Source organism: Sorex fumeus, unplaced genomic scaffold (genome assembly GCF_029834395.1).
Source record: "Sorex fumeus unplaced genomic scaffold, SorFum_2.1 ptg000047l, whole genome shotgun sequence".
Lineage (NCBI taxonomy): Eukaryota > Metazoa > Chordata > Mammalia > Eulipotyphla > Soricidae > Sorex > Sorex fumeus.
In genome coordinates this window covers 29,090,029-29,162,117 of record NW_026606104.1, presented here as the reverse complement: position 1 = coordinate 29,162,117, position 72,089 = coordinate 29,090,029, and the positions used below count along the sequence as shown (strand labels likewise).

General features: G+C 38.5%; 1 pseudogene; it reads right to left on the bottom strand.

Moving 5' to 3' along the window:
* Window positions 1–35,171: 35,171 nt before the first annotated feature.
* Window positions 35,172–35,552, bottom strand: LOC130032019 (adenylate kinase 2, mitochondrial-like; annotated as a pseudogene).
* Between the last annotated feature and the right edge of the window lie 36,537 nt (window positions 35,553–72,089).

Here is a 72,089-nt window from a genome sequence, read left to right as displayed (position 1 = left end):
TGGCTTTTTCATTGGGATTGCCTCCCTGCCCTTCTGGCACTCCAATGATTTTAATGTTGGTCCTCTTGGCGTCATCTCCTAGGTATCTGATTCTCCTAAGAGCCATTTTGAGATCTTTTTCCATTGCTTGTTTTTCCCTATGGGATTTCTGTTGTTCATCTTCAAGCTCACTGATCCTCTCTTCAGCTGCACTTATCCTATTGCTAAGGGCACTTACTGAGTTTTTAATTACATCTACCGAGTCCTTTATCTGTGACACTTCTTTCTGTAGCTTTTTTGTTTCTGCGCTCATTTCTTCCTGCATTTTCTCGACTAACCTTTCTATTGTTTCTTTCATTTATTCTTTTAGTTTTCTGGCTATCTCTTCCATTGATTCTTTGAGTAGGTCCTTGAACATCCTCTGCATTTCGTCCCTGAGTTCTTTATCGGAGAGAGCATATTTGTATGCAACCTGGATGAGGATTCAGGAATCTTTTCTTCGTCTTCACCTTGTAGTGAAGATTTGCGTTGTTTCTTCGTGTTGTTTTGTTTGTCTAGTGGTAAACCCCTGGAATTCACCAGCACTGTTCACTCTTATTGTGAAAAAGGACTCTGGATAAGGCCGGTCGCTGGTGTACACCCTTCTCTCTTTTTAGGGTCTGAGGATCTTTTCTGGCATTTTTTCTCTGGTTTATGACGGGCATCTAGTGAAGGTTTGTAGGAGGTGTTCTATACAGCTTTTATTGCATATTGGTCTTTGTTAGATTGGGAGTAGGCCAGTGGATTTATTGTATTGTAGTGTAGGTGGCCAGAATGTTTTCCCCACAAAATTAGATGGGAAGGGCTGGGGTGAGGGTCCAGAGTCCTGAGGGTGGGAAATATAACTGCAGACACTAGGGAAAAGGCCACGCCCACTTTGGGTAGGCCATGCCCACTTGCAATGGAGATCAGGCCCCTGCAGTAATGACCACGTCCCCAGCCACTCAAGATGCTAGTCCACAGACCTGTTGGGGGGTGGGGGGGCAGGGATTACATGGACCTGCACACCCTACGGGAGTGGCTCAGGCTGCTGGAGGGCCCCCACTCCGGGGCCGGTGGTGGCAGCTGGGTTTCTGGGTTCGGAGTTGAGTTGGGGTGGGTAAACCATAATTTTAAATTACTGTATATATGTATATATGTAGAATATACGTACTGGGCTGGAGCGATAGTACAGCAGGTAGGGCATTTGCCTTGCATGTGGCTGACCCAGGTTTAATTCCTCTGTCCCTCTCAGAGATCCTGGAAAGCTACTGAGAGTATCCCGCCCACATGGCAGAGGCTGGCAAGCTATACATGGTGTATTTGATATGTTCAAAATGGTAACAACAAGTTTCACAATGGAGACGTTACTGGTGCCCACTCGAGCAAGTCGATGAACAAGGGGAGGACAGTGCCACAGTGCAATATACCGTATGTGTGCATAGAACACATTAAAATTAGTTTTTTAGCATTGAAAAAGAAAAAAAAAGAATCTTGAAAATCAGTAAAGAAGTTGCTTTTGTGGGTGGTCTCCTTTTTAAAAAGTATTATTTCCATGTTCTCTTGCACCTGCTTCATCTAAATTCCAAATGCAATTCTGATCAAATTATTTCCTGGCATTCACACAAATAGATTTGCTTTCCTGGTTTCACGGCATAAATATCATGATTCTTGTCATGGCCTACAGTGCTCCTCATTAATCAACCTCTGTCTTTTTATATCACATTTTACTTCACTTTTCCTTCCTACCCCATTCTTCAGTCACAGGTCACTTTTTGTACTTTTCTTTGCTCATATCTCTTGTCTTTGGTACATGCTTATATGTACTCATTTCTCTAGGAAAGTCTTGCCAGATGCCTCAAACTATAACACCTCTATAAGCACCTCCATCATATCCTTTATACCCGCTGGGGGGAAAAATCCATAAGAAAATTTTAATAAGGAAAATTCCACAAGAAAATGTTTCTTTTCTCTTCTTTGAATCCCTAACATTTGGGAGAACACCTGCCATGTGGTGAATACTCAATAATAATTGGCAAACATAATGAATAAATGAACTTCAAGAAGATGAGAGATTGCAAGCAAAGGGTTATGAGCATGACTCTATGTCATGAAGATTTTTAGGCTGCATATTTTTAAGAATGCATACAAAAGAAAATCTGTGGAAACTAAATAGAAGTCATCCACTTCTAAATTGTGCTTATATTAATGAAGAAAACTCTCTAAGCTTATTTTCTCCGTGTACCTTAGCTAGCTGAAATTATTTTTTTATGGAGAAGTCATCATATTAAATGAAGGTAACAACCATATCTTTATTTGCTCTTGTTTTTCTAGTAACTTTCTATTATAACCTGTTTTCTTTTCTACTGAATGCTTCACTAGAACTCAGAACCTTGCGCTGACCCTGATTAAAAAGTGGTCTTTCCCCTTCCCACACCAACAGAACCCTGGAAGCCGAAAACTTCCAGAACCCAACTGCAGCCATGTTCACGGTTGCTCTCCACAGGTTCACACGATCATCACCTATGAGGGAACCTGTAGAAAAACCCAGGCATGCAAGATTCGTGATTGAGAGAGATCTCCAAGCTCACTCACTCAGAACGAGACTGGGCCTCCTCCCCCCAGTTCCCTACTTTTCCAGTGCCTTGGCAGTCGCACCTGCAAACCGCCCCCCAGCATCATATAATTTTATCAACAGCCAGGATCCAGAGATTAAGAAATAAAGCTCCTGAAAGAGAGCAACATAGAATGTCTTGGAGCCGGCCGCACAACCTCTTATACTTTAGTCCACTTATTTAGCAGAAGTAGTATACAATTGTTTGGTTTTAACATATATGCTTGTAATCTCTTATACAAGGGCTTAAATGCCTTCAGGATAAATATGATAATCTTCATACACTTTCCTCTTATGGTGGTGGGAAGGTACATAGTGGTAGGACTGGTGTTTAAATATTAACGGCAATGAAGTATTGTGGATAACTTTAAAAATTAAAATAAAATAACTTTAAAAAATTAAGAGATCGTGGTCTTTATATATCTAGGGCATTTGCCCTTTCCCCTGAACTATCTTCCAGAATCGCTGCTGACCTTTAAAAAGGTGTAGCATCCCACTGATACTAGAGTTTTTTTATTAGACTCCCAAGTAAAGTGTGGTTAAATTAACTTTATTTTTGTGCTTTAGAAAAGCAAAATAGAACCTTCTATCTTCTAGGTTCTTGACTGAGGCACATTCTGTAATAAAAACCAGATTAACAACAAAAATAAATAAAAGCTAAATAACATGTATATGCCATTTATACATGGGAAAGACCTAGAAAAACCAAGAAACTCCAAAAATCTCCCACATCTCATTAAATCACATATTACCTGAAGACCAATGATGTTGGGGGAAAAGAAAAAGAAAATATGGGAGGTTCCCAGGAAAGACACAGGAAGCAATATTTGTTATGCATATTTAAGTAGCTGTCTTCTTCATGATAACAGTTTTTAGGAATTTATGATCTTCTGTTTATGGTACATAGAAAGAGACAAACTTAAATATGAAGATTTAATTTACAAGTATCTCTTAGAAAAGACTAACATTTACTCTTGCTCCAGAGTTTTTTCCTATGTCTGCTACCTTCTGTTTCTTAAACAATAATCATCAGCTTAAAATAGTTCTTAAACAAAGAAGGCATATCTTTGGTTAGCCTATTTTGCTCCAGTTCAATGTGTGTATGACTAAAAAAATTATCTTCAATTTTTACAAAAAAAATATAATACTGAATATTCTACACAAATAAGAAATTGTAGCAGTTGAAAAAGTATCCCTGGGTCTTCTGAAAAAAAAATCCTTGTGAATAAAATATATGTGAGAACATAAATGCAGTTTTTAGGAATTTATGATCTTCTGTTTATGGTATATAGAAAGAGACAAACTTAAATATGAAGATTTAATTTACAAGTGTCTCTTAGAAAAGGCTAACAAAGTGGTAGGGTTGGTGTTTATAATATTCTGATAACTATAAACAGAAGATCATAAATTCCTAAAAACTTATTTTCTTACTGCATTATTGTTTCCTCCTTTAACTACTATTGTGACCAATGATCAGAAGTTTATAGGCTTCTACATTTAGATATTCTCATTATACGTTTTTTTAATGTAGAAACAAGTCCGATTTTTTGACTTAAATTGACTTAATTTGAGTCATCAGTTTTTCTAAAAGAAAGAAATTTAGTACTTAAAAAAAGACAAGCTTAAATATGAAACAAATTTTCATATAATATGAAAATATACAGCACTGTGTGTAAAATAATGTTTTTCTTTGGGCTATAGCATTGTACTGTCTCTACAATGTTTCCATGTTATGCTTCCTTTTTCATTTTCTCTGGAATTCTCATATTTTTTCCAAGAAAATTTATGATCTTCTCTGACTTTAATACTTGGTTCAAATCATGCCTATTTAAAGACTTATTAGTATTTACTTTTTTTGTTTCCTTTATTTCTTTTACTAATTCTACTCTTGTAATTTTTACTTTTCATATTTTGTAGTTTCCATCACATTGTTGCAATACTGTGGATTATTAGAAATATATATTTGGTTTTACCCACAGTTTCCTGGCTCACAGTTCTCCAAATCACTGAAATTTTCTAAAATGATAAGGCCAAAGGGATTATCTTTTGTTTATCAAGGCAAAAAAATTCTGGAAGAAGGTAGAGAAATAATACAGGGGTTAAAGCAACCTTGATCCCAGTTCAATCTCTGGCACTATATATAATGGCCCAGGAGTGATCTCTGAGCATAGAGCCATGAGTTATCCCTGAGTGACACCAGGTATAAACCAATGATACCCCAACCCCTAAATATCTGGATGCAATTTAAAAGACAAATAACCCATCTTTTGATTAAAAATAGTTACAGTTTAGCATAAACAAAAGTAGTTAGAAAAAATATATATATGACTGGTTACCAATTCTCTAGAAAGAATGAAAAGTACATTAACATCAATTCTCTGGGTAAAAGTCAATAAGTACTTCTCAAAGAACTGATGGTTTCCTAACACAGCCACTTTTGGTTCAGTCTAAAGGTCTTTGGTTCAGTTCAAAGATCTTTGGTCTAGTTCAAGGGAAACATATAATACAATTCCTCTGCAATGGTTCCATGACTCCATTTTTCAATGGCTTCACAGATGTCAGCTTTTCATAGTTATCAGAATATTATATTTGGTCTCTGTCTCTAGTTTTTGAAAATTTTTAGAGTCATAAAAGTGAAGTGCAAATCTTATTACTCATAACAAGACTATGTTAACCATAAATAATTTTATGTTAATGAAGTGAATCTTTGAAATAAAAATATGATAGGAGATTGTCAAGGGAAACTACTTTGGATTAGAAGTGTGGGAGCTTTCAGTTCCATCCCCTGATATCTAGTAAGGGCAGAGACAGAGGATGTTAAATCAACCATCAAGGGTCAAGGATTTAATCAACTATGCCTGTGTAGTGTAGCTTTCATAGCAATTCAACAGGAAAGGGTTCAAAAAAGTTTCAAAAATAAGAGACAAAGTTTCCAGCTGCTACCAAACCTTGTCACAAACTTCATGGGATGACTTTATTCTCCCTCTGACCTTTGGTTTATATCTTTTGATATACTTTGCATTGAATAACCCAGTAATGTAGTGAGGAAACTGACTTTGTGAGTTCTGTGACCTGCTCAAGCAAATTAATAGAAAGTAAAGAGAGTGTGGGCATTTGTCTAGTTTAAGAGACAATGAGTTGTTTACTACTGATTGAGAAAGCCCACATTCTCTCTTGAGTACATGTCTGTATTTTTTTTAAGTTATTGATTTTGCTTTTTTGGTGGTCATACCTGGCAATGTACAGGGGTTACTCCTGGCTCATGCACTCAGGAATTACTCCTGGTGGTTCTCAGGAGACCATATGGGATGCTGGGAATCAAATCAGGGTTGGTCGTGTGCAAGGCACTCTACCCACTGTGCTATTGCTCCGCCCCACATGTCTCTTTCTTTGTCCTTTCCTTGTCCTTAGAAAAGTCTCCTCATACTTTTCTAAGTAAATTTCAATAAATAAAATGATTTCATTTTACTAACATAAAAGGGTGGGGAAGGAGGAGTACAGAAGTACATGTATCAGCCTGGACTTGCGATTGGCATCAAAACTAGATAGAAGACTTGTGGTATTCAGCTCTAATTATGGGGTAATTGATGATATCTGTAAATAGATGATATCAGAATTTAGTTGAAATATAGGACACCCAGGTGGTATCTGAGAACTGCTTGGAGGTGTGAGGAAAAGTTTATGTTTATTAGAACTGGTGTCAGACTCATAACTTCTATGTATATTTAGGTTTTGCTTCTCTGCTTCTAATTTTACTGTATAAGTCTAAATCTCGGTGTTACTGTGTTGATATTCTCTTTTGGGTCCTCTACATTGTTCCTTTATTTCTCCCCACTGATTCTTGGTTGATGCTGCAAATTAATTTGCTATATCATTCTAACCTTCTATATCCACAGAAATTGTTTTCATAATGCATTTTTTAATGTTATACTATACTGGGAATGATTATCACCTTCTGCAGGAATTTTTTGACTTCCGAAAGACCGTGAAATAAAGGTTTGAAGAACATCCACTCTTTCCTTACTCCTCTTTAACATGAATCTTGACTCTAAGATATGAGTTTTTCCTTCTTCAAATCAAGATCTTGTGAATGACCTACAGATTAGACAGAAAATCCAACACAGTGATTGAAAGATCAATTTTTAAAGATCAACAAGTCTCACAATGGAGACATTACCGGGCCCGCTTGAGCAAATCGATGAACAATGGGAGGCCAGGGCTACTGTGCTAAAGTGCTAATCTTAGACAGCACAGCTGACTTTGCCAAAAAGCCTAAAGATAAGAGCTGCTTATGCTCAATTCACCCTTCTCCCAATTCTCAAAAGCTTAACCATTACTTCTGTTAGATTTGTAGATAAGACTATCGTTCAGGGGATCAATAATAAAAGATATTTTATTATTCATTAGAGCCTCTACTGATCTGAAGCCCTATTTTCTATAACAACCTACCCCCACCATTAAAAAAAAACTTTCATTGGAATCATGAGATGCACACTTTAACAAACTTAAAAAGATGCCTATCAGATGGCAGACCGGGAGTTGGGGTAGAGGAGAGAACTGGTAACATTGATGAGAGAAGTCGACACTGGTAGGGAATCAGTGTTGGAATTGTATGTCTAAGCTTCAACTATGAGTAGCTTTATGTATACTATGCAGACAAAAACATAAATTTACAGTCTGCCAAAAAGCCAGCTGGTTACCAATGAGCTCTTTTTCAACCCATCTTTCATTTGATCAATTTTCCCAGGGCAATAGAATAAAAACTTCACAGTTGCAGGATGACAGGTGCTATAAAGTAGATCGTTTGGACTAATTTGGGTAATTTTTTTCAAGCTTGTTATTCTCATAAATTGCTTTCATCATTAAAAGAATGTAATCCTTGATAATTCAAACCCAGGACTTGGCTTTTTCTGCGTACACATTGAAGGCATCCTTTAGGACCCTGAGCCTCTTTGTGTTCATCACCAATGCTGTGCCCAGTCTTCTTCCTCCCCCAGGTTATAACCCCACACAAATAGCAGGTACCCATATGGGGTGTGGCCTATTCAGAGGTGGACGTGGCCTCTGTAGAAGTGGGCATGGCCTAATTTTGGCTGCAGGTAATTTACTCATACCCAGCAATCTCGTGTAACATCTCAGTCTCCATACCTCCACACCAACATGAGAAACAAAGCAAATCTCCATCTCGAGAAGAGGATGACAAAAAGAGTCCGGAAGCCTCAGTAGGTGCTGCTCACCTAACAGAACTCTCTGAAAAAGAATTCAGATATGAAGTAATGAAGATGTTCAATGACCTCAATGAAACAGTGAAACAGATATCCAGAAAATTGTAGGAGGACATGAGAGAAACAATCAAGAAAATCCAGGAAGAAATGAGAGCAGAAATTGGAAAGCTATTCACAGAGATGTTACGAATAAAAGATTCCATAGATGAAATAAAAAAAACTCATTCTGTGCTCTCAACAGTAGAATGGCCACAGCTGAAGACAGAATCAGTGAGCTGAAAGATCAGCTGCAGAAGCCTAGAGGCAACAACAAACAATGGCAAAGGACCTCAAAATAGCTCTAGAACGAATCAGAATCCTAGGAGATGATTCCAAGAGGAACAACATTAGAATCATTGGAGTACCAGAAGCTCAGGGAAACAATCCCAATAAAAAATCCATAATTAAACAAATCATTGCTGAAAAGTTCCCAGAGCTGGACAAGCATTCAGATTCAAGGAGCCCGAAGGGTGCCAGCCAAAAGAGACCCTAACGAAAACACTCCAAGACATATCTTAGTTAGAATGATGAATGCCTTGGATAGAGACATAATACTGCAAGCAGCAAGGTCAAAGAAGGAAATCACATACAAAGGAGAACCACTTGATTCACAGCAGACCATCAGAAGAAACCCTCCAAGCCTGAAAGCAATGGTGAAAAAAACAATGAAATAAAAGCTTCACCAAGAATATTCTATCCAGCTAAATATTCACTCAAACCTGAAGGAACAGTGCAATATTTTGTGGATAAACAGCAGCTCAGGAACCTCATAGACTCCAAATCAAACCTAAAAACAAAGGGTAAAGGGGTTACAATAAGACAAGACAAACCCTACAAGCACAACAACCCTTACAAAAAGATGACACAAACCCCATAACAAAAATCTCTCTCAACGTCAATGATCTAAATGCACCAATTAAGAGACACAGAGTGAGTGGCAAAATGGATTCATAGACAGAAACCAATGTTCTACTGCCTACAAGAAACTTGTCTGAACAGTCTGGGCAAACACAGACTCAAAGTTAAAGGATGGAAAACAATCCTGCAAGCAAATAACGCCATCAAAAAAGCTGGGGTGGTAATACTAATATCCAACAATGTACACTTCAGGTTGAAAAACATGAGAAGGGACATGCTGTTTTTTCTATTCATCAAGGAGCACCGGTTTCTTTTGTTCTTTTGGATGCGGGCAAATCTCTGTGGTGTGGAATAATATCTCGTTGTTTTGATCTGCATCTCCCTGATGATTAGTGATGTAGAGCATTTTGTCATGTGCCTTTAGCCATTCAGATTTTTTCTTTGAGAAAGTTTCTGTTCATTTTGTCGCCCCATTTTTTGATGGGGTTGGGTGTTATCTTCTTGTGGAGTTCAACCAGTAACTTGTATATGCTTGATATCAACCGCTTGTTGGACATGTATTTGGCGAGTATCCTTTCTCATTCTGTAGACTGTCTTTGTATTTTGGTCACTGTGTCTTTTGAGGTGCAAAAGCTTCTTAGTTTAAGATAGTCCCATTTATCTATTTATGTTTTCACTTGCTTGGCCAGTGGCATGACATCTTTGAAGATACCATTAACTTCAATATCAAGGAGGGTTTTGCCAACTTTGTATTCAAAGAACTTTATGGATTCCGGTCTGATGTTGAGGTAATAAATCTATTTTGATCTTACTTTTGTACATGGCGTTAGGCAGAGAGCTGAGCCCACGTTTTTGCATGTAGCCATCCAGTTTTGCCAGCACAATTTATTAAAGAGGCTTTCCCTGCTCCATTTCGCTTTTCTTGCCCCCTTATCAAAGATTAGATGATCATATGCTTGAGAGGAAATGTCAGTACATTCACCCCTGATCCATTGGTCTGCAGCTCTGCCGTTGTTCCAGTACCATGCTGTTTTAATTATTACTGCTTTGTAGTAGAGCTTGAAGTTGGGGAGTTTGATTCCTCCCATTTTCTTTTTCCCCAAGAATTGCTTTAGCTATTCCTGGGGGCTTATTTTTCCATATAAATTTCATGACTGTTTGCTCCATTTCTTTGAAGAATGTCATGGGTATCCTTATAGGGATCGCATTGAATTTGTACAGTGCTTTGGGAAGTATTGCCATTTTGACAATGTTAATTCTCCCCATCCATGAGCAGGGGACATTTATTTCCTCGTGTCCTCTTTTATTTCATGAAGTAGCGTTTTGTAGTTTTCTTTGTACAGGTCCTTTACTTCCTTAGTTAAGCTGATTCCCAGGCACTTGATTTTCTGGGGCAAAATTGTTAACGAGATTGTTTTCTTCATGTCACTTTCTTCTCTTTCACTATTTGCATATAGGAAAGCCATGGATTTTTGGGTATTGATTTTATAGCCTGCAACTTTACTATACAAGTCTATTGTTTCTAGGAGTTTCTTGCTAGAGGTTTTAGGGTTCTCTAAGTATAGTATCATATCATCTGTGAATAGTGAGAGCTTGATTTCTTCCTTCCCTACCTGGAAGCACTTAATATCTTTTTATTGCCTAATCGCTATTGCAAGTACTTCCAGTACCATATTGAACAGTAGCAGAGAGAGTGGGCATCCTTGTCTCATCCCTGATCTTAGGGGAAAGGCTCTCAATTTCTCTCCATTGTGGATGATATTTGCTGTAGATTTGTGGTAGATGTCTTTAACTATATTGAGGAAAGTCTCCTCTATCCCCATTTTGGCAAGGGTTTTCATCATGAATGGGTGCTGGATCTTGTCAAATTCTTTCTCTGTATCTATTGATGAAGCCTTCAGGATCAGGTGAATGAGACCAGTTGTAGTTACTGGTTTTGGCATATCGAATACACAACAGATAGCTTGCCAGGCTCTTCCATGCGGGCGGAATACTCTCGGTAGCTTGCCAGTCTTTCCGAGAGGGATAGAGGTTTTGGGGCGACCCCTAATCACCCTTGTAGGTGTTACCATATTTGAACCCTATCAAAAACGGTACGACAATTCCGTAAGATGGGTATTTAGTGTCTCATGACAAAGCGGCCATGCGGGTCCGGAAAGCATCCTGGAGTGTGGCGACGGCTGGGTAGTGGGAGTGGTGAAGGCTTCACTGACATGGCAGCACTGAGAAGGATGAGAAAGGAGAGGCCGAGAAAATCTCAAGGCCGAACTAGGCTGCCACAATGAACGAAGACAAAAATGATCGTCTGTCCTTGTCAACACAAACTTGGCCAAGAGCATTGATTCATTCGAATGCCTAACAACCCGAATCGGACGTTTACATTTGAATAGATGTGGCTCATTGCCTGCAGTTTCTATCTTCGTTGTCTACGCACCAACATCTCATTATGATGAAAGAGAAATCGAGAAGTTCTACATGGAGCTAGAGAAGTTCTATAAAGAAGACCACACCTTCTACAAGATCATTGTGGGTGATTTTAATGCCAAGATAGGACCGAGAAGATCAGCTGAAGAACTTCACATCGGGACCCATGGCCTAGAATGGAACGAACAGGGTGAAAGACTGTCTGAATTCATCATGTTGACCAAGACCATTCATGGTAACTCACAGTTCCAGAAGGCAGAATCTAAACGATGGACATGGGAGTCACCCGGTGAACGATTCCACAATGAAATAGACCACATCATATTCAATCGACGGTTTTGCCTGACTGATGTCACTGTTGTCCCAAAATTTCGAATGGGATCGGACCACTGTCTCCTTCATGGAAAATTCTACTTCACAGAGCGGGGAGAAAGGGCTGCAAAGTTCAAAAAGAGAACTCCCAGAATGACCACCAACTCGGAACTCTTTGGTACTATTGCGGCAACATGGGAAGATGCCATTGTTGACAACATTGACGACGAATACGATCGACGGGTTCAGCACCTCCATGAATGTGCGAGGAATGCCAAGAGAGAGATAGCCACAAAAATCGCCTATCTTCAAAAACTCTTGAGCTAATTCACCAGCGTGGTTTGGCGCATGCCTCAGGCAACCGCAAGCTAACGTCCAAGCTCGTAAAGCAGTGCAGAGATGAGATCAAGGAAGACCTCAAAGAGAGAAGAGCAGAAGTACTGGTAGATGCGGCAGAAGCCAGGAAAAGTATTCGTAACGCCCGCCTGTCCTTCGCCAACTACAAGACCAAGATGACTGCCCTCCGACGTCCTGATGGATCCATCACATCCTCCAGAATGGCAATGGAGAAGATTATCCATGACTTCTACTCAAATCTCTTCGATAGCCATGTCCACTTGCCGACATACCAAATTCCACAGGATGGATATGTCGTTCCCAATGTTCTCCCTTCTGAAATCTGACACGCCATTTCGTAGGTAAAGAAACAAACAGCACCCGGCCCAGACAAAGTCAGACCTGAACACCTGAACAACCTGCCGTCAGTACTCGTCAATACACTGGCTTGGCTCTTCACTCACTACCTGTCTGAATGCAAGGTTCCGTCCCAATAGAAAACCAGCAGGACCGTACTACTGTTCAAGACGGGAGACATCCATGACATTGGCAACTATCGCCCAATGTGCCTATTGTCTGTCATCTACAAGTTGTTCACTCGAGTCATCCTAAATAGGATTGGCAGAACACTAGATGAAGGACAACCATGCGAGCAAGCCGGGTTCCGCAAAGGATTCAGCACCATCGACCATATCCACATGATTACTAAGCTCATTGAGGTTTCTCGGGAGTTCAAGATGCCGCTCTGTTTAACGTTCATTGATTTAAAGAAGGCCTTTGATTCTGTTGAGATGGAAGCGGTCATTGAAGCCCTAGCCAATCAGGGCATTAAAGCCCAATACATCAGGATCCTCCGTGAGCTGTATTGCGGATTCACTACCAGGATCTCACCATTCTACAAAGAAGTGATCGTTGATGTCAAGAGAGGGGTGCGGCAGGGTGATACTATTTCACCGAAACTCTTCAGTGCCACCCTCGAGAACATCATGCGACGACTAGAATGGGAAGGAATGGGAGTAAAGATAGATGGTCGGCAACTACACCACCTCCGCTTTGCTGATGACATTGTTTTAACAACACCAAACATCAGCCAAGCGGCACAAATGCTGGCCGACTTTGACCGTGAGTGTGGAAAGGTAGGACTACAGCTGAATCTTACGAAGACAATGTTTATGAGAAACAGCCTCGTTCCTGACGTCCCATTTGCTCTCAATGGAACGACCATCTCTTAATGCAACAGCTATGTGTACCTAGGTCGAGAAGTCAACATGACAAATGACCTGGCACCCGAGCTGCGCCGGAGGAAGAGAGCAGCTTGGAACGCCTTCAAGAACGTCGAAGAAATAGCTAAAAGGACGAAGAACCTCCGGCTCCAGGCACATCTCTTTGATTCCACTGTTCTTCCTGCATTAACATATGCCTCAGAGACCTGGGCCCTACGCAAACAAGATGAGAACGCTATTCGGGTCTCCCAAAGAAGAATAGAAAGAGCTATGCTTGGAATATCACGTTTCACTCAAATGAGAGAAAGAATCCAGAGTTCTGACATTCGTCAATGATCAAGTATCAGGGATGCTGTCTCCTTTGCCAAGGTGTCGAAAATCAGATGGGCTGGTCACGTAAGGAGATTTAAAGTCAACCGCTGGACTAGAGCTGTTACCGACTGGATTCCACGGGATGTCAAAAGACCACGTGGCCACCCACCTACCAGATGGTCAGACTTCTTCGTCAAGATCATGAACGATCGGTTTGAGGCCCTTCAAGTTCCCGGAGCGAACAGATGCCATTGGGCTACACTAGCACGCGACAGGAACAAATGGAGATGTTACTGGCGCCCGCTCGAGCAAATCGACGACTAACAGGAAGTTAAGTGATTAAGTGAGTGATCTATTGATATGATCATATGATTTTCTTTTATTGACTTTTCTTTTATTGATATGATGAATTATGTTGATTGATTTACGAATGTTAAAGCATCCTTGTATCTCCGTAATGAATTCCACTTGGTGAGGATGTATGGTCTTTTTAATGAGTTGTTGAATTCTATTTGCTAGTGTTTTGTTGAGTATCTTCACATCCGTGTTCATTAGGGAGATCAGTCTGCAGTTTTCTATTCTTGTGGTGTCTTTGCTTCCTTTTGGTATTAGAAAGATATAGGCTTCATAGAAACATGAAGGAAATTGAAACTGTAATCAAAAGTCTTCCCAAAAACAAAAGCCCAGGTCCAGTTGGATTCACTAGGGAATTTTTCCAAACATTTAAAGAGGACCTATTGCCAGATTTTCTCAAGCTTTACCAGGAAATTGCAGAAACAGAAACTCCCCCATACAGTTTCTATGAACCCGATATCTCTCTATTGCCAAAAGGAAACGAAGACACTACAAGAAAAGAAAACTACACACCTATATCCCTGATGAACACGGATGCGAAGATTCTAAACAAAATATTAGCAAATAGAATTCAACAACTCATCAAAAAGATCATACACCATGATCAAGTGGGATTCATCCCGGGGATGCAAGTATGGTTCAACATTCAGAAATCAATAAACACAATCCATCATATCAACAAAAGATAAAATCCATATAATCATATCAATAGATGCAGAGAAAGCATTTGACCAGATCCAGCCCCCTTTTATGATTAAAACCCTTACCAAAATGGGTATAAAAGGAACTTTCCTCAATATAGTTAATACTTTCTGCCACAAGCCTTTGGCAAGCATCATCCTTAATGGGGAAAAACTTAGAACCTTCCCTCTAAGACCAAGGAAAAGACAAGAATGCCCACTCTCTCCACTGCTGTTCAATATAGTACTGGAATTATTTGCAATAGTGGTTAGGCAAGGAAAAGATTTTTAAAGGCATTCAGGTAGAAAAGGAAGAAATAAATCTCTCACTATTTGCAGATGATATGATACTATATTTAGGGAACCTTAAAACCTCTCCCAAGAAACTCCTACAAAGAATTTACTTGTGTAATAAAGTTGGATGCTATACAATCAATACCCAAAAGTCCATGACTTTCCTATACGCAAATAATGAGAGAAGAAACTGACATGAAAACCTATCCCGTTCACATTTGTGCCCCAGAAAATCAAGTACCTAGGAATCAGCTTAACTAAGGAAGTAAAAGACCTGTACAAAGAAAACTTCAAAATGCTACTTCAGGAAATAAAAGAGGACAAAATAAAATGAAAAGATATTGACTGCTCATGGATCTTGGATAATTAACTTTGTCAAAATGGCAATACTCTTTAAAGCATTGTATAAATTCAATGTTATTTCTATAACGATACCCATGACATTCTTCAAAGAAATGAAGTAAACACTCCTTAAATTCATATGGAACAATAAGCCCCCACGAATAGCTAAAGCAATTTTTGGGAAAAAGAAAATGGGAGAAATCAACCTCCCTAACTTCAAACTCTACTACAAAGCAGTAATAATTAAAGCAGCATGGTACTGGAACAAAGACATATCTGCAGACCAACAGAACAGGGTATATTCAAATATACTGTATATTCTAATACAAATACAAATTCAAATATTCAAATATACTGTATATATTCAAATATACTGACATCTTCCCCCAAACATATTGTCATCTAATCTTTGATAAGGGATCAAGAAAGTGAAGTGGAGCAAGGAAAGCCTCTTTAACAAATTGTGCTGACAAAACTGGACAGCTACATGCAAAAAAATGGGCTAACACCATGTACAAAAGTAAGATAAAAATGGATTAAAGACCACAACATCTGGGGCCGGAGTGATAGCACAGCAGGTAGGGCATTTTCCCTGCCCGCGGCCAACTCAGGTTCGATTCCCAGCATCCCATATGGTCCCCTGAGACAGCCAGGAGTAATCCCTGAGCATCGCTGGTGTGACCCAAAAAGCAAAAAAAAAAAAATGAGAGAGACCTCAACATCAGACTAGAATTCATAAGGTACATTGAAGATAGGGTGGCAAAACCCTCCACAACATTGAAGCTAAAGGTATCTTCAAAGATGGCACACCACTGGCCAAGCAAGTTAAAACAGAGATTGACAAATGGGACTATCTTAAAACTATGAAGTTTCTCCATCTCAAAAGAAACAGTGACCAAATACAAAGACAGTGTACAGAATGGAAACGGATATTCGTATATCCTTTACCCAATGCCCATCCAACAAGGGGAACATATCAAGGCTTTTCAAAGTACTGGTTGAACTCCACAAGAAGAAAACATCCAACCCCATCAAAAAATGGGGCGACAAAATGAACACAAAATTTCTCATAGAAGAAATATAAATGGCAAAAAAGCACATGAGAAAATGCTGTACATCACTAATCATCAGGGAGATGCAGATCAAAACAACAATGAGATATCATCTCACACCACAGAGACTGACCCACATCCAAAAGAACAAAAGCAACTGGTGTTGGCACGGATGTGACGAGAAAGTGACTCTCCTCCACTGATTGTGGGAATGCCGACTGGTTCAGCCCTTTTGGAAAACAGAATGGACGATTCTCAAAAAATTATGATTTGAGCTCCCATTTGACCCAGCAATACCACTCCTGGAAATATATCCCAGAAAGGCAAAAGAAGTACAGTTGAAATGACATCTGCACTTGTATGTTCATTGCTGTACTATTCACAATAGCCAAACTCTGGAAAAAACCCGAGTGCACAGATGTCTGGTTAAAGAAATTTTGGTTCATCTACACAATGGAGTACTATGCAGCTGGTAGGAAAGATGAACTCGTGAAATTTTAGATATAAGTGGTACTAAATGAAAAGTATCATGTTAAGTGAAATAAGTCAGAAACAGAAGGACAAACATAGATTGCATTCAACTGGTGTATATGAAGTAAAATATAGGAGACTAATACCCAAGAGTAGCCGAGATAAGTACCTGGAGGGTCACTCCATGGCTTGGAGGCCAGCCACACATGCTAGGGGAAAAGGCAGCTCAGAAAGATAAGGGAGCACCAAATAAAGGGTATTGGGAGGATCCTTCCAGGGTGGGAGATGAATGCTGAAAGTAGACTATAAAAGAAACATGATTGCCACTCGATGCCTATTTTGCAAACCACAGCACCCAAAAGGAGAGAGAGAATAAAAGGGAATACCCTGCTACAGAGGCGGGGTAGGATGGGGGTGGTGGGGGTGGGAGGGATACTGGGATCATTGGTGGTGTAGAATGGGCACTGTTGTTGGGATGGGTACTGGATCATTGTATAACTGAAACCCAAACACAAAAATTTGTAAGTCTACAACTGTACCTCATAGTGTTTCACTAATAAAAATTAAAAAATAAGTTAATGAATAAAGTCAGAAGACGATAAAATAAAAAAAGATTGTAATTCTTACAAAGTATGGTTTCCTTTTTAGAAATGTTCAGACCCTTGAATATTTTCTATGACAATTTTAACTTTTACAACTAACTTAATACAAATTGTTTAAAATACGAAATTTGAGAACTTTTCTTCTCAATTTGCAGCTTCTCTTCAGAAATGGAAAAATGTGTCTGTTAACTTAGATTCAGTTTGTTTTCTTCATTATTGAATTTTTGAATCATGTGTTTTAATTATTTTTCACTTATACAGCAGAAAACCTCTGTACTCTAAGCAAAGTAAAAGTCATGTATAATATTATTTATTCTAGACAATGAGAATCAGGCTGGATATTTTAGAGACGCTTCAGTAATATATTTTTGACTATAATAAGATAATCTCTTTTACTACTTCCTTGGATATATGCATAAGTTGTTGATCCCTAAAATATGAAAAAAGTATTTTTTGCATGAGAACCACAAATTGATGGTATAATTTTCTTTCTCATACAACTTTTTCACTTTAAAGTCCATGATATACTGTGGGTGTTTTGTTAAAATATTCAAGCTGGCATTATTTCAACTCCTTGGCAATCGAGACAGTGTCCCTGATTCTCAATCTTTGGAACTCCGAAATTCTTCTCTCACTTGAATGAAGCGAGATACGCCAAGCATAGCTCTTTTGATTCCTCTTTGGGAGACCTGAATAGCATTCTCATCTGTTTTTGTGGGGCCCTGGTCTCTGAGGTGTATGTTAGTGCATGAAGAATGGTGGAGTCGAAAAGATGTGCCCAGAGTCAGAGATTCTTCATCCTCTTAAACACTTCTTTGACGCTCTTGAAGGCATTTCACCCTACTCTCTTCCTCCTGCGCAGTTCAGCTACCAGATCATGTGTCATGTTGAAAAAAAAAATGCTTCTAGGAACATGCGAAAGTAGAGGCATTGGTGTTATCAGTGGACAGTTCCACAATGAAATTGATCACATCATATTCAATTGATGGTTTTACCTGACCAATGTTGTTGTTGTCCCAATATTCCAAACAGGATCAGATCACTATCTACTTTATGCGAAATCCTACTTCACAGAATGAGGAGAAAGGGCTGCAAAGTTTAAGAAGAGAACTCCCAGAATGACCACCAACTGGGAACTCTTTGGCACTATTGCTGCAACAAGGGAAGATACTATCACTGACAGCATTGATAAATAATGCGATTGACTGGTTCAGCACCTTCATGATTGTGCAAGGAATGCTGAGAAAGAGAAAACCATAGAAAGTCGCCTGTCTTTGGAAACTTTCAAGCTCATTCGCCAACGTGATTTGGTGTGAGCTTCAGGCAATCACAAGCTAACATCCGAGCTCAGAAAGCTGTGCAGAGAAGAGATACACAAAGACCTGAAAGAGAGAAGAGCAGTAGTGTTGGCCCATGAGACAGAAGCCGGAAAAAGAATTCAAAATGCCTGTCTGTTCTTTGTCAACTATAAGACCAAGATGACTGCCCTCCAACGTCCTGATGGATCTATCACATCTTCCAGAAGGGCAATGGAGAAGGCTATCCACTACTTCTATTCAGATCTCTTCCATAGGCATGTACACCTGCCCAACATACCAAATTCCACAGGATGGATATGTCGTTCCCAGAGTTCTCCCTTCTGAAATCTGACATGCCATTTTGTTGGTAAAGAAGTGTACAGAACCCAGTCCAGACAATGTTAGACCTGAACACCTGAAGCATGTGCCGCCAGTACTCCTCAATACATTGACTCGGCTCTTCACACACTACCTGTATGAATGCAAGGTTCCGTCCCAGTGGAAAACCAGCAGGACCATACTGTTGTACAAGAAGGGAGACATCCACGACATTGGCAATTATCACCCAATCTGCCTATTGTCCGTCATCTACAAGTTATTCACTCAAATCATCTGAATAGGAGTAGCAGAACACTAAAAGGAGATTAAAAAATATATATATGTTCCACAGATGTGTCCCTATACAGTCATGATAATTCTTCATTTTTTTAAACAAATTAAGACTAAGTAAATTCTGTTTAAATTTACCAAATACCTTTAATTTCACCTTCTTCAGGAAAGAAAAGGCTGGAGAGATGGTACAGAGGGTAAGGGACTTGTCTTGCATGTTGTGTGGAACACACGTGATTCCCCAAGCACAACCAGGTGTGTTACCTGAGTACAGAGCTAGGAGTAAATCCTAAGTAAACTAAATATGACCTAAACCCCAAAATAAAATTTAAAAATTTTAACAAAGGAAGATTTAACAAAGAAAGATACTGTGAACAAGGAGTGAACTAGATCATAGTAGTAGAAAAGTATGCATTATTTGAGTTATCAAGTCTATCAGTGAGTTTCAAATATGAATGTTAAGTGCTCATTATGAGTTTTGAGGATCTTCTAAAGCATGCTATAAATTAATCTATTCTTCAATGGAAGTCCTGTTTTCCTCTCCAGATGATTCTTGGCCCAGCAGACCTGCTCTTCAATGGTAGGATTCTAGGATTCAGTGTTCCTCAGATCATCTGCTGCCTGGGATATTTCTGGCTATCCTAACAATTCTCTGAGCACTACAGGGTCCTGTCAGGTAATGCTTAGGGACCTCCAAGACTACACTTGGTAATGCAAGGGAACTACTTGGAACCCTGTTTTTTATTTCTCTGGTCTCAAGAAATTAGTTTAGAATTTCAGTTATGCAATTTAACAATTTTTGAAAAGTGAATAATCCCTGAGATCAAGCCTCAGGAATTCTCATCTTGGAAATTTTGTCATTGCTACTGCTGTTTACACTGTTTCTCATAGCACAGAAAATATAAATATTTGAAAAATATTATAGGAAAAAATAATTATTTTATTGTGGTTTTCAACCATTTATTTCTTTGCTTATTATATTAGAGACTGAGGGGTTTCCTTTGCATGAATGATGAATACATGTATATAAGATTTTAACTGTCATAAAATGAAAAAATGTTCTTTTACATCTTTCCAAAATTTAACTTCCCTAATCCGGTGTGTCATAAGATGAAGTATAATGATTTCCAAAAAATTAAAACTTGCTAATTAATTTACATTGTCCTTGGGCCCCAATTCCCCATATTTCATTCTCAATAGTAAATTCTATCTCTGGACATTGCACTCATCTTCATATTTTATTACTCATGCTTAATGATTCATAAACATTTATTAAATATATTTACTTGCTTAACTATTATTGTGCATATTAGAAATGCGTGTTTCAGTTTTTTATATCAATATATATTTCCCATTGTTATTTACTAACATTATCTCCCTCATGTTTTGCATTACATGCCAACCCCTTCCTTTCATATACAATTTTTTTTTAAAAAAAAATCTCCCTCTGTATCTATTTCTACAGGATATCCTTAATAAGTCACTAATACTCCTTTACTCAGTGCAGGAAGTTTGTCATCATAAAATATGGCTGCACTATTCATTGCATAGTGTCTGTATCAATATTAAAGTATGCTCTTTTTAAAGGATGAGTGTTTTGTAATTGTATTTATACAAAGAAGCTTAGTTTTAATGACATCATTTGGACTAAAAATAGAATACTGAATGCCAACTTGATATTTTAACCAGACTTTATCTTAGTCCTATAAAACTGAAGTTAACAAGAAAAACTGGGCACCAAAACAGGCATTGTCAGAGCAGAGAAGAAAATGGCAAAGCAGTGATATTTTCTATGGTAAAGGTAAAGGTAAAGGCCCTCCCGTTGATCGTCGATTTGCTCGAGCGTTTTAAGCGATATTACTTTTAAAATGATGTACATAGGAGAATGAAGTTGTACTTATATATTTTACGTGCAAAGTAACTTACAAAATTGAGAACTTTGTCCAGAATCTCAGACCCAACAGTTCACTAGAATATCTCAAAAATATGACAATATTATTTGTGAGTGTTTGTTTTTGCTATTGCTATTCTATCTGAAAATTACTTTTAAATCTCTTTTTCATATTATAGAAGTAGACAAAAACTAACACTAATAAATATTTTCAAGTTCACGTTCATAGAAACAGGGACTTATTGCACTAAGATTTGGTTTAATTAGTCACTCTTCTTGTCCTATAATCGAAATTTGCTTTGTTGTATTTGATTTTCCTGCTCTAACTTATCAGTTAATATTTTTCTTCTCCAAGGAGAGAAACTTTACAACTACCACATACATGGGTCTTGTTAATTCTGAACATTTCAGCGTACTCACCACTTTTCATGGGTTTAATTATAATTATGTCAATTTGTTATATTTACTCTATAATTACAATAACTGCTTTGCATTTATTTTTAGTATAGTTCAGAGAGGAGCTGATCAGGTTGTATATACTATATGTTAATGACACTTTAAGAGCACACAGACACAGTGTGTTTTTTCTCAGAGGATTTATACATTAAGAAACCTCTCAAGATTGGAAACAAAGGTTAAAATGTGTTCCTAAATTTGACTTATGGATTCAAATATGAATATCACATTGCATGAAAGAAAATATGATTTGCAGAGTAGAAACTGCTGTTCTTATTTTTTCATTACGTCTTTCACAGTACAGTGTGCTTTTTCTACTACTGTGTCACAAAGTGGGTACATCATCACATTCAAAAAAGGGTCCAGAGCCTAGATGGCTGCTCACATTTACTAATAGGTGCCCAAATAAAATTATACTCTAAATAATATGATATATATACTCTACATAATATAACCACTGTTATAGTCAATTTTTCAGTATTCCCTTGGAGACATAAAAAGAGAATTGTTTATCATAGAGTGCCAGTAGTTTCCAAATCATTCTAAACTTTCAAATAGTTCTGATTTTATTTTCTCTAAAATGTCTTATTTTGAGGGTAACTCGTAGGTTTCGAAAAAAATATAGAATTATCTAATTCTTATCCCAAATGGAAGTGCTATAAATATTTCTAATAATTTTTTTCCACTTTTCAGAACTCGAAGAGTAGTTAAGTATTTGTGGTCAGGAATAAGAACCAACTAAGTTATAAGAAACCAATAATTTTGAAAGGCTAGACATTGTGCTGTGTCATAGAGATAGCAATAGTGGAAAAGACTAAAAGTCCTATACTTTCATGCTGCAATGTTTTGATTGGCAGATATAATAACTGATGATTAAAATAAGGAATGGTTCATATTATACTAAGCATGTTATCATATAAGCATATTATATACTTTGAGAACTAAATAAGGAATAGATCATGTAGGCTGGAAATGGTTGTGAGTTATGGAAAAATGTGCAGACTGTAACTAGGTAATAAAGCTAGGAACAATGAGATGCCCAGTTCCAAATGAAGAAATGGGGACCAGTAGGTAAGTCAAACTGTAAAAAAATCATGCTTAGCATATGTGAAACCTGAAGCTCAGTCTCTGGCACTACTGCTCCACCAACAAAAATACCAGTACCTGCAACTGTGCTCCTGCTGAGTATCACTACTACAGCAAATAGAGTCTACTTTGTCCAGGTAAGTACTGTCAAGATTAAGGCCGGGTCCCTTACAGCTTATTGAGGATTCTCAGCTTTGTGGCACCTATATGGTACATGAGAAAATGGTAGTGCTCACAAGTATCTTGATGTAAAAAAGGAAACAAAATATTCATATCTTACATCTGATCAAGGCAATGCCATTTACAAACCAATGTCATTATTTATTGTGCCCTAGTTCAACCTCAAATGTGTCTTGGATTTCACTTAACATGCTATATAGCAAGTTAAATACAAATTAGAAAAAGTTATTAGAAATTTAAATTTAAATATATAATGATTTCTTTTTCTAACTGTGCTAGTTAGTGTTATTTTTTTCTAGAGTCATATAAAAAATATTCTGGTTCGATAAGAGTCATGATTGCAAGTAACAAGTACGAACATTTCAATATTTTTTTTTAAACCCTGAATAACTTGCTCTTTTTCTTTCAGGATATACTGTGTGAAAGAATTCAGTCGAAGGTACTGAGACAAGGAACGTGAGAGAAATTTATTTCATGGAGGGTCCAGGTTCTCTCAGATGCTGTGACAAAGGTATCGAGCCCTGAAATCTCCTTTTATTGATCATGGTACCTCTAAAAGGCATAATACAGTGACATCATCAAAAGAAGTTAAAGAAAGAACATTGAGGCAGCAAAACATATATTGTTTCCCTGCATGTGCAGGCCTGTATATTTTGGCCTCTGGTAAAAGGTAAAAAAACAAAACCTTTCTTGGGCTACAAGTATTTGGATTTGCATCCCAAAGACTAGTCTGGGCTAGTGCCCTGAATCTACATGTCAAAGATCAGGCCTGGCTAGCACCAGAGATCTGAATGTCACAGACTAGCCAGACTTCTGGAGCGATAGCACAGCGGTACGGCGTTCGCCTTACAAGCGGCCAACATGGCCGACCCGAGTTCGATTCCTCCGCCCCTCTCGGAGAGCCCGGCAAGCTACCGAGAGTATTCGATATGCCAGACACAGTAACAACAAAGTCTCCAATGGAGACGTTACTGGGCCCGCTCGAGCCAGACTTCTGTGAGAAAAGGAAAACTGCCCCTTTCAGTATACTGAAAATATTTACTGAAGGCAATTTGAAGGGGAAAAAATGTTCAGCTTCTTCCAAACCAGTCAGGACACAGGAGAAATCTCACCCATTCTTATGGGTCCCTATGTTCCTGTCTGTTATAAAGTACAGTCTGCATGGGCTCATCCTGATAGCTTAGTCCAGCCTCAACAATATATAGAACTCATTTCTTCTCTATTTGTCTCTCCTATTGAATAAGCTTCTTCTATCATGTTGTCTAAATATCTAATTTTTTAGAAGAAGGTAATTTAATATTTGAAACTTATTGCAAATAGAAGGCAGAAAGACAAAAAGTCAGATAGGAAAAAAGAAATATAGAGAGAGGGAAAGGAGAGAGGGAAAAAAAGAACAGAGGGAAGGAAGGAAGCCACCTATGCTGTTAAAATATTTAATTTTATACTTGGTTGCTAAATAATTCAGAATTTTTCTTTTATTTCTATTACTATATAAATGCTCAAAGAATTAGGAGAAAAATGTGTATTGCCTTTATACTTTTAGTCTTTGTGCTTTGGGGACGTTATCATCTTGAACATGCTGGAGCTGCAATGCCTTTGCTTATGGGCTCCTCCCGCCACCCAGCTAGCTGCCGCCGATGTCTCAAGCCATTAGAACTTTCTCAGGTTTCTGAAAAAATTGATAAAGACAGTAAGGAGAGGCTGCTAAAATCTCAAGACTGGGACGAATAGAGTCCTTACTGGCACCAGCCCGAGTAAATCAATAAACAACGGGATGACAGTAAAACAGTGATACTTTTAGTTTGTTCTCTTCTACTATGAAGCCTAACTAAAATGAATTTCTGTAAAATCAAAGCATATAATAAATATTTCACTCAATTTAATTTACTTATTTCCTAAATGCTTTGTTCTAATAATGTATGCTAAGCTTTGAGCATAAAATTATGATCTTATTTTATTAGATTGCTACTCATATCATGATATTCTCTTACCACCTGTGCTACTTTTTATATCCTTACAAACACATACATCCAAAAAGATGACCTTTCAAATTTCTGTTGTCTTATATAAGTCCTACCAATCACATTAACTAATGCATATATATCCATAAAATATAAAAATAAAAATATGACCAATATTCAAAATAGCCCTTCATGTTACTAATTTGCTTATTCTCTTTGTATGTTAGTTTTATAATGTTTTTATAATCTTCTTTTCTTATTAGTATTACTGTGGATGCTTAATGACATATCATTTTGACAGCTTTTCTTTTCCATTTTACCCATCTTTTCTAATGACTTATAAAAAGATAAAAAATTGTATGTAGGCATGTTTAAAATGCACTATTTTCCTCATTTAGTTTTATAGTCTGTGTCCTACATACCTATTCATTTTTGCACATGGGGAATACATTATATATATTAAATGTTAGCAAGTAACATGCATGTAACAATTCTCTGATTAAAAAGAAACATGGGAGAAAAGATTAGATATAAATATGTCTGCATATTTTTGTTTGTTTCTTCTTGTACTACACCCAGCAGTACTTGGGGTTTACTCTTGGCTCTATGCTCAGAAATGATGCCTGGTGGGCTTTGGAGACTAAATGAGTTGCCTGGGATCAAACTCTGGTTGTCTACCAAGACAAGTGCCTCCCCACTGTACTATCACATAACCCCATTTTCACCATTCTTAAAGAGGATTTAGATTGAGTATACTCGCAAAAAAGCGGTCACTTTAACTTAGGTCATAGTCAAACATAATGAGCTAACAGAATAAGGGCAGAAAAAAATCATTTCTCTGGTTCCTTGGTATCATTATTAGAGTCATAGGACAAACTCTGGATCAACTCGTTAGCAACCAGGAATACAATTAAGTATTATAACTAATGTGTCTCTTCCTTCCTTCCTTCCTTCCTTCCTTCCTTCCTTCCTTCCTTCCTTTCTTCCTTCCTTCCTTCCCTCCTCCCATCCTTCCTTTCTCCTATCTTTCCTTCCCCCTTCCTTCCTCTATTTGCAATGTTTCAAATATTAAAATAATATTGAAAAAATTAGATTTATAGTAAGCTGGTCAAAAAAGAATCTTATTCAATGATAATTGCAAGTACTAAGGTTATGAGTTGTTCATTCTGGAGCAATGAGAGCTAGCAAACAATGTGTGTCACCTCTGAAGTGGAGAGGTGTAGATATTCATAAAGAATAGGGATCTCAGTCCAATGGATTCAAGGAACCAAATCCAGCCTAACAACCAAAAGCTTTTCCCTTAGAAAGACACATAAGACTTTTAACAGCTTGACTTGTTTATGCTGATACCGATGTACGTCATTTGACCTACAAGGCTGTAAAATAATAAATTTTTGCTGCTTAACTGCAAGATGTCAGGCAGTCTACTGTAGAAACAATGGAAGACTAAAATACAAAGAATTGAGAATATTAATCTTATATTGAGGTAACAATGTTAATACAACTGCTAATAGGAGGTGATCCTTCATTAAAATTCACTATAGAACATTTTTTTGCTTATTATATATGGTTGTTTCTGGAGGGAATTTATGTTACTTAGTTCAGCCTTGTAGTATTGTAGCTTTAACTGAACCTGCAGTGAAATCAATCTTTGGAGAGCAGTAAACTCAATCTCCCATCCTTGGAATAGTGATATGTGTATGCATTTATGCAGGTTTCCCACTTGGATGATTACTGGTAGGCAATAGTTACAAGGTCTCAAAGTTAGGAGATTTTTAAGATCATAAGTTATTTGAATTTAACTGCATGTTATTTAGAATTAGTAGTATACTTATCAAAGTTCTCTGCTTTTCTTTCTCAAAGCTGTCACTGATATTTAAAGAAAATAATCTTTTAATATGAAATTCTTTATGTGTTTAACTTGACTACTGAAACTTGTGGTTACCTAGTTTTATGCAGATTGTGAATCCTAGATTGCCTGTGGCTTGTCTAAATTTTTAACAAACTTTCATATGTTTTTGAATTCACCACTCCATATTTATTCCACTGTAAAATAGTGATTAGTCTACCATATTACCCTCCATGAAATGAATTTATTAGATAATTAGCTACCACAGTTCATTATTCTGAATATGATGCAACCATTGCAGAGATAGGTGAGCTATAGAAAAGATAGGGCATAAATGCTGATTTTCTTTTCGAGATTGCACTGACATGGTGAGAATAGATGTATCATTTAACAACAAAGGACTAAATAATTCCTCCTAATAACTTATCCTGATCTGTTTTACCATAAAAATCTCAAAGCAAATAGCATTTTCTAATAATAAGTCAGCAATTAACAATTTAGTTTTAATATAATCTTATTTTGAAGTGGCTTTGTTACTAATATAGGCAAAACTTCTACTAAATAAGTAAGTGCAGGCATAGTGTTGCTATTTCCCAGAACTCCCAGTACCTCCAATTGTGCATTATACAAAGGAAGTTATTCTCATTAGGTGAGCTGTGCTTCCAGATGAGGATGAAACTAGCAATTGGTGGAAAAGATGATGTATCTGGTGAGTTTCTTGGAAAGAAGGTAATGATGTTTGTCTCAGAGGAGCCATTATTTCTATATAAAGAATTGAAAGCCCTCCTGTTGTATTTCTAGTATCTACTAAAAATGTACTAAAATGAAGTTCAATTAGTTAAACACTATTACCCTTTCCAAATGCCACTAAATCCACACACATATTCAATGATAACATTGTTGTTCTGCTTTTATTAAAGCAGTGACAATATCCACTGTCACATGGTGTTGATCAAAAGTAAGCTAATTTTGGAAATGTAGTCACCATTGTTTTCTGTAATAAACTAATTCAGAAGTATACTTAGTTCCACCACTGTGCCATGGAATAAAACTGCTATTTAAATCTTGCCTTTCTGGTTATTTTTTCTCAATTTAGTGTTATAGATATTATTATCCTTATTCTCAGGAGGGGAAAGTACCTAGAGTTTCTGTGAGATAAAGAAACTTAGTATCTCCCCACCCAACTGAGCCGGTCTTCTCCCCACCCAGGTCAATTTATCTGCCGCTTCTCGAACCCGGGACTTGGATTTCACCCTGCAAGTTCCCCAGGCGTCATCTCAGACCTTGGGAGACAAAGCAGCTCTGAGCCTCTTTGCCTCTTCCTTTACGTCCCACAAGCTGAGCTGGTCTTCTCCCCACTGAGCTGAGCTGGTCTTCTCACAACCCAGGTCAGTTTATCCACCGCTTCTCAAACCCAGGACTTGGATTTCACCCTGCAAGCCCCCCAGGCATTCTCTCGGACCTTAGGAGAAAAAAGCAGCTCTGAGCCTCTCTGCTTCTTCCTTATCATCCCCCAAGCTGAGTTGGTCTTCTCCCCCACCCAGTCTTTACTCCCCCCACACACACCAGGTACTCGTGGGGGTGTGGCCGCTTTAGAAGTAGGCGTAGCTTCTGTAACGTGGGTGTGGCTTGATTTTCGGCAGGCCAATGCTCACATGGCCGCAGGTAGTTTACTCATACCAAGAAATCTAGTCCCTGCACCTACACACCAACATGAAGAAACAACGCAAATCCCCACTGCCGGGAGAGGATGATGAAAAGAACCCAGAAGTCTCAGTAGGTGCTATTCACCTAAGGGACCTCTCTGACAAAGAATTCAGATATGAAGTCATGAAGATGTTCAATCAACTCAATGAAACAGTCAGACAGATATCCAGTAAATTGAAAGAGGACATGAAAGAAACAATGGATCGCACAATCAAGAAAATACAGGAAGAAATGAGAGCAGAAATTGGAAAGCTATGCACAGAAATGTCACGAATCAAAGATTCCATAGATGAAATAAAAAACTCAGTCTGTACACTCAAAAGTAGAACGACTACAGCTGAGGAAAGAATCAGTGAGCTGGAAGATCAGCTGCACCAAGCCAATAGGCAACAACAAACAGTGGCAAGAGACCTCAAAATTGCTCTACAGAGAATCAGAGTCCTAGGAGACGATTCCAAGAGAAACAACATTAGAATCATTGGAGTACCAAAAGCTCAGGGAAACAATCCCAATGAAAAAGCCATGGTTAAACAAATCATCACTGAAAAATTCCGAGAGCTCAATAATGCAGCCATGCAGATTCAAGGACCCCGAAGGGTGCCAGCTAAAAGAGCCCTAATAAAAAACACTCCAAAACATATCATAGTTAGAATGATCTATGCCACCGATAGAGACACAATACTGCAAGTAGCAAGGTCAAAGAAGGAAATCATATACAAAGGAGCACCCCTTAGATTCACAGCAGATCTATCAGAGGAAACCCTCCAAGCCCGAAGGCAGTGGTAAGATACAGTGAAAAAACTCAATGAAGGCAGTTGTGAGATAAAGTGAAAAAAACTCACTAAAATGAATCCTTCACCAAGAATACTCTATCCGGCTAAACTTTCACTCAAAATCGAAGGAACGGTACGCTATTTTCTAGATAAACAGCAGCTCAGGAACTTCATAGACTCAAAACCAAACCTAAAACAAGGACTAAAGGGGCTACTATAAGACAAGACAAACCCTAAAACCACAACAGATCCTTACAAAAAGATGATACAAAACCTCATCCATAACAGTAATATCTCTAAATGTCAATGGTATAAATTCACCATTTAAAAGTCACGAACTGGCAAAATGGAAACAGGACAGAACCCAAAATTCTGCTGCCTACAAGAAACTCATCTCAATAGTCAGAGCAAACACAGACTCAAAGTCAAAGGATGGAAAACAATTCTGCAAGCAAACAGCTCCTTCACAAAAGTCTGGGTGGCCATACCAGTATCCGACAACATTAATTTCACATTGAAAAAGATTAGAAGGGACAGCGAAGGGCACTTTTTCTTCATCAAGGGATATGTACAACAGGAAGAAATCACACTCTTAAACGTATACGCACCTAATGAGGTAACAGCTAAATATTTAAAATAACTGCTAACAGATTTTAAGGAGGACAATGCTAGCAACACAATAGTAGTTGGAGACTTCAACATCGCCTTATCACCTCTGGATAGATCAACAAGAACAAAACCCAGCAAGGAATTATTGGCTTTGAAAGAAGAAATAGAAGAGAAAGGGCTTATAGGCCTATACAGGGCTTTACACCCCCCAAAGAAAGAATACACATTCTTCTCCAGTGCGCATGGAACATTTTCCAAAATAGACCATGTGCTAGGACACAAAACATACCTCAACAGAATCAGGAATACAGAAATAGTATCAACCAGCTTTTCAGACCACGATGCAATGCGGATAGAAGTGAATCACACACAGACACGAAGAACTAAATCAAACACCTGGAAATTAAACATCTCAATGCTATACAATGAGTTGGTCAGGAAGGAAGTCAAGGACAAAATCAAAAGATACCTGGAAACAAATGAAATGAAGACACGAGCTACCAGAACCTATGGGATATAGTGAAAGCTGTATTAAGGGGAAAATTTATAGCTCTGCAAGCATATCTTAGGACTGTAAAAAGGATGTGCATAAACAACTTGACCTCACAGCTCAAGATCTTAGAAAAGGATCAACAGAAAGAGCCTAAATCAGACAAAAGGAAAAAGATCATAAAACTTAGAGCAGAAATCAATGACATGGAAACCAAAGATACAATCCGAAAGATCAATGAAATCAAGAGCTGGTTTTCCGAGAAAATAAACAAGATACACCTCAACATCAGACTGGAATCCATAAGGTACATTGAAAAAAAAGTTGGCAAAACCCTCCATGACGTTGAAGCTAATGGTATCTTCAAAGATGTCAAGCTACAGGCCAAGCAAGTGAAAACAGAGATAGACAAATGGGACTATTTTAAAATAAGAAGCTTCTGCACCTCCAAAGAAACAGTGACCAAAATGCAAAGACAGTCTATTTAATGGGAAAGGATATTCATCGAATACACATCTGACAAAGGGTTGATATCAAGGATATACAAAGTACAGGTTGATCTCCACAAGAAGAAAACATCCAACCCCATAAAAAATGAGGCATTGAAATGATCAGTCGGCATTCCCACCAGCAGTGAAGGAGAGTCCCTTTCAGTGGTAAGTCTTGCAAACACATGGACTTGAATCTGAGCCCTGATTTTGCATGGGATCAATTGAATTCCCAAGGCACTGCCAAAGCTTCCATAGTGGCCCCAAAACAGCTGTGTGCTAGCATATTTCTTTATCAATCCAAGTATTGAACAGCCTAATCCCATCAGCTAAGTATTGAAGGGATTGCCCCCACCGCAGTCCCCATGAGCACTACTGAGAATAACTATATGACAAAAGAAGATAGCTGAGTTACAATCTGTGGTTCTTATATTTACTTGTATGTTTTGAAGGAACACTGGTTTATAAACAATGTGTCTTCTTGAGGAGTGTTTTTACATTTCCTTTAAATATATTGCCATTACATCACACTACCGTGAAAGTACCAATTTCCTTCACTATAGTTTATTGGATACCCTTCTTTTATATCCTCCTCCCTCCTAACCTTACAGGAACCTCAGTTGGGATTAATTTAATTTCACTTGGATAAACCTTTCAGTTTCATGCCAACTATTAATTTTATAGTTGGGTTTTTATATAAATCCCAACTATTTATTTTGCTTTTGCTTCTCTTGATATTGGAGTAAAATAATTGAAACTATGATAATAGTAGATAATAGTACCATGAACACTTTTATGTATGTTTCCTTCAATATGGGCTGGAGTGATAGCACAGTGGTAGGGCGTTTGCCTTGCGCGCAGCCAGCCTGGCAGAGCCAGGTTCGATTCCTGTGCCCCTCTTGGAGAGCCTGACAAGCTACCGAGAGTATCTTGCCCGCACAGCAAAACCTGGCAAGCTACCCGTGATGTATTCAATATGTCAAACACAGTAACAACAAGTCTCACAATGTAGATGTTACTGGGCCCGCACCAGCAAATCGATGAACAACGGGGGGACAGTGTTTGTTTGTTTCCTTCAATACATTTTATAGCTTCAGTTATACCATTGTAGATTTTAGGGGGGGGGGGTCATAGCCAGCGATTCTCAGGGATTACTCATTGTTTTTCACTCAGGAATTACTCTTGGAAGTGCTTGGGGGACCATATGGGTTGCCGGAGATTGAACTCGGGTCAGCCACATGCAAGGGAAACACTCTACCCGCTGTACTATCATTTCAGCCCCAACATCAAAGATTTTAATCTGTTTCATTATTTTTTGTGCATGGTGTGAAGTAGTAGAACAGTTTTATTCTTCTGCATTTAGCTACCTGGTTTGCCAATGCCGTTTGTTGGCTAATTTTTTATAAATTAGTTGTTTACTTGTGTGCATATCGTTAAAATAGCTCAATTGTAACCCAAAGCATTATAAGTATTTAATGCAATCTCTATTAATACTATGAATTCTTTCAAGGAAATATAACAAATATTACTGACATCCAGATGGAAGAACAAAAGATATTGTATAGGCAAAAGTAAAAAATAAAAATATCCTGTGACTTACTGTTCCCCAGCCTCAAACTATCCTAAAAGCTATAGTAATCATCAAAATGGTGTATTGTTCTCAAAATGAACAAACAGATTAATGGAAAATAATTGAGAATCAATAATTAAATTTTCACATATATACAGCTTATTTAATTCTGAAGATATCAGTTACAAAATAATTTCCATTTTTAAGAAAACATAACTCCATAGACTCATATACCAAATTTTGAAGAAAAATGATATAATCATGATATACACTACAGAGGTCTGTAGTCATATCTCTATGTATTTAATTCATTTTTTTCCCTTTTAATGCCTTTATTTTTGATCTTTTGAAAATAAGTCATCTATGTTACTAATAAAGATAATATCCTATGTAGAATTATGTTAAGAAATATCCAGAAAAATAATACTCTAAGAAATTAAAATTCATAGTAAAAAGTCCAACAGAATGATTTTTAATATTTTTTAAATTGGAAAATCCCTTTTTCTTTTACTAGCTGAGCCATCCTTGTTCCCATTGTACAGTGTATGTTTTATAGATAAATATTGATTTTTAGACCAATTCTTAATTTGTTTTTTGGACAATTCTTAGTACAGTATTGAGACTTCCCCCATCTTCTGTCATATTTTTATAGTACCTTTTAAAATACCATTCTATATTTTGTTCCCACTCCTGTCCTTTATATGACCTAAATAGAAAAACCAAAATTAGCTTCTGCTTTACACTCACTGCTTCCTGAACTCTGTAATGCATTTGCACAGGCACACACCATGTTGTTGTTGTTTTTTTTGTTGTTGTTGTTGTTATTTATTCCACAATTAAGTGGCATATCTACAATGGTTAGCAGTTGACTGTCTGGATTTGCGAGTTTTTATAGTATATATATATATATATATATATATATATGTATATATATATATATACACACACAATGGACTACTACACAACTGCTACGAAAAATGAAGTAATGATATTTTCATAAAGACGGATGGACATGGAGAGTATCAGGCATAGTAAAAAGAATCAGAAAGAGAGAGGCAGATACTAAATGATTGCATTCATTAGTGGGATATTTAAAAACATAATATGAGACTAATATCCAAGGCCAGGGAAAACAGGCCAAAAAGATTGGTCAATGGTTGGAAGCTTTGCACAAGTGTGTGTGTGTGTGTGTGTGTGTGTGTGTGTGCGTGTCTGTCTGCCTGCCTGTCTGCTTGATGGAGGTGGGGGGAGGGTCAGAGTACAGTCAGGATAGAGAAGGGATCAGTATGACAATAATAGTTGCAACTGAGCACTCTGGACAAGAACTGAATGTTGGAAGCAAGTAAAGGGATACACATGATAAACTTTCAGTATCTGTGTTGCAAAGCATAATAGATAAAAAGGGGGGGGGTAGGAGAGAAGAAAGAGAGAGAGAGAGAGAGAGAGAGAGAGAGAGAGAGAGAGAAAGTGCCTGAGATTCGAGGGAAACTGGGGAACATTATATGACATTATATGACATTATAGAACATTAGATGACATTAGAACATTATATGACAAACCCAATCATGAGCAACTTTGTAACTGTGTATCTCACTGTGATTCAGTTAAAAAAATGAATGAAAATTTAAAAAAATAAAAAGAAGAGCAATTAAGTAGCGCAATGGAAAGGAACAAATACAGTCTCTTTTAAAAACTCTGAAATTTAGAAAAGCCAAATTTAGCAACAGGGGTCCATACTTTATTTGGTAAGAATTTTTAAATATATGTGATATATATCCATCTAAACTTTTTCATAAATAATCTTTGTGTATCTGTACACCTGTTTTACTTGATACTGATATTGATTTTTTCTGGTTAATTTCTTATAAACATTACAGCTCTATTTCCCAAAGGGCAGGATTCATTATGGCAATTGAAATGCATAATTTGATAGAAAGAAAATACAGAGTAAATAATTAGTTGATTTACAATTTGCTTTAGATAACATCTTCAATTATTAAAATAATAAAATTGAACTCAAGATAAACTTAGCTTAATTTGTGATTGTCCTTGAAGCTCCTTTCTGGCCTATTTTTACATATTTCCTGTTGAAATATTCATGAGAAGAGAAATTTTAGACTTTGTGTTTAAGGTGACTTTTTTTTTCAGATCACTTCTGTTTTTAAAAAGAAATTCTCCCTTCTCATATTCTTTTCTTTAGGTAATTTTTTTTGAACATATCAATACAAATTGCTTTACTACATTTTCTTTGATAGTCTGTGTTCCTTTAGAAAAAAATTTAAAAACCTCAATATATCTCTAATTTTTGGATGTCTCTGAAAGACATGTTTGGTTAATCTTCTTTCTTTTATGTTACGTTTTCAAAAAGCCCAAACGTTAAACTATACCTATTCCCTACTTAGGAAATGCGCCTTGCTTTGAAAAAACAAACATCACTGACTATAAAACAAAAGATAATGAATGTTAAAGAAATTATGATTGCCATCTGAAGTGCTGTCCAAATCATTTCTTTATTTCAAAAAAGAGTTTGACCATTAAGTTGAAATTTTGTACATCAATGATAGCTATAAATTATAGTATAATTATGTATATTTGTAGTTAGAATATTTCTCTTTGTAAAAGTGACAATTTGATATACATTTATGAATTAAAAGAAAAGGTAAAAATTTTGTATATTTTTTTATTCAAACATAATTGCGCTTTTCTCTTGGAATCTTTCTCAGATCTGCATGCATCTCTTTAATTATGAGAAACTTGTTTATTATGTATCAAGAACCATTGCATTTTACTATGCACAGAGATTTTATAATAAAAAAGTGATTAAAATGTATGGGCTTGGGGTTGTGGATTTAGAACATGGACTCACAACTATCTGTTGTGTTAGATACACTTCCATAGTGCATTTCAGTTAATTTTTTTCAACAAAAGTACTTTGAATAATAAATTGAAGATAAGTAAACAACATTAATTTTTCTTTTCATATATTGTAAACTCATATTCCAAGTACAATTGCTCAAGGTACCTGTAATTTTTCACTCTTACCAGATTGCTAGTGATTTTTTTTTTTGATCAGCGGACCAGAGGCTCCCCTGTGATATCATCCTTCATGAATTCTTTCGGGGGTTTGAACTCCTTGTGGTAGGAACAGACACTTGCAGGATGTATCAGACTTCCTGTGATCCTCCGGATCAGCAGAGAGTTGGGGATGCTGAACTCGATCACAGAATCCAGCTTCTCTTTCCTCTCCCTCATGAGGTCATCGAGCATTTCTTCCTGCTTCACAATCCGAGGGAAGCTGTCAAGGAGGAAACCATTTCTGCATGGTGGGGTCTCCAAATTCTTCTCTATGAGTTTGATGACCATTTCATCACTAACCAACTTCCCAGCATTCATACTGGCCTTCAGCTTCTTCCCCAGCTCTGATCAAGAAGCCACCATCGCCCTCAGCATGTCTCCAGTAGCTAAATGGCAGACACAGAAGTTTTAGGACAATTTGGGTGCCTGGGTGCCCTTTCGGTTACCCATCAGCATGTGTGCATGTGGAAGTATTGGAGCCAAAGCAGTGGGTCCCTCGCTGCTCCAGCCGCCAGCACACCTCACAGGTCCAAGGCTTCCAGGCCTCCACTACCTTCAATACCCATCTGCCGCCACACTCCAGGACACTTTCTGGAAGAAGGTGTGGTCTTCTTTATAAAACTTTATAGAACTTCTTTATAGAACTTCTCCATGTAGAACTTCTCAACTTCTCAATTTCTCCTTCATCATAATTGGATGTTGTGTGTAGACAACTAAGATAGAAACGACATCATAGTACACTCAATACCCATCTTTCAAGATGAATACACCATATTTGGCAGAGTTCAAATATGATTTGAACCATGGAAATACCTGCAATGGTGATTAGAGGCCACCCTAAAAGGTTCTATCCCTTTCAGAGAGCCTGGAAGCTACTGAGAATAACACACCTGCACAGAAGATCCTGGCAAGCTATCCATGGCATATTTGATATGCCAAAACCAGTAAATACAATGGGTCTCATTTCCCTGACCCTGAGCCATCAATATGGCAGCATTAAGAAGGATGAAGAAGGAGAGTCTAATAAAATCTCAAGGCCGAACTAGGCTGCCAAAACGAAGAAGGACAAAAATGACTGTCTGTACTTTCAATGCACATACATTGGCATCAGATACATCCATCGAGGACCTGATGGTGTGAGCGTGAAAAATCAAGTACAACATCATTGATCTGACTGAGAAGAGAAGGCATCAACCGCATCATGCCATTTTTGACACTGGAGAAGAACTGTTCAGTGGAACATGCGATAAAAGAGACGTCAGTGGTGTCGATGTCCTTGTCAACCGAACTTGGCCATGAGAATTGATTCATTTGAATGCCTAACAACATGAAACAGAAGATTACATTTAAATAGATGTAGCTCACTCCCGGCAGTTTCTGTCTTCGTTGTCTATGCACCAACATCCAATTATGATGAAGAAATTGAGAAGTTCTACATGGAGCTGGAGAAGTTCTATAAAGACCACACCTTCTACAAGATAATTGTTGGTGATTTTAATGCCAAGATAGGACCAAGATGATCAGTCGAACAACTGCACATTGGGCCCCATGGTGTAGAATGGAACGGACAGGGTGAGAGACTGTCTGAGTTTATCATGTCAACCAAGACCATCCATGGTAACTCACAGTTCCAGAAGGCTAAATCTAAATGTTGGACATGGGAATCTCCAGGTGGACAGTTACACAACAAAATTTACCACGTCCAATTCAATCAACGGTTTTGCCTGACCGAGGTTGCTGTTGTCCCAAAATTCCAAACGGGATCAGACCACTGTCTCCTTCATAGAAAATTCTACTTCACAGAGTGGGGAGAAAGGGATCAAAGTTTAAGAAGAGAACTCCCAGAATGACCACCAACTGAGAGCTCTTTGGCACTATTGCAGCAATACGGAAAGATGCCGTCCATGACAACATTGACAAAGAATACAATGGACTGGTTTAGCACCTCCATGGTTGTGTGAGGAACACTGAAAGAGAGATGACTCAAGTCATCATGAATAGTATTGGCAGAACACTAGATGAAGGATAACCATGAGAGCAAGCTGGGTTCCAAAAAGGATTCAGCCACAGAAAGACGCCTGTCTTCGAAAACTCTTGAGCTATTCAACAACGTGGCTTGGCGCAAGCCTCAGGCAAGCACAAGTGAGTTTCCAAGCTCACAAAGCAGTGTAGAGAAGCCATCAAGGAAGAGAGAAGAGCAGCATGGCTGGCAGATGCAGTAGAAGCCAGGAAAAGCATTCCCAATGCCCACCTGTCCTTCAACTAAAAACCAAGATCACTCCCCTCTAATGTCCTGATAGATCTATCACATCTTCCAGAAGGGCAATGGAGAAGATATCCATGACTTCTACTCAGATCTCTTTGATAGCCATGTTCACCTGCCCACATACCAAATTCCACAGGATGGATAGGTCATTCCTAGCATTCTCCCTTCCAAAATCCGACACACCATTTCGTCGGTAAAGAAGCAAACAGCACCCGGCCCAGGCAAGGTCAGACCTGAACACTTGAAGAACCTGCCGTCAGTATTTCTCAATACACTGACTCGGCTCTTCACATGCTATCTGTCTGAATGTAAGTTTCCATCCCAATAGAAAACCAGCAGGACTGTACTACTGTACAAGAAGGGAGACATCCAATACATTGGCAACTATCACCCAATCTTCCTGTTGCCTTTCTTCTACAAGCCGTTGACTCAAGTCATCATGAATAATATTGGCAGAACACTAGATGAAGGACAACCATGAGAGCAAGCCGGGTTCCAAAAAGGATTCAGCACAATCAAACATATCCACATGATAATCAATTTCTTGGGAGTTCAAGATGCCACTCTGTCTAATGTTCATTGATTTACAGAAGGCCTTTAATTCTGTTGAGACTGAAGCAGCCATCGAAGCCCTAGCCAAACAGGGCATTCACACTCAAAACATCAGGATCCTCTGTGAGCTGTATTACAGATTCATTACCAGGATCTCACCATTCTACAAGGAAGTGATTATTCATGTCAAGAGAGGGGTTCGGCAGGGTGATTTTACCGAAACTCTTTACTTTGAGAACGTCATGCCATGACTGGAATGGGAAGGAATGGGAATGAAGATAGATGGTTGGCAACTTCACCACCTCCGCTTCACTGACGATATCATTCTAATAACACTAATCATTAGGAAAGTGACACAAATTCTGGCCGACTTCAATCGTGAATGTGGAAAGGTCGAAGATCGGACTACAACTGAATCTATCAAAGACAATGTTTAATAGAAACAGTCTCATTCCTGCTGTTCCATTTGCTCTCATTGGAACAAACATCTCCAAATGCAACAGTTATGTGTACCTAGGTCAATACATCAATATGATGAATGACCTGGCACCTGAATTGCACAGGAAGAAGAGAGTGGCTTGGAACGCCTTCATGAGCGATAAAGAAATAGCTAAGAGGATGAAGAACCTAGAGCTCTGGGCACATGTCTTCAATTCCACTGCTCTTCCTGCATTAATATACACCTCAGATATCTGGGCCCTATGAAAACAGGATGAGAATGCTATTTGGGTCTCTGAAAGAGGAATGAAAAGAGCTATGCTTGGAGTATCACACTTCACTCAAGAAAGAAAAAGAATTCAGAGTTTCCACCTCCATCAATGATCAAGAATCAGGGACCTGTCTTGTTTGCCAAGGCGTTGAAAATCAGATGCAGATGGGTTGGACACATAAGGAGATTTGGAGACAACCACTGGATTAGAGCCATTACCAACTTGATTCCACAGAATGTCAAAATATTGCATGGCCACCCACCTACAAGATGGTCACACTTCTTTATCAAGACCCTGAATGATCATTTTGAGGCTCTCGTGTTCCTAGAACGAGCAGAAAGCATTGGGCTACACTAGCACATGACAGGGGCAAATGGAGACATTACTGGCACAGGCTCTAGCAAATTGATGTAATGGGATGTCAAGTAACCAAGTAATCTTTTCTTAAAAATATTTAGTAGTGAATTACCGTGAGCTATAGTCGTACAGTTACAGACTTACAAAGCACTTCCGTGCTTGCATTTCAGTCATAAATGGTCAGCTATCTATCCCTCCACCAGCGACTATTTTCCATCAACAATGGTTCCAGTATCCCTTCCATCACCCTCACCCACTCCTCCTCAACCCACCCCACCTCTGTGGAAGGGCATTCCCTTTTGTTCTCTCTCTCTCTCTCTCTCTCTCTCTCTCTCTCTCTCTCTCTCTCTCTCTTTCTCTATTTCTCTCTCTCATTGGGTGTTGTGGTTTGCAATAGAGGTTTTAAATGGCTATCATGTTTGGTCTATAGTCTACTTTCAGCGTGCATCTCCCATCTCGAGCAGATCCTCCTAGCACCCTTCACTGCGTGTTCCCTTCTCTATCTGAACTGTCTTTTCCCCAAGCATGTGAGGCCGACTTCTAGGCTGTGGAGTAATCCCCCTGGTATTTGTCTCTAGTATTCTTAGGTGTTAGCCTCCCATTGTGTTACTTTATATTACACAAATGAGTGCAATATTTCTATGTCTGTCCCTCTCTTTCTACCTCATTTTACTTAACATGATACTTTCCATATTGATCCACCTATATGCAAATTTTATCACTTCATCGTTTCTAACAGCTGCATAGTATTCCATTGTATAGATGTACCAAAGTTTCTTCAACCAGTAATCTTGCCCTCGTTTTTTTTTTCATATTGTGTCTAGTGTAAACAGTGCTGCAATGAACATGCAAGTGCAGATGTCAATTCTACTATACTTTTTTGACTTTTTTGCGTCTATGGGATATATTCCCAGAAGTGGTATTGCTGGGTCAAATGGGGCTCAATTTCTAATTTTTGAGAATTGTCCATATTGTTTTCCAAAAGAGCTGGACTAGTCGTCATTCCCAACAGCAGTGAATACATTCTCGGGTTTGACGTTTTCTTTTTGTAGAGTTCAACCAGTCCCTTGTTTATCCTTGATACCAACCCCTTATCAGATAGATATCGGGTTAATATCCTTTGCCATTCTGCAAATTGTCTTTGAATTCTGTTTACTTTGTCTTTTAAGGTGCTAAAACTTCTCAGTTTGAGGTAGTCCCAGCTGTTTATCTCTGTTTCCACTTGTTTGAACAGTGGGGTGTGATCTTTAAAGATACCTTTAGCTTCAATGTCGTGGATGGTTCTGCCGATCATGTTTTCAATATACCTTATGGACTCTGGTCTGACGTTGAGGTCGTTAATCCATTTTGATCTGCCTTTTGTGCATGGTCTGAGTCTATTTTATTTTATTTTTTGCATGCAGCTCTCCAGTTTTGCCAGCACAATTTGTTTAAGTGGCTTTCTTTACTCTGCTTCACATTTCTTGCTTCCTTATCAAAGATTAGATAACCGTATATTTGAGGGTGCATATTAGAGTACTCCACCCTGTTCCATTGGTCTGCAGCTCTGCCTTTGTTCCAGTACCATGCTGTTTTAATTATAACTGCTTTGTAGTAGAGTTTAAGGTTGGGGAAGGTGATGCCTCTCGTCTTTTTTTCCCAATAATTGTTTTAGCTATCCGTGGGGGGTTGTTGTTCCATATGAATTTCAGGAGTGTTTGATCCATTTCTTTGAAGAATTCCATGGGTATCCTTATAGGGATCACATTGAATATGTACAATGTTTTGGGGAGTATCGCCATTTTGACCATGTTAAGTCTCCAAATCCATGAGCAGAGGATATGTTTCCATTCCTCATGGCCTCTTTTATCTCTTGAAATAATTTTTTGTACTTTTCTTTGTACAGGTTCTTTACCTCCTTAGTTTAGCTGATTCAGAGATACTTGACATTCTGAGGCATGATTGTGAACAGGATCGCTTTTTTCATGTCACCTTCTTCTCTCATTATTTGCATATAGGAAAGCAATGGATGTTTGGGTATTGATCTCACAGCCTGCTACTTTTACTATACAAATCTATTGTTTCTAGGAGTTTCTTGGTAGAGGCTTTAAGGTTCTCTAAATATAGTATCATATCATCTACGATAGTGAGAGCTTGATTTTTTCCTTTCCTATATGGATACCCTTAGTATCTTTTTCTTGCCTAATTGCTACTGCAAGTTCCTCCAGTACTATATTGAACAGAAATGATGAGAGTGGGCATCCTTGTCTTGTTCCTGATCTTAGAGGGAAGGCTCTTAGTTTTTCCCCATTGAGCATAATGCTTGCCATGGGATTGTGGTAGATGGCTTTGTTTATATTGAGGAAAGTTCCCTCAAAACTCATTTTAGTGAAAATTTTCATCAAAAACGAGTGCTGGATCTTATCGAATGCTTTCTCTGCATCTATTGATATAAGCATATGATTTTTTTCTTTTCTTTTGTTAATGGAACCAAGAAGATCTTGAATACTGAATAGACCTATAAATATCAAGGAAACTGAAACTGTAATCAAAAGTCTTTCAAAATACAAAAGCCCAAGTCCAGTTGGATTCTCTAGCGAATTATTCCAAACACTTAAAGATGACCTGTTGCCAGTTCTTCTCAAGATTTCCCAGGTAATTGAATACACAGATACTCTCCCAACCAGTTTCTATGAGGCACATATCTCCCTAATACCAAAAGCCAACAAAGACACCACAAAGAAAGAAAACTACAGGCCTATATCCCTGATGAACACGGATGCAAAGATCCTCAACAAATATTAGCAAATAGAATCGAACAATTCATCAAAAAGATCATACACCATGACCAAGTGGGATTCATCCCAGGGATGCAAGGATGCTTTAAAATTCAGAAATCAATCAGCTAGTGAGTTTTTATGCTATAACTAAAGAAAGAATCAATTGTGGCTACTCTTATAATACTCGACCCAAACTTTATACATCATGGCTCTAGAACTATCTTTTTAATCAAATGTGCTATAATTTCTCTATTTATAATCATAGCAGACAATCCAAACATGCATTCCTATAAACCATAGTAACCTATTCCAGGGAAAAAATAGGAATATCAAATTCAATCCATGTTGTACCCAAAATAACTAGATATTGAACGATAGGCTAATCTCAGCAAAAGGTGCTATAAGTAGAATCTACTTTTGTCTTTATTCTTTAGAACATTGAATTCTGTGAGACTCTTTTTATGGCGATTCAAATAAATTTTAAAAATAGTTTGATGATAGAAGTTGGACCTTGTTCTTCATTTCGGCAATTCCTATATTCATAATAGTACAAAATTCTGTGATGTTTATCTATATGAGTATAAATTTATGTGCAATGTGAATATTTTCTTTACTTGTTCTCATAATTGAATCCAACAAAGTTATAACAGCAAGAAATACTTGAGATGTCAATGGTATATTCATAAAGGAGATCCCAGGATCAAATTTAACTATTATTCTTAGTTCCTTCATATAAATATTTATCATTTGTAAAATTCATGTGTTTTTATTTAACACAGATTTTGGGAAAAAAATAGGTGAGCCTACTGACTGCAACTATAACAAATATAAATTTTCATCAGTTAAAACTTTAATTCTATGCCTATGTTAGTTTCCATTCAGAAACAAGGTATAAATAACTGTCAAGGACACAATTCTTACATTTTCCAAAATATAATCTGGTAAGATAAATAAGCATATCATATTATAGCAAGGTATAGACAATAATACAACATGTTTTAGAATGTAATTCTTAATTTAACCTGGAAATTGTTTACCTGTCTTTCAAGAAATTGAATAAAATTTTACTTATTGTTCAATACAACTGTTCACAGGGCAAAGTTGTCTGTTTGAGTCATAGAAGTTGTTGCTTGCTGTGACGACCTTTAAAGAATCTACTGAACTAGCTATAGTAAGCATATAGTTTTAAAATGTTCATGAGGGGATATGCTACCACCACCGGTTCAATCTGTTTCTGTGAGGTGAGAGCATCAGCATTCTGATGGGGCCTTCACTTCCAGATACACCAAAATTGCTGCAGTGCCTTTGGCCAGGACCCAACAACTTGGGGCAAAGTTTACCAAGAAAGTAAATAGCCAAAAGTTAGGTATATGGGAGACACACCCACAAACCACCTCCGGCTCAAATATATGATTGGAGCATGGCCTCTCTTGTTCCTGATCAAACTGCTTAATGGCCATGATCCTAGAGACTCAGAAACAAATCTCGAAACCCAACCACTTTTGGAAGAAATGCGTCCGGACCCTGCAGTAGGTCACAACAGCTGGGCCACCCCAAGTGAGAATAGGTTTCATGCTTGGCTTGTTCCCCCTGCCAGCCCGGTGGCCATCATCCTCTAGAGGCCACTGGACAGTCAGGTTTGTACCCAAGTGACGAGACACGTAGGGTCTCATGGGATGGAAGTGGTGCCGATCCTTTCCTCCCCATCCCAATGAGACCCCGAGTCACTGCCCATGAATGGCCTCTCTGGTTCCTGATCAAACTGCTTAATGGCCATGATCCCAGATTCTCAGAAACATATCTCAGAACCGAGTGGCTTTTGGCAGAAATGCATCCGGACCCTCAGTAGGTTACTGTCGCTGGGCCACACCGGGGGGGGGGGGGGAAAGGGTGCTGACCCTCCGCCTGCTCCCCCTAGGTGGTTCGGTGACTGCCATCTGACAGAGGCTATTGGACAGTCAGGTTTGGGCCCACAGTGACGAGACACGTGAGGCCTCATGAGATGAGGGTGGAGCTGGTCCTTCTTTCCCAATCCCAATGAGACCCCGAGTCACCACCCATGAACGGTCTCTCTGGCTCCTGATCAAGCTGCTTAACGGTTATGATCCCAGAGACTCAGAAATAAATCTCGAAACCTAGCAGCTTTTGGCAGAAATGCGTGTGGGCCATGCAGTAAGTTACTGTCGCTGGGCCACCTCAGGATGGAAAGGGTGCTGTCCCTCCTCCTGCTCCCCCTAGTTGGCTTGTGGTTGCCATCCTCCAGAGGCCATTGGACAGTCATGTTTGGGCCCTCAGTGATGATACATATAGGGCCTCACGGGATGGGGGTGCAGCTGGCCCTTTCCTCCCCACCCCAATGAGATCCCAAGTAATTGCCCATGAACAGACTCTCTGGCTTCTGATCAAGCTGCTTAAAGACCATGATCTCAGAGACTCAGAAACAAATCTTGGAACCCAGTGGCTCTTGGCAGAAATGCACCCAGACCCCACAGTAGGTTACTGTAGTCAGGGTCAGCCCAGGGGGGAATGGGTGTTTTCCCTACACCTCCACCCCCGAGACGGCTCTGTGGTCGCCATCCTGCAGAGTCCATTAGGCATTCAGATTTGGGCACTCAGTAGTGAGACCCATAGGGTCTCACTGGATGGGATGGAGCCAGCCCTTTTCTCCCTGTCGCAACAAGACCTCGAGTCACCTCCCATGAATGGCCTTACTGGCTCCTGATCAAACTGCTTAACAGTCATGATCCCAGAGACTCAGGAACAAATCTCATAACCCAGCAGGTTTTGGCAGAAATCTCTCCAGATTTAACTGTTAAAATTTTAGAATTTCAAAATCACGCTACCTCTACTGCAGCCATGCAACATCATATGTTATTCAAAACAAGCAATAGAAAACAAATTGTCTGCTGTTGCCTTTTCAGCCGATCTGAATGTTGGGGTAAAATCCCAAACAATAATGGTTGATCTGGTGTCAAAATATTGAATGTAATCAAAATAGAGAGAGAGTAATGTGGAAATCATCTGCCTCATAGGTGGGGTGTGTGTGTGGGATGGGGTATACTGGGGGTTTTGGTGGTGGAAAATGGGCACTGGTGAATTACGGGTGTTTCATTGTATGACCGAGACTTAAACCCGAAAGCTTTATAACTACTCTCATGGTGATTCAATAAATAAAATTATAAAAAAAGAAAAAAATAGTAAGGTGAAGTTCATGCCCAATTCAGTCAGCTAATCAATGGCTGAAAAAATAGCAGTACTCCTACATAAAAAAATAAGAATGTTCCTGAAAATTCATTGCCTCTCATTTTTCCCTCTGTATCTCTCACCTTCTATTCTATCTTTCCTTTTATAATAATTTGGACAGACCTTCCTGTGTGATTCTTGGCCCATAATCTTATGATTTTTTTTGTGGTTGCCTTCCTTATTCCTGATCTATAGCTACAGATAAGCTGTCTTCTTTCTTTCCCCCATGGATATTACAGAATATGTTGGAGGACAGCATGGTCTCTGTGGTATTTGTCATATATCAAACATACAGAGTTCTGAGAAAATAAAACAAACAAAACCTCTTTAAGTTTCAATTGTGTATTGATTTCTACAGTGTAAAATCTCAGTTGTGGTGGATATATACAAAGAACACCTGTATAATGTCACTGAACACATTGCTGGCAAGTTATCTATGCTCAGAACCAGAAATAAACTAATTCTAGCACCCAATGGATATTCACCTATTCACATTGTGATACTATTTTGATAGGCTCCTTAAGTACACAACTATTTCACATGCTTCTTGTACACTTTGTGTACAGATACTTTGTGTACTCAAGTTTCACAAAGATACCACATCTAGAACCTCTTGAAATTAACTGTATCTGTTTATCACTCTTGCCACTTCACTTTTATCACTCGTCATCTGGTTGATCATGTATTTGCTCCAGTGGGTGCCAATATGTATCCATTCGTCCCTATTATGTACTAGTGTACCCCAAAGGCATCTACTTGCTCTAGGAACAGGAAGAACCTCAAACTGTTCAGGATTTTGACGAAGTAGTCTGACTACCTCATAAGTGGGCAGCCACGCTTCCTTTTGACATCCCATAGAATCCAGTCTGTAATAGCTCTAGTCCAGTGGTTGTCTCTAAATTGCATTATATGTCTGGCCCATCTTACTTTCAACACCTTGGCAAACAAACAGCGGCCCTGATTCTTGATTATCCGAAAGAGATCGGAACTCCGGATTCCTCTCTCACTTGAATGAAGCGTGATACTCCAAGCATAGCTCTTTCGATTCCTCTTTGTGATACCCCAATAGCGTTCTCATCCTGTTTTCATTGGGCCCAGGTCTCTGAGGCATATGTTAGCACAGGAAGAACTGTAGACTTGAAAAGATGTCACAGAGTTGGAGGTTCTTCGTCCAATTAACAACATCTTTGACACTCTTGAAGATGCTCCACACCACTCGCTTCCTCCTGCGCAGTTCTGGCACCAAGTTGTTCCTCATATTGAGTTCTCTACCCAGGTACACATAGCTGCTGAATTCAGAGATGTTCGTTTCATTGAGAGCAAATGGAATGTCAGGGACTCTTTCATTTTTCATGAACATTGCCTTGTTAAGATTCAGCCGCAGTCTGACCTTTCCACACTTATGGTGGAAGTTGGCCAGCATTTGTGCCACTTGGCTAATGTTTGATGTTATTAAAACAATGTCATCAGCAAAGCAGAGGTGTTGTAGTTGCCGGCCAACTATCTTCACTCCCATTTTTTCCCATTCCAGTGGTCGCCTGTTGTTCGTGAGGTTAGCACTGAAGTGTTGGTGAAATGGTATCACCCTGCCGAAAACCTCTCTTTAAATCAATGATCAATTCCTTGTACAATGGTGAGATCCTGGTGGTGCATACATATTACAGCTCACGGAGGATCTTGATATACTGAGTTTGAACACTTTGTTGGGCAAGGGCTTCAATGACTGCTTCAGTCTGAACAGAATGAACGGCCTTCTTTAAATCAATGAATGTTAGACAAAGCGGTATCTTGAACTCGCGTGAAATCTTAATGAGCTTGCGCAACATGTGGATATAGTTGATCGTTCTTAATCCTTTTCAGAACCCAGCTTGCTCACCTGGTTATCCTTTGTGTAGTGTTCTGCTTATTCTATTCAGAATGATTCAAGTGAACATCTTGTAGACAACAGACAATAGTCCAATTGGGCAATAGCTGCCATTGTCGTGGATCCTCCCTACTTGTACAACAGAATGGTTCTGCTGGTTTTCCAGTGGATAGGAACCTTGCGTTCAGACAGGTAGTGTGTGAAGAGCTGAGCCAGAGTATTGAGGAGTACTGGCAGCAGATTCTTCAGGTGTTTGGGTCTGATCTTGTCTGGACCAAATCCTGTACACTTCTTTGCTGACAAAATGGCATGTCAGATTTCAGAAAGGATAATGTTGGGAATGACATATCCATCCTGCGGAATTTGTTATGTGGGGAGGTGGACATGCCTATTGAAGAGATCTGAGTAGAAGTCGTGGATAATCGTCTCCATTGCCCTTCTGGAAGATATGATAGATTCATCAGGATGTCGGAGGGCAGTCATCTTGGTCTAGTAATTGGCAAAGGACAGGGGAGCGTTGTAAATACTTTTCCCAGTTACTGCCGCATAAGCTAACACTGCTGCTCTTCTCTCTTAACATCTTTCTTTATTGCTTCTCTGCACTTCTTTGCAAGCTCTGACGTTAGCTTGTGGTTGCCTGAGGTCCGTGCCAAACCATGTTGGTGAATGAGCTCAAGAGTTTCTGAAGACAGGAATTTTTTTGTGGCATTCCCATTCTCGGCATTCCTTGCACAGTCATGGAAGTGCTGAACCAGTCCATCATATTCCTTGTCAATGATGTCAACGACAGCATCTTCCCATATTGCCTCAATAGTGCCAAAGATCTCCCAGTTGGTGGTCGTTCTGGGAGTTCTCTTCTTAAACTTTGATCCCTTTCTCCCTGATCTGTGAAGTAGAATTTTCTATGAAGGAGATAGTGGTCTGATCCCATTTGGAATTTTGGGACAACAGCAACATTGGTCAGGCAAAACAATTGGCAAAACCATTGATTGAATTTGATGTGGTCAATTTTGTTGTATAACTGTCCACCAGGAGATTCCCATGTCTAACATTTAGATTTAGCCTTCTGGAACTGTGAGTTACCATGGATGGTCTTGGTCAACATGATGAACTCAGACAGTCTCTCACCCTGTTCGTTCCATTTTAGGCCATGGGTCCCGATGTACAGTTCTTCAGGCAACCTACTCGGTCCTATCTTGGCATTAAAATCACCAACAATGATGTTGTAGAAGATGTGATCTTCTTTATAGAACTTCTCCAGCTCCATGTAGAACTTCTCGATTTCTTCTTCATCATAATTGGATGTTGTGCATAAACAATGAACATAGAAACTGCCGGCAGTAAGCCACATCTATTCACGCATAAGCATTCTATTTGGGTTGTCAGGTTTTCGAATTAATCAATACTCATGGCCAAGTACGTGTTGAAAAGGACACTGACACCACGGATGCCTCTTTTGTCACATGTTTTGAGGAACAGTTCTTCTCAGTTCTTCTCCAGTGTCAAAAATGGTTTGATGTGATCAATGCCTTCTCTTTTTGGTCAGACCAATGATGTCATACTTGATCTTCTGTGTTTGCACTATCAGGTCCTCGATGGATGGTTCCGATGCCAGCAAACGTGCATTGAAAATACAGACAGTCATTTCAGTCATTTTATTCCTTCTTCATTTTGGCAGCCTAGTTCAGCCCTGAGACATTATCAGCCTCTCCTTGCTCATACTTAACGCTGCCGTATTGGGGGCTCTTTCAGAGTCAGGAGAAGTGGGGCCCATTGTTTTTACTGTTTTGGGCACATTGAATATCCCATGGATAGCTTGTTAGGCTCTGCCGTGCAGGCAAAATACTCTAGGTAGCTTGCTCGGCTTTCTGAGAGGGATGCAGACTTTTAGGGCAGCCTCTAATAGCCCTTACAGGTGATCCCATGGTTGAACGCTATCAGAAAGCGTCCTGGAGAGTGACGGTGGTTGGGTAGTGGAGGTAATGGAGTTCAGCTAATGAAGTATTTATCTGGCACTGCAAGGTGGGTCTTCTGGATGTGATTTCTTGGTTGCCGGGTATTGGTGGAAGCAGGCAGAGGATCTCTGTTTCCGGGTCCCATTGAGCCTGGAGTCCAAGTTCACAAAGTTCCGCTTTATGTGATTCTGTGGGGCTTCAACCATGCATGAGTATCTGGAAAATGGCCTGGAGCATGGCAACAGCTGGGTAGTGGAGGTTTATAACTCAGGCCAATAAAATGAAAAGCAAAGTGATGCATTTCCAATTGAGATCTAAGCATTTAAGTAGGTTGTTGAACCTTGTGCTTCTTTCCCTGCTATCGTAACATAGGATATTGTACTGATACAGCAATGAGACATCTGGATCAATACAGAGATGACAGTGGACTAAGAGAGAGTTATTGGAACATAGCACAAGTGTTCACAGTAGAAAATCAAAATCAAATGTTAAATGTTTTTTTGCCAAAGCAATGAATTTTAATGTGTCACTTCATTTCTACCTATCTTCTCTGAAGTTCATGTTGTAAGTTCACTTTGTGGTAAACTTCAAGTTCTTGTTTTACAAACTAAGTTCAATCTTCATTAAAAATTTTTCTGAAATATATAACGCTTTGAGTGATATGACACCCACTTTCAAAAGTTCATATGAAATTATTTTGTGATTTCCTCCAATTTATTAGTTTGGAGGTATGAAAAATGACAGTACCTGGTCTTTCTTAATATATTTTTTGATGTGGGAATACTATGTGTATTTAATTTATTTGTGTGTGTTCTACTATGCTTTTCAAATATACGTTCAAGAACAAGTGAGCCCTATTTGACTGCTGCATTTAATAAAATGGAGGCAAAACTGCAAGAAACATTTATTGAAGAATATCGACACTGGTGAATTATTAATTAAAATGTTACTTATTCCTAATGAAACTATGTTTCTTAGAATATACTTTTTAAATTACAAAACTTAGTCAGCTTTTTAAAAATATGCTAAGATTTTAATCTTACTCCAAATGCCTATAATTTTATACATTTAGATGATATAGCTATTAACTTTTTCACTCTCCAATGTATTCTCAATCTTTAGTCTATAATACATTTGCTACATATAACTTCCCAAGGGCTCAGGAGGTGGCCTGGGGGCACTTGACCTGCAGTTCAGTGTGTGGAACCGAGGATGTGATATTTCTCTGGCCATGGAATTCAGGTACCACTAGAATAATGCTCAGTAAAATGATGGTTCTGAGGGGCCACTATAATTGCACCTCGTGTGACCTGAGGAACCTCATGCACTGAGGATCAAACCTGGGTTGTTATACAAGGCACGTGCTTTAACCCTATCCTCTCTCTCTCTCTCTCCAGTTTCACTTGAATGTTTTAGTGTTTATATTAATTTGGGCCCTGGGAACTAACTTAGTGGGCCCAACTTCAAACTCTGGTATCATATGCCCCTGCTCTAGTACCACCAGCTAGAGCACCGGGGCTCCTGGGAACCTCTGAATATGGGTCTGGTGACTCACTTTCAGCAGCAATGCTTTGCCAGGCCCTAGCATTGAACGATCCAACTGAATGGCCTACTAGTGCTCCGAGTACCTCTTGCACCACAAGTATTTCTTATGAGATCCTCTGAGAGAAATGATAATTATTATCATATTATGATGCTATATTGTTAATAAATTTGCAAAAATTATTAACAGTAAATTGAAAACAAAAATTAACATTAAGCTAATTTGCCTAGTTGTCCAAAGATTAATAACTATATCTATTATTTCCTGTTTTTGTAATGTTATTTCCATAAGTTTCTTTGATGATCAGACATAATCATTACTCCACTATAATTTAATACCTAATATTCAGCAAAAACTAACTATCTCTAACAAGCACCTGTATCTCTCTCTGTACCCATTGAAAACATTTTTATGGCTTTATCTAGAATTGTAATGTTTTATTGGTTTTTTTCATTAGTCAGGTAGCTTGTCTTATGGATTCACCAGAATACAATGAAAGTGGATTTATTGTTAATAGGTTTGGATAATTGAAGATGCAAGTATTGGTCATTGCTGGGGAATTTTGTTTCTATTTAAGGTAAAGAAAGGGATATACTTGTGGAAATGAAGGGTGGAGTATTCTTTAAAATATTTATTTCATATCCAGTAGTATCAGATACTATACCAGGTGCTAAAGATAAAAGTATGGGCGCTGGTAGAGGGATGGGTACTTGATCATTGTATAACTGAAACCCAAGCACAAAAATTTGTAAGTCTATAACTGTACCTCACGGTGTTTCACTAATAAAAAAAAAAAGTATAAGTGACTGTATACAGAATGCCTTTCAAAGAGCTTACAAAGCAGTAGGAAGTTGTTTCACTTTGGAACCTACAAGTAAAACCATATTCGTGGGATTAGCAAGGACAAATAAACTCACAAGGATTAGATTCTGCCACTGAGAGCCTACCTGAAACAATTCTTGTAGAAGAAAATCTTCCTGACACACTATAGTTTGCTGGTTCTGACTGTTCAGTCTGCCTGATCAAAGGAAGATGGTCGTCGGGGAGGGAGAGATGGTACAGTGGTTCTGTCACTTGTCTCACATGCTGAGATTCCTTGGGCACAATCATGGGTAGCCAAGCCCCAAAAGCCCCAAGAAACATTTCTAACTTTCACAAGTTGTTTTTGAAGGACTCCATTAAATCTAAAAGAACCTCATCTGATTTTTATGTCATTCTATTGTAGAAATTTTACATATACTTAAAAATTTCTCCAGGTTGGCTCCTCTGATTTATAAGTAATAGGAAAGATAGCACAGCAGTGGCCGACCAAGTTTGATTCCTCCACCCCTCTCGAGAGCCTGGCAAGCTCCCTGTGATATATTTGGTATGCCAAAAAACAGTAACAAGTCTCACAATTTGTTGTGAGACGTTACTGGTGCCCGCTTGAGCAAATAGATGAACAAAGGGAGGACAGTGCTACAGTGCTATTCAGCAACAACTATAGGTAGTAAAGAGAATTTCTAATACAAAGCCTTGAATTAGTCTCATAACCACAGTCTAAACAAAGCTTTATTTAGTGGCAAAAACTGCAATTTCCTGCTTAGCTATTTTTTTCAATTGTCTTTAAAAAGTCCAGAAATGAGGTGAAGTGATAGCACAGTGGGTAGGGCATTTGCCTTGCATGAGACCGACATGGGTTCGATTCCCAGCATCCCATATGGTCCCCTGAGTACCGCCAAGGGTAATTCCTGAGCGCAGAGTCAGGAGTAACCCTTGTGCATCACCAGGTGTGACCCAAAAAGCAAAATAAATAAATAAATAAATAAAATAAAATTTAAAATATTAAAAAGTCCAGCAAGAGGTTTCAAATTCTAGTTTTGCAAATATGTGCTTTTCAGATTATTATCTCTGATGGATAGTGCTTATAATTGTTGGTTATAGCTACTAATGACTTTCTGCAAATAAGAGGTTCCAGAATAAGCCAGAAATCCTACCACATACATGGAAAGATATATATGGTAAAAAAAAACTTAAATAAATAATTGTAAAAACTCTGAATCAAATTCAAGAATCCAAACTCTATTCACACTTGCTCATAAACCTGTTTTCTCCCTTAAACATATATATCTTCTCTTTACCCTCACATTTAAGCAAAGTTTAATCAAAACTAAGTTGCTTCACAAAAGAAAAAAAAAAACAAGAACTCTGTTCCGTAAAATCAATTCTGAGAGCCAACCACAATTAAGACTTGAAAAAAAAATCGTGAGTATGTCATCTTGCTCTATAGTTACTATGGAACTCTCTGAGAGAAGGAGTATATATGTGTGTTCATATACATATATATATATATATTTATGTGTCACAAAAATCACAATCACAAATCATCCTGTTATTTGTCGATTGCCTCAAGCAGGCCCCAGTAACGTCTCCTTCATCCTAGCCCTGAGATTATATTCAAGGCTCTTTAGGAGAATGAGACCGATCATTGTTACTGGTATTTGGCATATTGGGTACGCCAAGGGGAGTTTGCCAGACTCTGCCCTGTGGGCAGGCTACATTCAGTAACCTGCCAGTTTGTCCAAAGTAGGAATGAGATAATAAGATGTCATAATAAGATGTTGTGCAGCCACAAATGCGGCTGCGCGTTCCAGGATCTGGTTTTTATAGTCTCTGAGTCTTGGCTGCTGATGGGATTACACGGTGCCAGGGGGCCAGTTGGTGGGTGTGACCCCCGCCTACTGGAATTTGGAGAATCTGGGTGGAGGATGCTCGGCCCAAATCTGAGTAGGCTTGGAGATCTCAGCCCCGAACCCGCGTGACTTTGTCCCTCTGCCAGTACCTTCATGTGTGCGGAGAGTGGTCTCAGCATGGTGGTGGCTGGTCCTGGAGGTCTTTGGCTGCCGGAGCCCTGGTCGGGGCGGGGAGGAAAGCTCATCCCGCTCCCCTCCAAGGGGTCCCAGCGAGCGAGGACAGTCAGGCGCGGGGGCAGAAGACTGCACTCTTCTCTTCCGGGATCTGGTTTTTATAGTCTCTGAGTCTTGGCCTCTGATGGGATTACACGGTGCCAGGGGGTCAGTTGGTGGGTGTGACCCCCACCTACTGGAATTTGGAGGATCTGGGTGGAGGATGCTCAGCCCAAATCCAAGTAGGCTTTGAGATCTCGGCCCTGGAACCCGCGTGACCTTGTCCCTCTGCCAGTACCTTCATGTGTGCGGAGAGTGGTCTCAGCATGGTGGTGGCTGGTCCTGGAGGTCTTTGGCTGCCAGAGCCCTGGTCGGGGCTGGGAGGAAAGCTCAACCCGCTCCCCTCCAAGGGGTCCTGGCAATATTTTTATGTGTAATTACATATAAATATGGGCTGGAGCGATAGCACAGCAGTAGGGCGTTTGCCTTGCACGCAGCCTACACAGTCAAGCCGGGTTCAATTCCTCCTCCCCTCTCAGAGAGCCCGGCAAGCTACTGAGAGTATCTTGCTTGCACGGCAAAGTCTGACAAGCTCCCCATGATGTATTCAATATGCCAAATACAGTAACAATAAGTCTCACGGTGGAGACGTTACTGGGCTCACTTAGCAAATGATGAACAATGAGAGGAACGTGACTGTGACATATAAATATATGTAAATACATATAAATACAGTGCATATGCAAATATATATGCACACATATATACATATGTATATACACACATATGTATATCTTGACTTTGAATGGTGTTAATGTTTATTGTTTATGATTATTATTGAAGTCATGGGAACAAGAGATGTAGGACCTACAAATTACATCTCTTTTTCTTAATGTTTCATGCTTGTATTAGCTGATCTAAAATGAAAACTTAATGAATCACTTCTAATTCATGCTGCTAATTTCAAATTATGTCTGATGGCTAGTATGTCAATTCTATCAGTCATAATGTGCCTTTCTTAAAATAGGTACATCCAAGTCTAGGGAAAAAAATGATCATATTTGATTCAACCTGGTATTTCTCGTCCGATGCAGATAGCTTCCAATGAAACATAATTGATGCCAGAGAAAATACTGTCAAAGTTAGAGAATTCTTCTTTACCTGACCAACAAAGTAACATCACACTAAGATTAAACAAAGACTAATTTAAACTACGGTATTTCTTTGATGAAAATGTATGGTGAGTAAAAATATTGGAGTGTTTGATAAAATGATACTTCCCTGTTGAGAGAAATCTGGAAACCTAGACCCCTAATATGAAGTCACATCACTAGGATGAAAATAATGAGCTTCAGTAAAAACCAGCATTGAAAAGTTCACTTTACTTTAAGTTCAGCATGATGCCCACTTGGCTATACAAATATCACAGTGGTATCAAATTTTGCTTTAGGACATAGAAAACAAACTGTAAACTGTGATTCTCTTATCTTCAGACAAAGCCTTACCTCAAGGAATAATAGTGTTAGTAAATATAACATAATTTGAAAAATCTTGCAATAATCCCCTGTCTCGGTATTTTTTTCATTCCTCTAGCATATTTAGCAAAGAAATAATCTTCAATGATTGCCTTGTTGAAAATAAATAGGAAGAAAATTCTAGAATATAGATCGGATCTGCCAGACACTTAGAAGTTACCCTTCAAAATCATCAAATTTATTTATTTTTATTTTTATAAGCTGGATGAGCTGTTAGAATTCAGAGTTGTCTTTTTAATTTTGGAACAATCTGCATATTTTGATGAACATTTATGTTTCTCCTTAATACTGAGAATTAACAGGTTTTAGTTAACATTTACTTTTTTTTTTCTTTTTGGGTCACACCTGGCTATACACAGGGGTTACTCCTGTCTGTGCACTCAGGAGTTACTCCTGGCGGTGCACAGGGGACCATATGGGATGCTGAAAATCGAACCCGGGTCAGCCGCATGTAAGGCAAACACCCTACCAGCTGGGCTATCTCTCCAGCTCCTCAACATTTAATTTTATCCTCACTCTTTAAATTGAACTGACTTTAAGATCAATTGTTTCAAATGCAAATGAATTGGAATCTAGTTGTAAAGTACAGAGGAATGAGATCCATGCTCTAATTGCTGTGCCATAAGAATTAATCTGTAATGTTTTCCAAACATCCGTGATGGTGCACATGTGATCTGGAAAGTTTCCTACTCATTGGACACTTCCTATGGCAATGGGCAGCTGAGAGACAGCTGATTAGTTAGTTCATGATCTAAGTATCTGTCTTTTTTTTTCTTGATTTTTAAACAAGATGATCCGATAACAATTGTTTCAGGAATGACTAGATACAACATACAATAAGAAAGCACTGACAGGGGGTATGGTACCGCCAGCAGGTCAATCTGTATCTGTGAGGCGAGTGCATCAGCAGCCTGATGGCACCTTCAGACTTCCAGATACCCCCAAATTGCTGCTGTGCCTTAGGCCAGACCCCAAAAACTTGGGACAAAATTTACCAAGAAAGTAAACAGCCAAAAATTAGTTATGTGAAGGACACACCCACAAACCACCTTTGACTCAGCTATATACTGGGAGGCATGGCCTCTCTGGCTCCTGATCAGACTGCCTAATGGCCATGAGTCCAGAGAGTCAGAAACAAATCTTGAAATCCAGTGGCTTTTGGCAGAAATGTGTCCGGTCCCTGCAGTAGGTTACCGGAGCTGGGCCACCCCAGGTGGGAATAAGTTTCGTACATTGGCCTGTTTCCCCTGGCAGCCCGGTGGCCTTCATCCTCCAGAGGCCGCTGGACAGTCAGGTTTGGGCTCACAGTAACGAGACACGTAGTGCCTCACGGGATGGCGCTGGAACCGGCCCTTTCCTCCCCGTCCCAACAAAACCCCAAGTCACCGCCCATGAACGACTTCTCTGGCTCCTGATCAAGCTGCTTAATAGTCATGATCCAAGAGACTCAGAAACAAATATTGAAACGCAGCGGCTTTGGGTGGAAATGAATCTGGAACCCATAGTAGGTTACTGTCACTGGACCAAACCAGGGCAAAAAGGGTGCTGTCCCTCCATCTGCTCCCCCTTGGTGGCTCGGTGGCTGCCATCCTCCAGAGGCCATTGGTCAGTCAGGTTTGGGCCCTCAATGACAAGACACGCAGGGTCTCACAGGATGGGGTGGAGCCGGCCTTTTCCTCCCTGTCCCAACTAGACCCCAAGTCGCCGCCCATGAACGGCCTTTCTGGCTCCTTATCAAGCTGCTTAACAGCCATGATCCCAGAGACTCAGGAACAAATCTCAGAACTCAGCAGGTTTTGGCAGAAATCCCTCCAGATTCAATTGTTAAAATTTCAAAATTTCAAAATTGCGCATCCACTACTGCAGCCACACAACATCATATGTTATTCATAACCAGCAATAGAAAACAAATTGTCTATTGTTGACTTTTCCGCAGATCTAAGTGTTGGGGTAAAATCCCAAATAATAATGGTGGATCTGGTGTCAAACTATTGAATGTGATTAAAGTAGAGAGAGTGTTGGAGTACAAGGAGCTTAGGTTTATCTGGTTACACCCATCAATCTGGTTACACCCATCACAGTGCTCCTGAGGCACTTCCACTCCATTGTGTTTATCTGTAAACAGTCTTCCCTATGCTCTCTTCCCCTCCCAGTTAATCAGCTTTCCCTTTAATCAGACTCTGTTAATTTGTAAGATCAGTTTCCCAGAAATCTATGATTTTATATGTATGAGTGAAATATTGCTTTTCTCCTCCCCTTATGCCTTATGAACAGTTTACTTAAAGTAATATCCTTTTTGTATAGATACAGGAAGACCGTTAACATTATGCTTTGTAACTTAGGATTTGATTGGCTTTGAATATTATTCACTCCCGGGCATCTGCTTTCTCGACTTAAGCCTCAGTTGCCCTTAGCTCCTAACACCCCAAAAGCAGGGTCCCGTCGAGGGACTGAATTGACCCAGGGCAAGCGGTGAGCTACCCTGGTAGCAAAATGGGCCAGACCAAAGTGCCCTGATTCTTAACTATAAGTTAAGAGTTTGATCATAGACAAATGCTGTCATGATCCAAAGGTAAAGACGATACTAGGATCCTGCTAGGGGTGGGAAAGACTATCTGGCCTGAGCACTGTAGTCTGAGATCGAGATGGCCCTAGGAGAGGAATTCTATAAGTTTAAGATATTTCTTACTGTATCCATACAAAATGATTTATATCACATATGCATATATGCTTGTCGAACAAGGAGAGGAGAGACACACCCTTGGGATTCTGCTCTAGGGTGGGTCCTCCTGCTGAGAAAGGATCTGTCTTAGGAGTGGCTTTCCCTGAGGCTAAGATTTCTACCCCTATTGATTTCTACCCCTATTGATTGTGACCGCACCTATGTGTAATTTTTCCCCCAATTCCTCTTGGAGAGAGATATAATGAGACTGTAGATGGGGCATAGGGGAGCAGAGACAGAGATGAAGAGAGGATCAGAATAAACTGCTACTAATACCAACCAGCCTGGCCCTCGTTCCTTCCTCCACCTGACCATTGCCATCGACTTCCCCGGGGTGGGAGAAGGGTGAGACTACCGAACGCAGGCGGCGGGAGAGATAGAGCCACCGCCGCTGTGTGCCGTGCCCCCTTTGTATGAGTTTACACAGACAGAGAGTAATGTGGAGGACATCTGTCCCACAGATAGGGGGAGGGTATGGTATGGGGTATACTGAGGTTTTTGGTGGTGGAGAATGGGCACTGGTGAAGGTACGAATGATTCATTGTATGACCGAGACTTAGACTTGAAAGCTTTGTAACTGCTCATGGTGATTCAATACATAAAATTATAAAAAATGAAAAAAATTGTAAGGTGGATTTCATGCCCAATTCTATCAGCCTAATCAGTGGCTGAATAAATAGCAGTGCTTCTACATAGAAAAAGAGAAAGCGCTGACATTTATTAATCATACATTAACATGTTTATGCTTATGTTCTTTGTAACAAATCAAACCAAATTTTTATATTTGTTTCTTACTATTATTTTACTTATTTTTATTAGAATATTGGGGACTAAGTTTTGAGAGAGTGAAACATTTGCTACATGAATATCAAAATATAAATGCAAATTTAACAGTACCATAGGTAAAATTCAGATTACAATTAGGCATTTATTGGTACTTTTGGGAAAAGACTTTGTATCTCACACAGAGATTTGTAAGTATTTCTATCAACTGATCAAATCAATCTTTGGTAGCCAATCCTAGTTCTATCATGCACTGAAGAATCATAAAGTCATTGTAAAAACATGATTACTTTGGAATTGCTCCACCTTATTTTTTTAAATATCTGTATTCCTTCTGATTTACTCATGCATGTAAATATTATTATTTTTAAATGCACTTACACAAAGAAAGTGGGTCTGTATCAAAATAGTCATTAATATCAATCACAGATAAACTTAACTTTGCAAAGCAATTTATAGAAATAAAAAAAAGATAATATTGTATCCCTGGAATCAAGCTTAATATTAAGACATAAAGCTTTATCAACACAGAATTTGAATGTTTTAAATAGATTATGTAAGATTATATGGATGGAGTAGTAACTAAATTTTGGATTACTGGATATGAATATTAGAACAAAATATTTGGTAGAAGAGAATGAAACAGAGAATGGAACTTTATCTGAGCGATCCAGGAAGGAAACTGAAATTACGGGTATTATGGTTTCAATCTGGTAGCAGGAATATATTAATATAACATGTTTGGTTGTTCTTTAGAGAGACAAATCTGATAAAGAATTGTGTCCTTGGGTTTGTTAAACTGAAAATGGAGTAAATTAAAATACTGTGTGCTAAAATATTAATTACAAGTTCAGGCTGCTTTTACTACTATTTGAAATCCTAATGGGCATACATTGAAATAAATCCATGCTCACTATACTCAAGAAGATTACATTTAAAAAAATTTATATTTTCCAAGTTACAGTTGATGGATGGGTGATAGGAGTGAGACAGAGACAGATATATTTGTACTATTTGAGACTTCTGAACAAGGTCATCAATCTAATTTTAAGTACCCAAATAATGTAAAGGTTTTTTTCACAAGTCAAAGCATTTAAATTATAAATTATATGGTATTAACTTGTTTAATAAAGGTACCCTGCCTCTGTCACTCTCTCTGTCTCTGTCTCTCCTCTGTCTGTCTGTTTGTCTGTCTGTCTGTCTCTCTCTCTCTCTCTCTCTCTCTCTCTCTCTCTCTCTCTCTCATCTCTCCCTCCCTCCTTCTGGGCACTATTCTTTGCAAAACTGGTACTGAGAGGTTATCATCATGTTTGGTCCTAATAAATATGTTCTTTTCTTTTTCTCTTTTTGTTTGATATTTTTTGTTGTTGTTATTAGTTTTGTTGTTACTGTGTCTGGCATATCGAATACTCTCGGTAGCTTGCCGGGCTCTCTGAGAGGGGCGGAGGAATCGAACTCGGGTCGGCCATGTTGGCTGCGTGCAAGGCAGACGCCCTACCCGCTGTGCTATCACTCCAGCTTCCAAGCTACCGAGAGTATTCGATATGCCAGACACAGTAACAACAAAGTCTCCAATGGAGACGTTACTGGGCCCGCTTGAGCAAATCGATGATCAACGGGAGGGCCTTTACTTTACTTTACTTATTAGTTTTGGTCACAGCTGGCAATACTCAGGAATTACTCCTGACTCCTAACTCAGGAATTACTCTTGGCAGTTCTTGGGGAACCATATGGAATGCTGGGGATTGAACCAGAGTTGGCTGTGTGCAAGGCAAACACCTTACCAGTTGTACTATCTCTCCAGACCCCTAAATACATTCTTTTTACCACCCTGGTAGGGAAGAGCAATGTTTTTAAAATTTAAATACATCTGTTGTTGTTTTAGTGTTGTATTTTCAGATACACTCAGAGTGCTTAGGGATGACTCCAGGCTTTGTAATCAGGGATCAATCCTGGTAGTACTCAGGGCTCCTTACATGGTGCCAAGAATACAATTAGTAGTTACTATTCTTAAATTTAAATTATTCTAAATACTTAAGTTAGACACTTAACACAGAATTTACAGCTTACCTTTGACTGTCCATTAATTTTACGTGAGATAATATTTGAACTAACTTCCTACAAGTTAATATTGAATGCATCAAAAGAGATCAACCCACAACAAATGGTAAATAATGCATGATAAAATGACTTTTATTGGTCATTTAGTCAAAAGCACAGTCCATCATCTAGGAAGAGTTAGATTTTTTTGTAACATGCTATTCATTTTTTTCTGCTATTTTCTGGTGTTTGTTGCTGCCAAGTTCTAACTGTGCTTATCCTGAGTCAGTCCTTGCCCTAAATGCCTCCAGATCCGATTATTATAATACCCTTGGTAGCACTTTGCCAAGAATGCTCATGTGAGAGCCTAAATCTCCTTTGCAGGAAATGGTTATAAGAGGTGAACAAAACACAGCTCTGTTCACAATAGAGTTGAGCATCTGCCATCACCTGTCTGAATTCACGCCTGTTCTACAATGCATCATTTATGTTAGCCAGGCCTTCTGTTCTCTGTGCTGATATTTTCTCCAGAAAATATGATCATGCAGACTGACTGTCCTCACAGATTCTCCATTTGCCATTACCACCACCTTCCAAAAAAAAAAAAAAATAATCCACAAAAGTCTCCCTCGTGCCATCAATTTCACTATATACCTTCTTGAATCTCTATATAAAAATATTAATAACTTTGTTCTAAATGTAAAGCACAAATTACTTTCTAGTCTCCAATATTATGTTAAATATAAGTTACCACGACTACTTTGCTTTTCTCTCCTCTTTCCATACTTCTTGTCCTTCTTCCTCCCTTCATTTTTTCCTCCTACTCATTTATTTATGAAATGTTTGGCTGACACTATTTTTTAAATTTTGATAAAATTTCATAAACAGACATATTCTTAAATATCACAAAAATTCTTTTGTTCTTATGTTTGTTTTCTGAATTTACTATATTTTAGTAAACTAATAAAACCAGTAGAATAAAATAATTTATCATTTTTCATTTAATATATTTATTTATATTTATATATACCATTTCATTTCATTTCATGTAAATTTTTCATTTAATATGAAATATTCAAACTGAGATTTTAGTAATGTGACTTATATAATTAAAAAGCAGATGTCAATTTGCTCAATGATAAAATATGAGACTTCTAACTTGAGAAATTTGAATGTCTTCTTAACTAGATCTAGTAGAGATCTTAACTCTGATTACTAATAAGTCTGTAATTATATACCAACCTACTTAGAGAAACTTCCCCAAATGAATTATATATAAATAAAATAGTTTCAGTGTAGGATAATATTGGTCTGTCCTTTCTCCTCTGCTCCAAGGAACTTAGGTTTATTAATGCTCCTAATGCACTCCCATTTCCTCAGTATTCATCTTTAACTTATCCTTTGTGCTCTGATTCCCCTATCTGTTAATCACTCATTTCTCCTAACCAGAACCTGTGACTTGTAAAGTCAAATTCTTCAGAGATTTCTGCATTTGAATTTTTAATTGAAATATTGCTTTTCCCCTTCCTTTATGTCTCTTGCATAGTTTACTTTAGAGCAATGTTCTTTTAGTTAGGACACAGGAAGAGAGTTAAGGCTATGCTTTCATAACTTGGGAGTTAAATGACCCTGAAAAATATTTACCAATGAGCATCTGACATATTCAATTTAAGTCTCAGTTACTCTTTGTTCCTAAGCACCCCAGAAGCAGGTACCCAACAAAGGGAAAAGATGGACCCAAGGCAAGCGGTAAGCTTCCCTTGCATTGAAACAGGATAGACTAAGTGCCATGAAACTTATGTTAAGAGCATGGTCGTGGACAAATTCTGTCATGACCCAAAGAGAAGTGACTGAACAAGGACACTGCTAGGGATATGAAGGATGAATACGTCCTGAGGACTGTAGTCTGGGATCTATAGCAAGCTGTTCCCAGGAGAGCCACCCTACAAGCTTAATATATCTCTTACTATGTCCATACAAAATGGCTAGAAAAATTACTAAGACGTAAATATAAGATGATTGTTTATGAACTAAGAAAGGAGAAGTATGTCCTTAAATGAAATTTCGCCCTTGAGTTGATCTCCTAGCAGGAGGAGATTTTTGTTTTAGAAGAGCTTCCCGGGAAGGAAGGGATTTACATATGTTGGAGCTATAGCACAGTGGTAGGGTATATGCCTTGCAAGCTGCCTGCCCGGCCAAGCCGGGTTCGATTCCTCCTCTGTCCAAACTCAAAAAGGGCAGCAGCAGCAGTGACTCTGTCTCTCCCGCCATCAGCATTCGATAGTCTTGGGCCGCTTCCCCTACCCCGGGGAGGTTGATGGCAATGGGCAGGCGAACGAAGGAAGGAAACGAGAGCCAGGCTGGTTGGTCTTAGTTGCAGTTTATTTCAATCCTCTCTCCATCCACTCCTGTCTCTGTCCTCTGCCTCCCTTTGCCCATTTTACAGTCTCATTATATCCTCCAGTATGAGGGAATGGGGTAACAATTACACATAGGTGCAGTCACAATCACAATCAATAGGGATAGAATTCTTTCCCTCTGGGAAAGCTGCTTATAGGACACGTTGTCATTATCAGATCAACCCACCCTAGAGCGGAATCCCCTGGGTGTGTTTCTCCTCTCCTTGTCCAACAAACATATAAGCATATTATATATATATATATATATATATATATATATATATATCATTTTGTATGGATACAGTAAGAAATACCTTAAACTTATAGAATTGCCCTCCTAGGGTCATCTTGATCTCAGACTACAGTGCTCAGGCCAGATAGTCTTTCCCACCCCTAGCAGGGTCCTACTCTCATCGTTACTTTTGGATCATGACAGCATTTGTCTATGATCAAGCTCTTAATTTACAGTTAAGTATCGTGGCACTTTGGCCTGGCCCATTTCGATGCCAGAGTAGCTCACCACTTGCCCTGGGTCCATTCAGTCCCTCATCGGGACCCTGCTTTTGGGGTGTTAGGAACTAAGGGTAACTGAGGCTTAAGTCGAGAAACCAGATGCCCGGGAGTGAATAATATTCAAAGTCAATTAAATCCTAAGTTACAAAGCATAATGTTAATGGTTTTCCTGTATCTATACAAAAAGGGGATTGCTTTAAAGTAAACTATTCAAAAGACATAAAGAGAGGAGAAAGGCAATATTAATTTACAATACGATTTCAGTGTCCTAGAAGGATCTGACCTTACAAATGAACAGATACTGATTGCGGGGGGGGGGGGGGGTGATTAACTGGTTGGGGAGGAGAGCATAGGGAAGAATTTACAGATAAACACATTTGAATGGAAGTGCCTCAGGAGCACTGTAATAAACCTGAGTTCCTCAGGGATACAGGGGAAAGGGCAAACCGATGTTAAACCTAAAATATTTGGAGCTATATTCCAACATACCTCCCCTCTCGGAGAGCCTGGCAAACTACCGAGAGTATCTCGCCTGCACGGCAAAGCCTGGCAAGCTACCCATGATGTATTGGATATGCCAAACACAGTAATAACAAGTCTCACAATGGAGATATTACTGGGCCCGCTCGAGCAAACCGATGAACAATGGGAGGACTGTGCTACAGTGATTGTGCTATCTCACCAGGGTGTAGTTGCTACTCCCAACCTTGGAGGTTGGACTCTTCACTAAGGCTGTGAGACTGGACTTGGGGATACTATGGGGTCCGGGAATAGGCTCGCAGAGAGAATGGAATAAATGGTGGGACACTGATTAGAATAAATGGCAACTGATCACCAACTAACCTGGCCCCCGTTTCCTCCTTTTTTCTCATGCATCACTGTTGGCCATTTGGGTTTAGAAAGCAGCTCATGGCCACCGAATGCTCGTGGTGAGATAACCTACAACTATTTTGTGAACACACAGTTTCATGTACTCATTGTCTGAAAATACATCCATAAATAAATTTCTAATTTTTTTAACCTAACAAGTTAAATAATAACACAAATCAAACTAAAACAGTAGATTTTAGTTCACTAAATATCTACACACATATATTTTATGTTATATATACAGATATAAATACATACATAACCAATATTTTTTTCACAGATGTAAAATATGGTTTGAACTTTTAAAAATTATGTATTTGTCTTTCTCTGTGCATGTAAAAAAACTATCAACTTTACATACTTTCTATCATATGTAAATATTTTCTTCAGGAATTTACTGTCTTGCTAAGATTACTTCTTAAATTTAAAAAATCCAAAACCACTTTAATTAGAGACTTTGTAAAGGAGAAAATATGCTTTTTAATTTTATTCTTATTTAATTTTTACTTAAACTTTAAACAAGTACAAGATATCAACTTCTACTTTTTTCATGGCTGGAGCGATAGCACAGCGGGTAGGGCGTTCGCCTTACACGCGGCCAACATGGCCGACCCGAGTTCGATTCCTCCGCCCGTCTCGGAGAGCCCGGCAAGCTACCGAGAGTATTCGATATGCCAGACACAGTAACAACAAAGTCTCCAATGGAGACGTTACTGGGCCCGCTCGAGCAAATCGACGATCAACGGGAGGGCCTTTACCTTACCTAAGAACTGCAGATAATGTTTGTTTGAAATTATTGATATTATATCCTTTTCAAACATGACTAAACTTGTGGGGAACAGGAGTAAAGCAGGTTTAATAAAAAAAAAAAGGAAGGAAGGAAGGCAGGGAGGGAGGAAGGAAGAAAGGAAAGAAGGAAAAAACATAGATAAAATAACTAGTCAGTGTATAAAAGATCTTCAAGAGGACATGACATTGTTTGCCAGAATACAGGCTATTGATATGTCAATACCTTAGCTCACTTGAAATTGGAGAAACCCTTTGGCCAGTGGAGGCAGTTTGTTCCCAGCTATTGGTTTATAAGTTCTTGAGATGTATATACTCTTATTTCGTTTAATAAATTTACTTTATGACTGGAGAAATCTGGAGCATTTGGAAATTATTTTGCAATTCATCCTCAAGCTCCTATTCCTGACCCAACACACTGTGGAGAGGAAAATCAAAGCCACAGGAATTGACTGTGTCTGCCACCTGGAAGTTTGGTTACTGAAATATTCCTTAAACGAAAAGATTACAATCCTAGTCTTATATGTATTTTATAAAAACAAAGTGATTCCTGGTAAAAATCTGTAGTTTTTTACCTGGTAAAAATTTATAGTCTTTTTTTTTTAGTTTTGAGAGGCAGAAATTTTCTTAGTTGCTAAACAGAAAAAGCTTACATGACAAGTTCCCATGAAGGATACTAAATCTAAACCTGAAACAAGCTTATCTGAATGAATACATCATACAGGTGTCATTATGAGAGTAGGTTCTATGGCCCCTTAGGGGGGAAAGCTAGTTTTAGAACCATAGGAGCTTCTCTAGACTCTGATGCTTCTGCTTTCTAATTGATCCTTTCTATGTCTCTGTAGTAAGTCTGAACTGTGAGTGGAGCCATATGCTAAGTCCCTTGGGCCATTCTTACCTATCAACAAGTGCTTGGGCAGACATGGGACACTGGAAACATTAAGAAATTAGCAGATTACCTTGGGGAATATCAGGTTTTAGGTCAATACAACAGTGCCTGGATGAACAGATGGACCAAGAATTAGAAATTATGTTTCTAAGTCATATAAAAAATAAACACTAGTGTAAAAGAAGGGAGGTAAGAAGCATTTTCTAATCTATTCTCAGTTTATTTACCTCTTCCCATGGTAACTTAAACTTGTGAGTTTTTTGAAGTATTTTTGTACCTCTACCTTTTTGTATATTTATATGAAATTCATAGAAAATGCTACATGGCTTTCATTACATACAGAAGTTACTTATTCCCTTCTAACATATTTATGTTTAGTCACCATATTTATGAGTCAAAATCAGTATCCATGCATTCTCCAGTTTAAATTTCACAATCTCTATTGTTTGATTCCCTTAATACTCATTATGTGCCACTCCTTACCCCAAGGATTTCTCTATAATCTTTCTAGAATATCTTTATAGTATTTTGTACTGGAATGTATCCATCCTTATAAATATAATACTTTAGGGCCAGAGAGATTGTCCCTGTCTTACACGTGGCCAACCCAAGTTTGATCTTCAACATCTCAGAGAGTCCCTAAAGCACTGCCAGGACTGATCTCTAAGTGCAGAGCCAGGAGCAAGTCTTGAACACTGTCAGATGAAGTCCAAACTATAGCCTCTATCCCCCGACCTTGCAAAGTATACACTAGAATATTTTAGGCAACAAAAAGTAACTACATCATATTTAGGTAGTCTGTGGCATTGCGAGATAATAATGAATTACACTGTATTTATATGGCAGAAAGAATATAATAAAAATAATAGCAAATGTGATATTTGTGTATTTTGTCACTAATTCTTCAGTGTTACACTTTTTAAAATCTACTTAATTCTCTAAACATTTAGATTTACAGCCTCTTATTTTCCCTATTTTGAAGATAAATTGACTTTTTTCAGAAAAAAAGAAAATATTTAAAATTAAAAAAAAAATTAAATCCCTTGAGTTCATGCAGTTCATTTCCAAGTACTTGTCATCGTAGATTGGGCTGAAGTGAGAGTACAGGAATACGATGCTTGTACTGAATTCATCTAAACAGGATTTGATCTCAGCACAACATATAGGTCTAAACCTCACCAAGTAGTGATCCCTGGACACAGAGCCAGGAATAAACCCCAAGGTGTGGCCTAAAAACCAAACAACATAAGCAAATAGATTATTACCATTAGGATTGTATGACTTAGAAAAAGAAAGTAATAAATCAATACTCAGTGAAATTTTAATTTGATAAAACAGCAAATCATTAGTATTAATCAAATATTTCAAACACTGCATGGGGAAGACTAGTACTAATTTCTTTAATTTCTTATTGCATATTGTAATTCAAATTTGGTCTCATAGTAAAATATATATTTATATGCAAAGTGATAAAAATCTCAATTTTATCATTTTATCATACTACTATACCAGTAGTCTGCTAACTGCTATAATAGGTAGAAACATATACCAACTAAATGACCTTTAAGAAATAGTTTGTTTTTCAGATTGGAGTGGAGTGTGAGCAGACAAGCTGTACCTGTCAGATGCTCAGGACCTGCCTGAGTTCCAGAAAGCTCTCTTGCCAATCAAATCATGACATTTCTAGTGCAGCTGACATCCATTGTGTAAGGGGAGTGTATATAAAGGTTAAGTCATTTTGGCCCAATTCCAAACAGGTAAGAAGTAATATGCATTCTACAACTACAATTTTTCCACGACTCTGACAATCCCACCTTCCTTCTTGGCAAATTCTGCCTCCCTTCTATTTTACAGGTGTTAATTCTTAATAAATACTGTACACCCAAACACTGTCTTAGTATTTGCTTCTAGAGTAGTCAATTTTTTAAAGTTTATAAATAGGAGTAATAAAATGGTTGAACATGAGTAGTCATCTTTCCCTACACACAATTTTTAATAGAATTTTTTTCAATAAAACAATTCTATAGTAGTTATTATTGCTGAAATAAAAACAATATATTGTTCTAGTCAGGGTTCAGAAATGAAACAAAACTGCACAAAATTGAAAATGAAGACATTAATGAAGAGTGTTCATTGAGATATGGCCAACAGTAAGGAAACCACAATGTGGCAGGAACACATTGCTAAAAGCAAAGTCTCATATGGAAATTGTAAGAATTCAGATTATACCCAGTGTTTCTGCTTTTGTTTCTGACACTCTTGACAGAAATCAACTAGAAACCAAAGGAGTACATACATGACAACATCCATGCACACTGCACAGGATAAGATCAGGATGCAGGAGTAGGGATGATAGTACAGCAGATAGGGCATTTGCTTTGCAAGTGACAAGTGACTGACCTGGTTAGATCCCTGACTCTACATATGGTACCCCAAGATTTCCTGGGGTGACCCTTGAATGCATAGCCAAGATTAAGCCCAGATTTTCACCAGACATAGATCCCCGGACAAAAACAATAACAACAACTAAGATCATCAAGTAGTCAGACTAAGTAAGTAAATGAAGGATAAGAGAACATACAAAAAGCTAAAGCTCGGAAGTAAGAATCACTTTCTAATTCTTGAAATAAAGAAAAAGCAGAGGAAGAAAGAGTACTGTACTGAGTACTCGATTATAAAGTCCGAAATCATGGGGCTATCAACATTCTAACTACCCTTGATATTTTAAACAGATCACTCTATATCTCTAGGTGTGTTGATCTTCTGTTAATATTGTGTTGATATTAGAGTTTCATAATATCAAAAATTTCCTCAAATTTTAATAATATATAACATGTAAAATTTTCTACATAAAAATACATGAAGAGTATGACTTTTGGAATGAAATTCAGAATTATTTAAGAAAGCAGAATAATTATCAGGTAGCATTGAACTGTTTAAAGAAGATTAAGAAATCAGAATGAAAGGTCATTTGTAGATTTTAGTAATAATAATGGATTATGAATATAAAGGAATACAACAGAGAAAAGGAAAGGGCAGATAAATTAATGAATTCTTAATGTAATCCCAGTTTAATATGATCCAACTCAAGTCATAATAATCCTTAAGGACATCAAATACTTGCGCATGTATAATTTTCTTAGTTTATATTTTTAAAAAAACTTGGAACTAAGTGTAGTATGGATTAATAAAAAGATTTGGTGAATTTAGAATGAAAGTTCATGAGCTCAATTTTTAGAGTACTTAGGAAGAATAAATGAGATATTTCTTTGAAAATGCTCTGAAAGCTGTTAACCTTTTGATTGGGATCAATCTATTATTGAAAAGTTAATAGATTTTTTTATAAATATAAAAGTGCTTATATTTTTCTAAGCACGTATACTTTGAATACAGAAACAAGGCAAAATGACATGGGTAATAGACCATTCATAAATATGGTTGATATTCTGCTCTTTATCAAGTAACCCAGTTTGTCCTGAAGTGTTTCTTCATGTGACAAAAAAATAACCTAGTGAACTTTATAATGGTCTTGAGAAATGCTCTGACTGATCACACACACACACACACACACACACACAAAAACACACACTCACACATATATATGGAAAGAGAGAGAGAGAGAGAGAGAGAGAGAGGCAACTTACCACAAATATATCATGTGAAAGACAGTTCAGGGAATACCTATTTACAATTTACAATGGCCCATGCACTTTTTTGTTTGGTGGCCTATTAAATTTTAGTGTAGAGACAATTTACCTGATTCCTTCCATCCCTTCCATTTCCTTTAAGTGGACAATGGACTTATGGTTGAATCCCGTAGAAAAAAAATAAAAATTATTGATTGTTAGTCTTTGCTTATGTCATTGTATAAGATTTTCTTATTGAGGTTGTTTAATTTTGGTACTGGTATATTTGTATACTATTTTCACACCTTACTTAAATTTTGTTGGGGAGGCACATTGGCAATGTTCCAAGCTTAATTCTGGCTCTGCTCTCAGTGATCACTCTTGTTAAAATTCAGAGACACATATGTGGTACAAAGAATTGGACCCAATGCACAGCAAGTGCCTTACACACAGTACCACCTCTCAGGAACACTTACTAATTTTTTAAATTGAGTTAATGATTTAGAAAATATGTATTTTAGAGGCTCAATTTTATGCATTGTCAAATAGCTTATTTCTGGCTCTGTACTTAGGGATCACTTAGTGTGGTATTCAGGGAACCATGTGGGGTGTCAGGGAATGAACCTAGGTTGACTGCATGCAAGGCAAATACCCTAACTTTGATACTATCTCTCTAGCCCCATTATTTGGATTTTTTAAAAATATTTTTAAAAATATTTTTAGAAAACCAGCTCCTGGAAGAGAACAGTGCAGTCTCCTGCCCCCACGCCTGACTGTCCTCGCCGCCGGGGCCCCTTGGAGGGGAGCGGGTTGAGCTTTCCTCCTTGCCCCGACCAGGGCTCCGGCAGCCAAAGACCTCCAGGACCAGCCACCACCATGCTGAGACCACTCTCCGCACACATGAAGGTACTGGCAGAGGGACAAAGTCACGCGGGTTCCAGGGCCGAGATCTCCAAGCCTACTCGGATTTGGGCCGAGCATCCTCCACCCAGATCCTCCAAATTCCAGTAGGCGGGGGTCACACCCACCAACTGCCCCCCTGGCGCGGTGTAATCCCATCAACAGCCAAGACTCAGAGACTATAAAAACCAGCTCCCGGAACCGCGCAGCCGCGGATGCTATTATAACATCTTATTATCTCATTCCTACTTTGGACAAACTGGCAGGCTACCGAATGTAGCCTGCCCACACGGCAGAGTCTGGCAAACCCCCCGTGGCGTACCCAATATGCCAAATACCAGTAACAAATGATGGGTATCATTCTCTTAAAGAGCCTTGAATATAATCTCAGGGCTAGGATGAAGGAAATGTTACTGGGGCCTGCTCGAGGCAATTGACGATTAAAAGGATGATTTGTGATTTGAAAAAAATATATATATATATGACTAACATTAGAAAGCTATTAAATTTTACATTGAGAGTTGAATTAAATGAGAATTTAATAAACTTTTAAAATAGAAACCATGTCTCACAGATGGTTTTATCTTTATTCCAAAACCTAGCCAGTACTCTAGTCTTTTCATCTACGTAGCTATCTGTTGAGAAATAAAAGTAAAGAGAGAAAAAGACATTGAACCAAGGGATTCAGATATGAGAGTATCTTAAAGAATAAAACTGAAATAAATTGCCATAATAGCTAAAAGTAGGTGGAGATTATATTTTCTGCAAAAATTTAGGGCAAGGATAACTAAACTACATTTTCATACATTTTACATGTGTAAAATTCATATCATGTATGCACATTATGTACATATAGTCTAAGAACCAAAAATGCTATAAAATGCTTGAAATTTAAGCTTAAACATCAGCCCTCTTCATTCTTTTGAATTTTCCCAAAGACTGAATAGATGTTATTCAAACAGCATGTTCACACAGTGCAATATTTCTCTATTGCAGTTATGCATTGCTGTGAAGACTGTTTTCTCATCATTTTGATTCACTTTGTCATATTCATGTTTCCTGTAGTGTTTTGGTGAAGAAAAATTTGGAATCTGTTAGAGAAATGTTAACTAGGAAATTTTTCCTAGCTTTAATGAATACAACAGTGTGGTTCACAGTCACTTTTGAGTAAATTTAGTAGTAATTCAACTTGCATAAAAATGTATCCCCAAAATATATATTCTTGCCCTTAATAGATAGGTAATTTACTGAGTATTAGGATATTAAAGCCTAAGGTCATTATTTTTATAGCTATTTATGCATAATCACTGTCCTCCTGTTGTTCATCGATTTGCTTGAACAGGCCCAGTAATGTCTCCATTTTGAGATTTGTTGTTACTGTATTTGGCATATTGAATACCTCATTGGGTAGCTTGCCAGGCTTTGCCGTGTGGGAAAGATTCTCTTGGTAGCTTCCTGGGCTTTCCAAGAGGAGCAGAAGATTGAGTGCGCAAGACAAACACCCTACTGCTATACTTTTGCTCCAGCCCTTCACTAATAACTACAAATATGCAATTAATGTAAGATCAAGATAGTACATTGGGTAGGGTCTTTGCCTTGCACAGGTTCAATCCCCAGCATCCTATATGCTCCCCCGAGCATACTTTGGATATATGTGTATGTGAAAAAGGAATATTCATCTACTCTCCCCCTCCTTCTCAGAATCAACTTCCTAG